The following is a 63,028-nucleotide window of genomic DNA, read 5'->3' on the forward strand; positions in this document are numbered from 1 at the left end:
ATTGTTCCTGAACCTACTGCTATTTCTCAAGCTACTGCCCACTCTTCTTGTATCACCAAGCTGTCTGATAAGATTAACACCTCGGCTCTATGTCTTCCTCAAGTATCAGCCAGACTCCAGTTCTCTAAGTGAAAATCAAAGGTTCTGGCACTAAATGTTCCAAGTGCCTGGTATACCAGATCACATCTACTATGTGTGTGTATCATCATTTTTCATTATATTAGAAAGAGACAATGGAATCAATAACAAGTAGGAATTCAACCAGACTTCTTGACTTCCTGTCATCTGATATTTAATAATCCAGGCAATCCAATCAGATTTCTTCCTGCCTCAAACCATTCTTCCTTGGTTTCTGAAAGAGTACAATCTGACTGTTCTCCCTGTCATCATCATCAAATCCTGTGTAGGAAGAGCCTTAGTCAATTGGTACTTTTCTCATTTTATGATTAGTAGTCTCCCACCTTTTCTTCCCCTAATTCATGTGATTGAGTTGCCACTTCTTGAGGAATGAGGGAAATATCAAACTTGCCTCTAGACTATTTCATATTATTCCTATATTTCCATAATGCCTTCTGGAACTCTTACTCTATTGTTAACCAATTTCCATTCTTCTTCCTCTTTAATTTTATATTTCAATTTTTCAATTTTATATTCATTATATTCATTCATTTATATTCATTCACTTGACTTCTGAAAAACACTAAATCTCTGCCTACTCTCCCCAATATTCTTGTTTCTTCTGACAAATTCTGCAATGCACTGGCTAGGGATGGGGTTGAAATATTTCTTCCTTTTCATTCCCTCTTCAAAACTGTCCCTTTGCTACTATTTTTCCAAAACTTCTGCTACTTCGAGTTTTACTTCATTAATCTATATTACCCATTTTGGTTCTCTTTGTCATTTACCAACCTACAATTCATTCTCAAAAAGTTCAGTACTTCAGTAATAGTTTTTTTCATCCACAACAGTTCCTATATTCATAACAGAGACTTTAGTACACATAATGACGTCCCCTAAAACTGGCTCTAGCTTATCAATTTCCCATTTTTCTACTTTGTCTCATAGGAATGGTCACATCTTATATCAGATTATTGTGCATAGTCGTACTTCCTCTATGACCTTAAATACTGAAATTACACTCTTCAATTAAAGAATCCTACTTCTCCAGTGGAGCAGCAAGATGATACATTGAGTAGAGCCCTGGGCTTGAAATCAGGAAGACTTATTTTCATGAGTACAAATCTGGCCTTAGACACTAATTAGCAGTGTGATTTTGGGAATGTCACTTAACCCAGTCTGCTTCCATTCCTCATCTGTCAAATGAAGTGGAGAAAGTAATAGCGAACTAATCAAGCATCTTTGACAAGAAAATCAAATAAGACTCATGAAGAGTCAGACACAATTGAAAAATAACCATAAAATAAAATCCTTCCATCTCTTCCTCTGTCTCACAACTCCTGAATATATTATTCATACTAACAAGAACCTCCAGTCTTACTAGCCTTCCCTCTTCTCTCTGACTTCCCTTTGTTCCCTTCATTTTCTTGGCCTGTTTAACAATATGTTACTACTACCCTTTAACACTTTGTGCTCTTATTCCATCACCACCTAAATTTTGGCAAAGCACAACCCTAGTTTATCTCCCACCATCCTATTCTCTCCTATTTATGTGCAACTGAAAACTGCTGGAAAAGGTATACAACATGTAACTATGAACTAGAGATTATGAGGAAGTGCTATACTTTCTAAATTAGCTCTCTTAGAATGATAGCATTTCTTCTACTTTTGCCACTTCTACTTTTTTTTTAGTTGTTTTTCCTGACTCAATATCTTTGGAATGAATTTAACTAAATTGGATGAGTTCTCAAGTACCTTCCCTTTCCTTATGCAATATTTAACTGACTTCTAGTCTTTTAAATGAGTTGCATCGACACAGAAAAAGAAAAAGCATGTTTAGCTGCATAATATGTTTTACTCTAGGCTTGTAATCGATAAAAGCAATAAATAAATACATAATAAACAATCTATTATGTACTTTCATGCCAACAGTCTTTCCTAGACCTGACTGTACATAAGCTGCTCTAAACTTAGGAGTTTTAGGAAATGTACAGTCAAATTTGTTCAATTCCATAACTACTTCTACTAAAAGCAATGGATGACATAATTTGCAAATGATATTCAATTTGCAGGCCTAGTTAGTTTAATTATTAGATGAAGATCAGGGAATTCTGGATTCAGGACCCATCACAGGATAAGAAATGGATTTAGCATCTGTGCAAACTGGAACTCCTAATGACTGGTGATTTTCCTTTCAGTGCCCTGTTGCTGGTAGGAATTTCTATTTACTTCTCACTACATCTAGATAAGAATCTATCTAGCAAAATGAGTAGACTCAGTTACTAGACCTAGCAAAGAAAATCCACCATTGTCTTGACTGTGACTACTACCTCTCCTTGATTGTGACCATGGGACTTCTTTCTATTGTTCATCAGTTCCCATGACTTAAGCATCTATAGATGATTTTCAGTTTTACACAAACTTAGCCTCTCCCCAGAGTCACATTACCACTTGTCTTTGGGATGTCTCAAATTGCACAGGCATCTCAAACTTGCCATTTCTAAAGCAGAACTTCTTATCTTTCTGGCTCCCACCCCCAGAGAAAGCTGTTCTCTTCCCACCAGGTCACAACCTTAGTCTCATTTTCAATTTTCAATACTCACTCACCCATATATCCAGTCTGTTTCCAAACCTTGTCATTTCTACCTTCACAACATCTCTTGTATATATCCCCTTCATTCCACTCATATCACCTAAATTTAGGTTTTAATCATTCTTCCCGAATGCAGAGCAGCGTAGGGAAAGATTTATGAACTCCTGCAGACTGAGGTAAGATATGTATAACTAAAATTACAGTAAATGAACAAAAGCACTCCAAGTTTGGCATTCTCTTTTCTACTGAATTGAAAATCCTAGCCTTAGCCTAGAAAACAGGAAAACAAATCTGGATCCCTCCATTGAGTAGAGAGGACATATGCTACAGACTGAAAATGCTGCATACATAACTTGTCAGATGCAAATCTATTGGCAGGTTGTACTGAACTGTTTGTCCATGAAGTATAGAGGCAGGTATACTTGTGTAGCTATGTATATGTGTATATATGTATATGCATGTGTCTTTGCATTGCAGAGAACTGTTCAGTGGTCAAAGTTTGTGTGAATCTGAGAATTGCATATTATCAATAAACACTACATATTCCACAATGCAAAAAAAAAAAATAATAATCATTCTTCCCCTGTACTATTTTCATAGTCTTCTAACTTATCTACCTACCTCAAAACTCTCTCCACATCAACCTATTCTCCATTCAGCTTCCACAGTAATATCTCTCTCTCTCTCTCTCTCTCTCTCTCTTTTCTCTCTCTCTCTCTCTCTCTCTCTCTCTCTATATATATATATATATATATATATATATATATATATATATATCTTTTGTATAACTGGTTATTTGCATGTTGAATATCTCCATTATATTGTATACTTGTTAAGAGCAGGGTCTTTATTTGAATCTTCAGAACTTGGCACAGTGTTTGGCAGAAATGCTTAGCAGAGCACTTATTGTTGCACACTTCCCTTCTCAACCACCAGGTATTGGACGTCTGTCTACTACAAAGACTAGAAGGAGCTGAGGAATGAGAGAGGAACTGCACATATTATATTCTTTATAATATTATATTATATATCTCAATTGGATTTCTTTCTGCTTCATGGCAATTCTGTTATCCATGCTCTTTAACCTTTTCCACAGTGAAGATTCTAAATTTCTTCTCTTATCAAGCCTAACAATCTTTTAATTAACCACTCCTTCTTTACTGCCTCTCAGAAGAGGTCTTTTTGTGCGAGGTATAATTATACATACACATATACATATATGTGTATATGTAGATACTATATATATATGTGTGTGTGTATATATATGCATATATATATATACATATATATTATTCCAATAACTCTTTTCTCAATCTCTGTCCTACTGAACCTCTCATCAGCTTGTAATACTGTCTTCCATTTTCTCTTCCTGGATACATTTCCTCTTGGCTTCCATGACAAAGATCTCTCATGGTTCAAATCCTACCCGTCTGAATGCTCCTTTGAAAATCTTTGGGGGCAGCTAGGTGGTGCAGCCCTGAAGTCAGGAGGACCCGAGTTCAAATCTAGCCTCAGACACTTCACACGTCCTAGTTGTGTGACCATGGGCAAGTCACTTAACCCCAATTGCCTCAGCCAAAAAAAAAAAAAAAAAAAGAAGAAGAAGAAAAAGAAAAGAAAAGAAAAGAAAATCTTCTTTGCATTATCATCATTCATGTCTCACCTTTCTATACACTGTAGGTCTCTGCCCTAGGCCTATTTCTTTTTTCTGTTCAATGCCTCTTTTGGTGATCTCTTTAGTTCTTATATGTTTAATTAATATCTCTTCATTGCTGATTCTCAAATCTATGTCTCCAGTCTCAAATGTTCCTGAATTCCAGTCCTATATTACCAACTATTACTACTAGACATCTCCACAATGACGTCCAATAGACATTGATATATTAAAAGTATTTCCCTTTTTTGTCATTCCTCTTTCAAGCTTCATATCTGGTGAGTGATGCATTATTTTAATTTTTTAATTTAAATTTTTTTTGATAAGGTAATTGTGGTTAAGTGACTTGCCCAGGGTTTCAGCTAGTAATTGCTAAGTGTTTGAGTCTAGATTTGGATTAAACTCCTTCTGAATCCAGGAATGGTGCTCTATCAACTGTGCCACTAGCTGCCCTTCATTATTTTTATAATCAAGCAGATTTGCAATATCAGAGTTATATTCACCACTTCTCTCTCAACCCCAATATGCAATTAGTTTTCTGATCTTGTCAGTTCTATATTTAAAGCTTATGTTAAATCTGCCCTATATTAAAATTGCATTTGGTCATGTGCAACTTATATGTGAAAGTCCACACATTGGTTGCTGAATAGAGAAGCTGCCGAAGTGGAGTGAAGCCAAGAAAAAGCATCAGAAGCAGGTCATCAGACAACTGAGTTGTTTGATGTGACAATGCCAAAGGAGGTAAAATATAACTTTACTTTTTAGCAGTATTACAAAATCTATTTTATGATCCAAAAAAGCATGAATGTAAGCCTTCCATCTGTCATTATAAATAATAATAAATTAAGATATTGAGCTCTATCTAAATCATTCTGTTAAGCCATATTATGATTCATATTCTTATAATTTTTTTATGTGGGAATAAATGATTTATCCTATACCCAATTTCTAATAGATGTATTTCTTTTACTTCTCCCTTTTGGGGAAACTTTAAACTTCTAGGCTTTAACTATTATGAGAATTAGCATATTTGCTTGAGATATGGAAGGCAGGGGTAATGAATGCAAAAATGGAGAGTGTATTTCCCTTACTTAGAAGGAGAGCTTTCCTAGGGCTGAACTCAGGCAAACTAAAGATTCAGCTGAAGAATGCTTTTCCAGACTTATTGCACATTATTCTCTTTCATATACTCATTGGTTTGTTAAAAATAGTCCACTGGCTCTTTATTACACTTGATATTCCACTCCCATATCCCAATGATAGTCATTCTTATACCTTTATACAGATCTAGAATGCACTCATTCTTTATATACATATTTTAGGATGTTTCAAGGCTTAGTTCAGATGCTGCTTCCTGTTGGAAACCTTTTCTAATCCCAACAGGATCCCTCAGGATTCTCTTCCTAGTCAAATAATTTTGTATGTATTTCTATATGTAACTACTGTATACCTCCAAGAGAATATAAATTTTTGGAAGGCAGAAACTCTTTAACTTTTGTCTTTCCTCAATGTTGAGTACATAGTAAGTGTGTATATTAGTGTTTGCCTTTCCTGCATCAAGTTTCTGTGTTTAGTGAAAACTCTCACCTATGACTCCAAGAAGCTGTATCTATGCAGTGGCTATGTTCTACTAAAACCATCTCATAAACAGTCTAATCCAGGTTAAGGCCAACCAACAAGCTTTCTAATCAATAAGTAAATTGGGGGGAATATTTATCCCAAACATATCAAAAAACCTTTCCCTGGTGGAATGGGTAGATAAGGACAATTTGTTCCAGTGATCATAAAGGTAACTGAAGGAGGTGCAGTGGAACACTTAGAATTTAGTCCAATATTGAAGATGGCAAAACTATTCATTGACTTCAGGCCATCTACCTTATTCTCTTCCTACCACCTTTTCTCTCCTTCTATATTCTATTCCTGTTAATCTACATAACTTTCTATACCCTGCTCAGGAAAGACCTTATTCTATTGCTTGTCATTCTTATTTCTTTATAAATTTTAAGTTTTATACCATATATATATATACATATATATGTATATATATATACATATATATATGTATATATATATATATATTCATTGTTCCCCCTTTGATCAATTTCTTCAGAACTACCAACCCTCATCCCCCATCTAATTCCTCTTTGTCAATTCTTGCTCTTGCACTTCATTCATAGGACATAATTATAGTTTTTACCTTTTCCAACACACTTTTGCTTTTTAGTCACATTCCACTCAGCTTTATCCCAATATTTCTTTTGAGCTACCCAGTTGCTATTGACAATCTTAGACATGGTTTATATTTTCACATATAAAATACAGTTTATCCTTATTGAGATCCTTGAAATTAGTCTTTGATGTTTACTTTATATTTCTTATATATCAAATTTTCTGTTAAGTTCAGGTTTGTGTTGAAGGTTTATTGTTGTTGCTTATTTTATGGTTTTTTTTTAAAGGAAATCCTGAAAGTCTGGCAATTCATTGAATATCCTTTTTTTCATTGAGGAAAATACTTAGTTTTGATGTCTAAGAAAATTTTGGCCACAACTCTGGGTCTTTTACTCTTTAATTATAGTATTCTAAGATCTATAGTCCATTTATTGTATTTGCTGATAGGTCTTATGTGATTCTAATTGTGGCTTCTGTGTATTTTGAATTGTTTGTTTGCTGTTGTTACTTGTAAAACTTTCTCTTTGATCTGGAATTTGAAGTTCTTAAAATTTAGCAGTGATATTCCTATAGATTTTCCTTATGGGGTCATTTTCAAGTAGTGATCAGTAGATTATGTCTATTTTAACTTTCTCTTTTTCTAGCACTTCAGAAACATTTTCTTTATTTATAGTATTATTATATCAGTATATAATATCAGATATTATATCTTTTTTTGGTCACAATTTTCAGATAGTCTAATTATTCTTAAGTTTTCTAGATCTGTTTTCCAGATCTGTTGTTTTTCTTATAAGATGTCACATTCTCTTCTATTTTTTCATTCTTTCTATTTTGTCTCATTATTTCTTGGTTTCTTATGACTTTGCTGGTTTCCCTTTGCCCAATTATAATTTTCAAAGAGTTTTTTTTTCTTTCTTAAGACTCTGAATCTTAAGGCAGAGCCAAGATGACTGAGTAAAGGCAGGGACTCACCTGACGTCTCTCCCAAACCATTCCAAATAACTTTAAATAATGACTCTAAGCAAAATTTAGAACATCAGAACCCACAAAAAGAGTGAAACAATTTTCCAGCTGAAGGCAACTTAAATGGTCAGCAGGAAAGCAGTATCAGGGTAGAACTGGCACAGAGTTGCAGCGATAGTCATGCCAGCACAGCCTGAGCCCCAACAAACCAGGAGCACACATTGAGGCCTCTGAATCAATGGCAGCAATGGAGGTTTCCAAACCTCTCAGCTCACAGATGCCAAAGACAACTTGGAAATTGGCAGGAAAGATTTGTCACACTAGAGTGTGAAGGGAGCTTCAACAATTCTGATTAAATAGCAGCTACAGTAGCAACTTCTGAAGGTCTCAGCCCACAAGTAAGAGATCTCAATAACTGGTCAGAAAGAAATTTCAGGAGGTCTCTTTACTAGCACTGATAGAGGACTCTGCTGCTTTGCCCATATTTAGATCCCAATTGCAGTGCTGGATCACGGATCAGTTCCCAGAATTTTTGAAAAAAATCTGCATATAACTCCTGAAGCTTGGGATATTGCACCATCCACCCTGGAATAGATTTTTACTTTAACAAAGAGTTAAAAGAGTAATAAACTGGGTGAAATTAGTAGATAATAGAAAAAGAATCTGACCATAGAAAGTTACTGTAGTGAGAAAGATTATCAAAATATACACTCAGAAGAAGATATCAAAGTGAAAGCTCCCACATCCAAAGAGAAATAAAAATTGGTCTCAGGCCAGGGAAGAACTCAAAAGAGATTTTGAAAATAAGAGAGGTAGAGAAAAAACTGTGAAGAGAAATGAGAATGATGCAAAAGGAAATACAAAAAGCTTATGAAAAGAATGTCTTAAAAAGCAAAATTGCCAAATAGAAAAGGAGATACAAAATCTCACTGAAGAAAATAATTCCTTTAAAATTAGAATTGAGCAAATTGAAGCTAACAACTTTATGAGAAATCAAGATACAATAAAGCAAAACCAAGAAAGTGAAAAATAGAGGATAAAAATGTGAAATATATCACTGGAAAAACAACCAACTTGGAAAATAGGTCCAGGAGTAATAATTTAACAATTGTTGGTTTATATGTAAGTCATGATCAAAAACAGAGCCTGGACATCATCCATCTTTCAAGAAAGGAAACTATTCTTGATATTCTAGAATCAGAAGGTAAAATAGAAATTGAAAGAATCCACGGATCCCCTCCTCAAAGAGATCCCAAGATGAAAACTCCCAAGAAGAGTAGCCAAACTCTTAGGTTAAAAAGAAAATATTGCAAGCATCCAAAAAGAAAAAATTCAAGTATAATGAAGCCAAAGTCATGATAACACAATATTTAACAGCTTCTATATTAAAGAACTGGAGCATTTGGAATATGATATTCTAGAGAGCAATGGAGTTAGAATTACAACCAAGAACCACCTACCCAGTAAAACTGAGTTTAATCTTTCAGAGGAAAAGGTAAAAATTCAATAAAATAGAGAATTTTCAAGCACTCATGGTGATAAGACAAGAATAGAAATTGAATAGAAAATTTGATTTTCAAATATAGAACTCAATAGAAACACAGGAGGTAATCAGGAAATGGGTATCATAAGGGATGTAATAAGATTTATTTATTTATTATCCTACATGAATTATTTTAATTCATTAGAACTCTCTTATTATTATGGCATTTAGGAGTATGTATAGATAGATGGCACAGGTTTGAGTTGAATATGAAGGGATAATATCTTTAAAAAGTAAAATTAAATGCTGAGAAAAGAATGTATTAGTGAAAAGGGAAAGGAAGAGGTAGAATGAAGTAAATTATCTGCCACAAAAGAGGCAAGAGGTGGAGTGAAAGGAAAGAGGGGAAGAGGAGGAAGAGTGAGTGAATATTACTTTCATCAGAATTGGCTTAAAGAGGAAATAACGAGAGAATAGAGTAAGTGTGTGGGAAATAACAGGTAGTGATAGTAATTGTGAAAATAATTTTGAAGCAAGTTTTTCTGATTAAGGTGTCATTTCTCAAAAGTTAGGAAACTGAGGCAAATTTATATATAATAAAAGAGCCATTCTCCAGTTGATAAATGATCAAAAGATGTAATCTATGCTTAAAAGACATAAAACTATGCATACCTTTTTGCATAATAATACCACTACTAGGCATATATCCCAAAAGAGATAATTTTTTTAAATGATAAGGATTTATATGTATAAAATTATGGAAAGCAGCTCTTTTTTAAGGAAAAGAATTGACATCAATGGGATACCCATCAATTGGGGAATGACTGAATAAATCGTGGTATGTGATTATGATGGAATGTTATTGTTCTATGGGAAATGATGATCTGGATGCTCTCAGAAAAACCTGGAAAACCCTTCATGAGTCATGCAAAGTTAAATTGTGTACAAAGTAACAATAATACTATAAGATGATCAGTTGAGAAAGATCTAACTATTCTCAGCAATGCAATAATCCAAGACTATTTTGAAAGACTTATGATGAAAATGCTATCTCTCCCCAGAAAAAGAACTGGTTGCATCTGAATATGTAGTGAAACATACTTTAAAAAAAAATAAAAAGCTTTATTGTTCTTGAAAGGTTTTTTGGGGGGAGACAAGGGGAGTGGAGATCTATGTTTTCTTTCACAACATGACTTTTATAGAAATGTTTTGCATAGCTGCACATGTGCCTTCTCAAAGAAAAAAGAGAGAATGTGGAACTCATAATTTTAAAAACAAATATTTTTAAAATTGTTTTACATGTAACTAGGGAAAAAAATTTTTTTAAAGTCCTTATCCTGGTTGATTGACGTTTTTTTTTTTTAATCTTGTTTTTCCTAGATTGAAAAATGAGGAAAAACCAAAAAAAGAACAATCTCTCTAATTTGATTTTTAAAGTATTTTTTGAGTTCTTCTATTAATTCTTTTGGAGCAAATGACCATTTGATATTATTTTTTTAAGGTAGGAGAGGCTTCAGTATCCTCCTTTGAAGATAAACCTTGGTCTTTCCTATTTTCACAGTAACAATCTATGATTGAGTTCTTTCTCCTTTGCCTGATTATTTTTTTTTTTGTTAAGGGCTTCTTAGTGTCATCAACTTTACCCCTGAGGCTGGGGTAGGGGGGTGAGAGGTTTGGGGGGGTGGGGGGAGGGAATAATTTCTCTGGCTTCATTTCTTCCTTCAGGTCTCCCCTCTGGCCTGGAACACCAAACTAAGAACTCAGCCCTCCTGTAAATGCCCACAGCCAGCACTGTTCTTACCTTATTGCTTCTACACTTACCTAGTGTATGGGCTAATTCCTTCTCACTCAGAGCTGAGTCTCCATCTCTGTTTCCTCAGCACAGCTAGTCCTGATATCCTTTATCAGCAAAAGTTCCCTCAATATACCCTGACTCAAACAGATGATTTCCCACACTGTCTGAGAAGTAAGGAGTTTCTGTGGCTAGGGGGTCAGGCTACCTCCCAACTCAGCTAACCCAGGGCTCACCTGCTTATTGTTTCAGTGCAACTAGACTAGAGGTGTTTACACTTCATATGGGCCAAACTTCCTTTTTGGCATCTTTCTTCAAATCTCCAATTGTCTCAGAAGGACCACCATTCTGCCCCAACTCTTAGTTGTTTTTAACCACTCTATGCTCACCCTGAAGTGAAGTTTTATATTGTTTATGGGGACCCAAGATGAGAGATGCCAAAATGCAGGAGCATTGGTTACTCTGTTCTTGTTCAAAAGGCCAGTAGATCAGCAGACCAGTTGTAAGACCTCTAAAACTAACTAGAGAAGGCAAATTGTGAAGTTCTAAATCCCAGCTTAGCAGTTGGGACTTGGCCAGGCCCACTCAGCACAGTGGGAAAGCCTGCAGCATCACAAGCCCTAGCCGCAGCCCAGCATAGTCAGTGGGAAGCCCCTGTCCTCCTGCAAAAAAAGCTTGGGACAATTTTCCCTGTGCCCTAGGAGTAGAGCTCAACTTTTAAAAATGAGTAAAAAATTAAAAAGAGTTCTGACTACAGAATGCTGTGAAGACCGAGTTAGCACCCTGGATATCTCAGAATCAGCTGGAGTCAGTGCCTCTTTATCAAAAATTAAAAAATTAATGGTATAGAGAACTAAATTTAGAAGTTTTCTAGATTAGTCCCATGGTTACTATGGAGACAGAGAAAATGAAAACACAAACCCAGAAGAGCACAGCAAAGGCAAAATATCTTCAGGTGAAGTCTCAGAAAAGGATATGAAGTGTTTTTTACCTCAAAAGACTTTTTTGGAATAGTTCATAAATGATCTTGAAAGACACATAGAAGAAAAATGGGGAAAAGAAATGAGAACTATGTGGAAAAATTGAAAAAAGCCAAGAGCATGGAAAAGGAATTACAGAAATTGCCCAAAGTAAACAACTTTAAAAATACATTTGGGAAAATGGGAAAAAATATACTGAAGAAAACATCTTTTGAAAAATTAATTTAGCAAAATGGAAAAAGAAAAAAAATCCTTGAAAAACAGAATTGGTGAAACTGAAAAAGCAAACAATTCCTTAAAAACAAATAGGGAAGTGAAAAAAAAATCCACTAAACAAAACAACTCCTTTAAAAATACAATTGGCCAAATGCAAAAGGAGGTTAAAAAAGCTAACTGAAGAAAATAATTAACTAAAAATTAAAATTGGACAAATGGCAGTGAATGACTCAATGAGACATCAAAAATCAATTAAACAACCAAAAAATGAAAAAAAAATAGAAGAAAATGTAAATTACCTCATTGCAAAAACAACTGACTTGGAAAATAAATTCAGGAGAGAATAACCAAGAATTACTGGACTATCTGAAAGCCATAGGAAAAAAAAAAGCCTAGACAGCATCTCTCAAGAAATCATCAAAGAAAACTGCCCGGATAATCACTGAAAGAATCCATTAATCAGTTGAAAGAGATCACAAAATGAAAACTCCAAAGAACATGATAGCTAAATTTCAGAATTATCAGATCAAGGAGAAAATATTGCAAGCAACCAGAAAGAAACCATTCAAATACCAAAGAGTCACAACCATGATTACCCAAGTCCTAGTAGCTTTCACTTCAAAGTGTCAAAGACCCTGGAAAATGATATTCTGGAAGGCAACGGAATTTATATCCAGCAAAATTAAGAATTATCTTTCAGGAGGAAAGATGAACATTCAACGAAATAGGGGGTTTTCAATCATTTTTGTTGAAAAAACCAGAGCTGAACAGAAAATTTGATCTTCAAATACAAGACTCAAGAGAAGCATGAAAAGATAAGAAGGGAAGGGGGAAAAAAACTATGCTTTTTAAAGATTAAAAGGTTTACATCCCTACATGGGAAGATGATACATGTAACTTGAGAACTGTATCTTTGTCAGAGCAATTAGAAGGGGTATACTTTGAGGATGTTATAAATTGTGATCATATAATGTGATCATTTTAATGTGATCAAATAAAAAAAAAATTTGGAGTGGAAAAGGGCTTTTACTGGGAGAAGAGGAAGAAGTGGCAAAATGGGCTAAATTATGTCACATGAAGAGGCACAAAAGATCTATTGTAGTTGGGAGAAAGAAGGAAGAGGGGTAATCATTGTTTGAACTTTAATCTCATCAGATTTGGCTCAAAGAGGTGATAATATAATATACATACTTAGTTTGATACAGAAATTTATCTCATCTAGGGAACTAGGAGGGGAAAGGGGAAAGGAAAGGGGGAAGCTAATAGAAGGGAGGGCAGACAGAAAAAGGAAAGAGATAAAAAAGAGTAATCTGAAAAAGGAAGGGCAGATGGAGAGATGTCATGGTCAGAAGCAAAACAATGGTGAGGAGGGAAAGGGTAAAAGGAGAAAGAAAAGTATAATCTGGAGAAAATAGGATGGTGGGAAATACAGAAACTGCAAACATGAATGGGATTAGCTCTCTCATAAAATGGAAGCAGATAGCAGAGTGGATTGAAAGCCAGAATTCTGTAAGATGTTCTTTATCAGAAACACATTTGAAGCTGAGAGATACATACAGAATAAAAGTTAAAGACTGGAGCAGAACCTATTATGCTTTTGCTAAAGTTAAAAAAAAAAAGACAGAGATAGTGATCCTGATTTCAGATCAAACAAAAGTAAAAATAGATCTAATTCAAAAAGATAAGGAAGGAAACTACATTTTAATAAGGGTACCACAGATAATGCAGTGATATCAATACTAAACATTATGCACCAAGTTGTATAGCACCCAAATTCATAGAGGAGAGGTTAAGTGAGTTGCAAGAAGAAATAGACAACAATACTATATAAGTGGGGGAATCCTAACTTCCTCTATCAGAACTGGATAAATCTAACCATAAAATAAATAAAAAAAGAAGTTAAGGAAGTGAACAGAATTTTAGGATAGACCTTTGGAGAAAATTGAGATAGAAAGAAATATGTCTTTTTTGCAGAAATACATGTAGGTGTCATGAATTGACATATATTAGGGCACAAAAACCTCACAATCCAATGCAAAAAGGTAGAAATAGTAAATGTATCCTTTTCAGATTGTGATGCAATAAAAATTACTTGTAATAAAGATCCATGGAAAAATAGACCAAAATTAATTGGAAACTAAATAATCTAATCATAAAGAATGAGTGGATAAATGAAGTAAGGTAATGAAGTACAATATAGATAGCAGTTATTACTTGTTCTATTGCCATATTTTCTTTTTTTTTCTGATAAAGGTTGCATATTTTCTAACATAAATAAGACAATTTTCAAATGTATTGATCAAAAGATAAACTGAAAAAGAGAGGCAGTGTGCTATAGAAAAAAGAACATTTGATTTGCTATCAGAAAATTAGTTCAAATCCTATTTACTGCCTCTATGACCTTGAACAAGTCTGGGTCTTTTTGTTTCCTAATTTGCAAAAAGTTAAACTGGGTCACTAAGATTGCTTTCAATTCTAGACCTATGTTCCTATGTGAATGACTAAATACAAATCTATTACTTCTATGAGGGAAAAATAGGCAAAATGCATCCATTCCTTCTTTTTCAAAAGTCACTGAAGGTATATTTCATTTATTTCATATATATATATATATATATTTCACATACACACATATTATATATATATATATATATATATATATATACATAATTTCATAGAAAATTAACAATGGAAAGAGTATGGCACTGTAGAAAAGGATCATTTGATTCCTAGATTTAAATCCCAAGTCTTCTACTTAGTCTGTGTTCAGTAGGTAACAAATCATTTAACTTCTCTAGTCTTCCATTTCTCATCTCTCACAAGCACATGTCAAACTAGATGAGTTCTATGTTTCTTCCAATTTGAAACTTAAATCAAATTAATCTACTTTCCTTTTAAATTGAAAGCATACTTTGGTGACTAATCATCCTCTTGCATATTATGATAATGTAGCAATCATATAAAAAACATAAAGCTGTTATCAATGTTATTATTTTTTAAAGGAAAAAGCTAGTAATAATTTGTGATTGAGGTAATGGTGCTACAGATGTGTAATGTTAGCTGTATTTTGATATAAAGTCACTGAATCATTAGTTTTATTGACTTTTTAAACTGTGTTACAAGAAACTTCTCATGAAAAAATCATCTATAAGTGTTTTTAATGTGAAACAAAATAGAGCAATAAAATTTAAATCAAGAGAAAAAATAACCAAGGTAATAAAAGTATAGCTTTATCAGGAATTATGTGATCCCTCAATCGGTTTTAGAATTAGTATAGTTTTATAGGGTTAGATCAACCCAAATGAAACATTTTGTACATTTCCTATTTTTTTTAATGCCTAGGAAGAAACAGCAATTGTATGTTCTATTTAATAATTTATTGCTTGTGAAGGTACCTTACTTATTTTGTGGATGCCTGATCCTGACCACATTACAGGCATACCTCTGAAATATTGTAGGTTTGGTTCCAGAGCATCTCAATAAAGTGATTATCACAATAACGCAAGTCATGAATATTTTGGTATCCCAGTGCATATAAAAGAGAATTCATACTACAAAGTAATCTACTAATCGCCCAAGAGTATAATGTCTACAAAAAATGTACATACCTTAATCTTTAAAAACACTTTATTGTTTAAAAAGGGTTAATTATCATCTGAATCTTCAGGAAGTTATAATTATTTTGCTAGTAGAAAAGCTTACCTTGACATTGATGGTTGCTGACTAATCAGTGTGCTGACATGCTGAAGGCTGGGGTAGTTGTAGCAATTTCATAAATAAGACAACCATGATATTTGTCACACAGATTGATTCTTACTTTCACTTAAACACTTAGAAGCCACTAGGATTACCAATCGATCTACTTTCAGTATTGTTACATGTTAAGTAATAAGGAGACAGAGAGAAAGACAGAGACAGAGGGCAATGGGTTAGTGGAGTATTCAGAAATCATACAACATTTATCAATTAAATTTGCCACATTACATAGGCTTGTTTTGTAGTGTTTCAAAACAATCACAATAGTATACCAAAGATCACTGCTCAAAGATCACTATAATAGACATAATAATAAGGAAAAAATTTGAAATATTGTGAGAACCACCAAAACATGACACAGACATGGTATGAGCACATGCTATTGGAAAAATGCCATCTATAGATTTACTCAACAAGAAATTGCCTCAAGCCTTCAGTTTGAAAAAAAAATGGCTTTGAAGTATAATAAAGCATAATAAAATAAGGTATGGCTGCATCAAAATATTATGCTAGATTAAGGTCTGCAATGTGGAGCAATTTTAATAGGATCCAGGGGAAAGCCACAGATATTATAAAGCATCTGAGTGAGAAAGGCTTAGGGCTCAAGCTATTATAATAGCTAGGGAAGACTTAATGGAAAACTTAATGGTATTTTAAGGGTTAGGGCAGGATTCAAGAACATGATAACCATTTAACAATTTTTTTCTTCATTGATAACAAGATGAGCTAACACACTTAAGTTAGAAATGCCATAAAAAAATTTTATCTCTAGGATCCTGTCCTTCCTTTAAAGAGTGGGTAGATACCAGGACAAGTTACTAAGAACAGATTTGGATAAGCAAGGACAGATTTTACTAGACTGGAAGATTGATTCCATCTGAATCACAGCATGTCAGCAAAATGATGTACAGATAAAGCACTTTCTGGGAAGTATCATTCTCCAACACTGCACTTATGAGACAGCCTTTGCTGACTATCTATCTTAGGTCATTTTAACTGGATTTTGAGACGTAAAGATTTTCACAAAAGAAGTAGTCCAAGCATGCAATGCAAAGAACAAAAGATCTTTATTTAGAACATCTTTACTTGTATCATAAATAGATAGGTCTTATTTGGAGACTAGGGAATCATAAGCAAGAGAGGCTTAGTTAGAGGGGTTTAGGTCAAAGTTTACATCTACAGCAGAAAGTTTTTTAACCTTGTATCTATAAATTTTCAAAAAGATTATGATGATGATTAATAACTAATTTAATAATATTTTAAAATATTTCAACATAATTGGTTTCCTTTGGAATCTCGTATATTTTAAATATTAAAAACATTGTTCTGATAAAGGTTTATAGGTTTCACCAGAATGCCAAAGGGATCCATGACAAAAAAAAAAAAAAAAAAAAAAAAAAAAAAAAAAAAAAAAAAAAAAAGGGTAAGAACTCCACTCTCACTTTGTCAGAGAGACAGACACAGATATACTTTTGGAGAAGACTATATCCATCTATACGTCAACTAGCCAAAGGTCCTTTTGACCTTGCCTGTGATGTTCAGTGGGTCATAGCAGGAAAGGAAGAGGATAAATGACCTTGTGACGTTGTGGCAATGATCTTCTTACCTAGCACAACTCATACCCAGCTCCTGTCACTCCTCCTCATTCAGTGGATCTCATGCCACAAAATAGAACCACTCAACTCTAAGGACAAGAGTCAGAGTTTTAAAGAGATGAGGAAAAGAAAGATTTTATCTAGTCTATCTCATTAGTTCCCCATCTTTGGTGTCATGGATAGGAAGAAACCAGTCAAAAAGGTTACACTAGAGAATGGAAGTTTGCAGTATGAAGGGTTCAAGACTGGAGGAAAGTCCAAAAAAATAGAGGACATACTAGACAAGAGCAGATTTCATACCCTGAGCAAAAATAATGTGTAATAAGAAGTTTAGATGTCACACTCAGAGAGCTATTTCTGAAAATCCACAGCATAAGAATCAAGAGTCTTGAATCTTTTGTAGTTCCCCCTGCCCTTATCCACTACCAGGGATATTGTGAATGTCCTTGATTAGCAAGATAATTTATAGGAGAACTTTAAGAACTAAATAAGCAACAATTTACTATTGTATGACTGCAATTCTGCCTAGTGATAAAAAGATGAATCGTGCTACTTCCAGCTCAAGGAAACTATGATTCATTTGTCATCACCTAAAGCATAGAAAGAGGCAGGTGTGGGTTGTGAATGAGCATTTAGAACAGTAGAGGTGAAGACAATGACACACCTCCAAGCTTGCTACACTCCAAAAGCAGTAGGAGGATATAAAAACAGAGGACTTTTTCTTTCACATCTCTGTCTAGTTGGGACCTATTGTAATCAATCAAACAAGGAACTAATGTTGACTGAGCAGCCATCATAAAAGAAGCACAATCCTAGGCACTAACAATCTACTTGGAGGAGACAAAAATAATACCCTGAAAATAATTTTGGAACCAGACAATACAGCAAAAGTGAACATTTATCACAGAGCAATAAAAAAATTGATTTGGCCTTTAAGAATTGGTGGGTTTTAAAGGGGATGGCAAAGGATATTTCAGGAGGGGAAATAAGCTGAACTAAGCTACAGAGCTGAGAATGAGCATGGTATGTACATGGAGACAAGATAAACCTGACAGGAGGGGAGTTGGAAAAATAGGAAGGAACTAAAGCTCGATGGCAGAAAGAGATAAGATTCTAAAGGAATTTAAAAGATCAGAGAAAGATTTTAGATTTGAAGCAGTAAAAAAAAATAAAAATAGAGAAAGAAATATCAATAATTCTAATGAGGAAATCAATATATTCCTTGCTTTTTCTTGCTTTTCTTCTAAAGTCCTTTTTCTGCCAGAATCATAGCAACCTCTTATCCTTTGAGGTTTACTCCCTTAATCATTAAAGTATTTAAGCGCCTACATGCCAGGCATTGTGCTAAATAAACCTAGGGAATACAAAGACGAAAAATGAAACGATGCCTACCTTCAAGGAGCTTTTATTCTATTGCTGGGCCAACATGTAGATAAAAAATTATATACAAAATAAATACAAATTACATTGAAGACATTTTTGGAGAGAGGAAAATTTACAAGGTAGTGGTGTAGAGGGAGAGTATTCCAGACATGGGTAATAACCAGTGCAAAGGCACATTGATATAAGATAGAATGTTATGAATGAGGGATAGCAAGAAAGCTGCCTGTTTTAAAGAGTGTGGGGAAAGAAGTAGTATATAATAATTCTGGAAAATTAAGTGGGGTAAAATTGTAAAGGACTTTAAAAAGACGAAAATTTACATTTTATCTTGAAGACAATAAGAAGCCACTGAAGTGTACTGAGTACTTTGGTGCAAGAGGGATATAATAAGAACTTCACTTAAGGAAGTTCACTTTGTCAGATCTGACAAGGCCAAATTCAAGAAGAGATAGACAATGTAAGGAGACTAATTAGCAAACTATATTAAAAGTCCAAGGGGAGATAATGAGGACCGGATATAGAGTGGTCACTGTTTGATTAGAGAGAAGGGAATGCATAAAAAAGATTTTGTGCAGGTAATTGGGCAAGGCTTGGCAACCTACTAGGTATGCAGAAAACATAGTCATAACAAATTTCAAAGTGAAGAAGTTAGTGACATTAACTGCTAAATGTAATTATATAAAATAGTTTATTTTTGGTCAATGCATAATTTTTTTTAAAAAAGATCTGCTAATGCTACTGAAATTAATGGCATTACATTAAGAGAAATGTATATTGCCATGGAAGTAGAACATAGACTAGAAGCACCTAGAGCAGGTCTTAACCTTTCTTGTTTCATGACTCCCTTTGGCTGTTTAGTCAAACCTAGAAAAGAAAAAGAACAATGAATCTATGTTCAAAATAATGTTTCTAAATGCACAAAATAAAATGCTTATGATTACAAAAATTATCATAAAGAAATATGGTTATCAAAAGGTTATCAAGGTGGTACAGTAGATAAAGCATCTAGTCTGGAATCAAGAAGACCTGGGCTCAAAGCCAGCTCCAAATACTTCTAGCTTTGTGATCCCAAACAAGTCACTTAACAATTTTGACCTCAGTTTCCTCATCTGTCAAATAAGCTGAGAAGGAAACAATAAACCACTCCAGTATCTTTGCCAATAAAAGAGATCACAATGAGATCACAAGTCAGAGATGATTAAGATGATTTTTTTGTATCAAATGCTGCTTGAAATATTCCCTCAATAATCTGGCATCTAATCACCCTTTGTTGTACTGTTATTTTCTAGATACTACCTGAAGTCTTTGCAAGAGTTTGCCAATGAGTTTTGATTATAGTAAAATTCCATTATTGCTTGTTTTTAACATTCAACGCCAAATAAATCCAAAAGATGTTTATTAAGCACTTAATAGATATTGTGCTAGAAAGACAGTATAAGGAATAAAATAATTCTATATTCAGAGATCTTAGTTTAGTAAACTATATGAAGATAAGGAAAGGGTGCCCTAGATAAAAGCAGTAGGAAGAAATTGAACTGGATCTCAAGATGACAATTTCAAGTACTTATGGATTTTCCACCTTTATGCTGTTAAAAAAAAAAAAAAACAACTTTATTTTTTGCAAAGCCCTCTTCTGTCAACGACCTTGTAAGGCATTTAGAGGAAACTGAGACATAGAGAGATTTAAAGACTCACCCAAATTGGAGAGATAGTCCCTAAGGTGGAATTTCCTCAGTAGCAGCAACAGTAGCAGAAGTAATAAATGGTAATAATTAATATTTCTATTATTTTTAAGGTTTTAAAATCACTTTACAGAAGTTATATCATTTGATCCTCTTTTTAATAACCCTGTGAAGTAAATTCGATTATCACCATTTCACAAATGAAGGGTTGAAGAAGACGGAGTTAATTGACTTTCTTGGGTCACACAACTAACAAGTCAGAATTCAAGCTCAGGTTTTCCTGACTTGAAGCCCAGTGCTCTATCCATTTTTCTGATTCATAGCCCAGCAGCACTCTAGTCACTATTCCAGGAAGTATTACTAAGCTTACAGAATTTTACCATCAAAGGTATATTATGGATTGGAGGAGAATTAAAATTTCAGGGGGATAATCTGTTCAATTTTGAGTCTTTCCGACTCATGATAAGATTTTTCCTTGACCAAAAATAGTATAATAAGCATTTCTTGCCAAAAAGTAAGAAAAAGAAAACATTCGCTGTTTAAATTTTTTGTAACTACATTAATTTTTATAAATACTCAAAGAAAAGGTCCTGTGCTGTCTCCACCCCCCCTTTTTTTCCTTAGCTTGATGTGTAAATTTTTTTTATTGTTCTTTCCAATATTAAAATCAAGCTATAGATCTTGAAAAAGATGCCTTTCTAAGCTGCTGTCCCTAGCGTCAGAAGAGAAGGGTAGGGCAGAGGCGGGGGGCATTTAAGAAACGAGGAGACAAAGAAATGTAAAAGGGCACACCCAACGGTGTGATTTCCCTTATGGATATATTCTTGTTTTTTTCTTTTTCATTCCTTACTTATAAATGACTTTGTAGAAATCCTTGGTCTGTGGGACAGTAGAATAAGGCTAACCATTATGCCTTGGAGAAATTGTCCGGTTAGTGGAGAACTCAGTGTAAAAAGCTCGGATGGAAATTAAAGTGAGCAAACAAAGAAAACTCCCCCCACCCCTCACCCCCTGCTGTTAGCAAGCACAGTGCCGCTGCATCAGGAGACGTCACAGCTCTACTAGCAGTTCGAGTCAGCCTTCCTATGAAAGTGCAAATAAATAATTGATCGAGAAGATCGAGCCTCCCGGGGCGGGCTAAACCAAAGAGAAAATCTTGCCTCCATCCACTTCTGAGAGGGATGAGCAAAGCCCTCTTTTTTTTTCTATTGGCTTTGTTATCTCTGGCCACGTGCAAGTAGATGAGGACTAAGCGCTGGGAGTGGATCTTGCTGGTCCAGCTTTGGGCGTGGCTTCTTTAGACGCTATGCCTAGCTGAAGCGGTTTTTTTTTTCCTCCTTATTTGCTTTGCTTGCTCCTTTCTTCTTTATCTTTTCAGTCTGTGATTGCCTCTTCAGTCAGTCCCGCTGAGGTCAGCTCCCGAATTCTACTGCACTTCTGAGGATAGCCTGGCCCCGCTTGGTACCTCGCGTGGACGTGTCTAAGTAACAGCAGCCGGGCAGCTGGCATCCTGGGTGAGTAATGAATGCTTGCTCACTCTCGTTTGCTGCCACCACCCACGCTGCCTAACATTAACGCCATTGTTCTGAGGCTCGAATGGGGAAGGGGCCATGGGAAGGTAGTTATGCTGCGAAACTGGAACTTTTCTCCACTTTTAAAGAACGGGTACACTACAAACCTTCCCCTACTGTTCCCAAAAGATTAAAAAAAAAAAAAAAAATCCGCTGAAGACTAGCATCCTCTCCAAACTGGTTGGATCAATTGTGTGAGGGAAGCACTTCTAAAAAGAAATTCTGAATTCCTGATGAGGCAGCCTAGCGGGCGGTGGAAACCTGTGCATTTGGGAGGGATTGGGGGCTTTTGTTATTGTTGCTGTAGCTATTAGAGATTCCGTTTTCCCTTGGCTCTCTTGGTTTCTTGAACGGAAATTTCAATAAGAAAAGCTAGAGAGGCTACGTTCTGTCACTTTCTGACAACCACGTGATAACAACTGCTCGCCGGAGCGTGTGGCCGACTTAAAGCGGACTAGGACATTGTTTCCCGGCAGAAAGCAGTAGGACAGACTGCAGTCTAATGGTGACCTGCCAACTGTGTACTGGATTGCAGGTGGTCCCTGACAGTTAGAGCCAAACTCTTTAGTGTCCACTGGTATTGTAATTCAATTTAGGTCTTTTTGGCCCCTTCCAAAGACTTTGATGCAGTGAAATTCCAGGAAGACTTGCAGATATGCTGTGAATAAATAGAATTCGGGGAGAAGAGGAAGAAAGCAAGTTGAAACAACTTTCTTCAAGGTTTTCTTTGTTCTCCATTTTTATGGGGGTGGGTATCCGCTAACTCTAGGTGCAATACGAATTCAATTCAGTGACTATTGAATATTGACAGAGGAAAATTTTTTTAAAAATACTAGAGGTAGATTAATATATGAAACAATATGTGGAATACGAGAGGGAATAATATATAAACTCTATGTAATCCCCAGAGTAGTCAGAAACTAGAGTTCTAAAAGCAGTTAACACTTGGGAACTTTCTGCCAAGTCATGCACTTTTCCTGCAATCATTTTTTTAGGAGCTTCCCCCTTGGGGGGTGGGGGTGGAGGAATATCAAGATTGCTGGTAACCCCATTATTGCCACTTGGCCTTTTTCAGCGGAGACTATTCTATAATCTAATTTTCACAGAGGACATAAAATGGTCTCTGACCTTGCCAACCCGAGTCAGGACTGCTTCTCTGAATCATTCTCTTCTAAGATACAGGTAGTTTGGATTAATGAATATCTTGAAAATATAGTCCTTTGTTTGAAAAACTCTAGAAATTTTATATCAATTTTCGACAGGACACATAAAAAAAATAACTGAAGGGAAAAGAAGTTTGGGATTTGGTACTTTAAATACATACCCACATTCATCTATATGCGACATGTTAAATATTTCAAGAATGTCCAAATGTAAATCTTATAGACTGATAAAATTATTAATGCAAATAAAGATTCAATAGACCAATAAGATGTAGAATGGTCACTATGACTGGCAATAAATCTTATTTCAAAGGGTTATATATCATTTCTCACAGGGAAAAGAGATAGGTCCATGGTCCCAGTGTAGGATAAGGAACTGAAAATAAGTGCCTTCCTTCAAAAGGAGCTAAAGTTCCCCATTATGATTACAGAAGGTAATAATGAATTAAAGAAAAGTTCTCCAGGGTTTGTTTTCTAGAAGATAGAGAGTTGGTTTTGTAAGATACAGCAATTTTCTGAATTTGTTTAGGAGTTTCATTTTAATTGAAGTAATTTAGCTTTTCTGTGCTTCAGTTTCTTTGTGGTAAGGAATGTGTTTTTTAAACTCCAAATCCAGAACTCTAGCCATTGTATACTATTCTATGCTGCCTCTTAAAATGCTATATAAATGTAAGACATTGCTATTATATATTATTGTAGTATAGAATTCATCCTATCTTAGTCTAAGATAAGTTTAGAGATCCTACAAAGTTGAAAAAAGCTTACTCTGTAAAGACCAGTGTTAGGTTGTATTTTAAGACAGATTCCTCAAAAAACAATTCCTTAGTATTTTGAAAAGCTATATTATTTCATGTTGTAGGAAGTTTTGATTTTTTTGGGGGTTGTTTTGCTTTTTAAGCTAAACTGTAGACAGCAGAGTAGATTACAAAGACTTCTGAGTTTGGAGTTAGCAAAACTAAATTCAAACTCAGAATCATTCCCTTTCTATCTGTGTAATTGTGGGCGAATCATTCAAACTTTGAATCTTGGTTTCCTCATCTATAAAATGGGAGGTTTGAAGTAGATGGCTCTGAGGATCCTTCCAGTTATAAATCCTGAGATTTAGCAGATATATTTAGTTCATTTCCTTCCTTTTATCAATGAGAAAATCAAGAACAGAAGCTAAGGATGTTACTCAAGGTTATGAAACCTATGATTGGCATAAACTGAACTAGAACCAAAATGTGGATGCCCAATTTATTGCCTTTTTTCCCCTGCTGCACCAAGCTGTTTTCTTCCTTTGCAAATGAAACTGTTGAAACACCATGCTTTAAAATCACATGCAATATGGATATTCTTATACCAACCAGAACATAGAGATTTAGAATTGTTTTGCCCATCTATCATTATTATTGTTGTAATACTTTTCTTCTCTTCCTTTCCCTTTCTTTTTCCTTTCCCCATTCCTCTTCTTCTGAGCTTCTTATGCTCCCTTTTCACCTGCTCCCTTCCTCCCATTATTTTTCACTTTTTTCCTCTTGCTCCTTCATGCTCAAGTCCCTCACTGCATAATCACATTCGATTGTCCACATAACATATCTGATTATATCGAATACAACACAGCATCAAAAATAGAACCCTACCTAAAAGGTTTCTGAGGCTCAATATTGTTATGGAGGATAATAATGGTAGCACATCATCTCCCAAAATTATTATGGGAAGTAGAAATTTGGCGTTTTCCTCCATTAGGAGAAAAATACGTTTGTATTAAGTACCTCCAAGCATCATCATTTTTTATCCAGCGATCTCTCCAAAGGGAGAATACCCTTTTGCCCTGTAACAATCAAGGCAAGCATGTTTGTCTCCTATTTGTCTCTCAGATTTAAAGATAAGGCAGTCGGCGATGGCGAAGATTGAGAAGGAGGCTCATCGAATGATGAAAGTCGTTCAATCCCTTTTGGGAATGTGAATCTAGATAAACCATCCACGGCCCGCCATGAATCAGCTACCTGTCGGGGGCGCTGCCCCGGCTGCCTCTGCTGCTGCAGCTGCAGCTGCTGCCGCCGCCGCCACCGCGGAGCCTCGCCTACATCCCGAGGGCAGTAGCAGAAAACAGCCGAGGGCTCAGTCACCGGCTAGACTCAGGGACAGTACAGTCCGACAGACCGCCGCTGCCGCCAGATCCCCTGTAGGAACGGGCACCAAACTCAACTCTGCCAGGCAGCAGCAGCAGCTTCAGCAGCAGCAGCAAGCGCAGGGATCGAAATCCAATAGCAGTCGCCTAGTGACTCCCGCTGGCATCCGGGGAGGCGGTGGAGGCAGCAGCAGCGCAGGAGGAGGAGAAGGAGGGGGAGGGGCCGGGGAAAAGCAGCCGCCGCCCGCTACGCTCAAAGGCGCCCCGCTGGGAGCTGTCCAATCTGGAGGCGGTGCTGAAGCATCTCCAGCCGGTACTCCAACCACGGTGGGGAACAGGAGACTTTTACCCACGGAGGAGCCTCCTCGGGATGGGGAAACCGCGACCCCCAAATCGGCGGAGAAGGTTCAGCTAGGAGGAGGGGGAGGAGGAGGGGGAAGTGGGGGAGGAGGAGGAGCAGGAGCAGGAGGAGGCTCCGGGGAAAGGGAGGGGGGCGCTCTGCAACCGCCGCCGCCGCCCAGGGGCTGGCGAGGTAAAGCCGGGCGCACGCCACAGAGAGGTGGCAGCGGCGGAGGCGAGGTGGCCTCTTCTTCACCGTCTTCCTCCTCCTCTACTGGCAAAACCCCGGTCCCCACCAGTAGAAACCCTGGGAGTGTCGTTGCTGGGGGCGGTGGTGGCTACTGGAAAGAGGGATGTCTGCAGTCTGAGCTCATCCAGTTTCATCTTAAGAAGGAGCGGGCGGCGGCAGCAGCGGCGGCAGCAGCTCAAATGCAAACCAAGAGCAGCAGCAGTAGCAATAGCAGTTCTCCAGTCGCCACAGCCGCCTCCTCGGAGCCTCTTTCCTCCCCTTCCCCCTCCCCAATGGCGGCTGCAGCAGAGGGCCTACAGCAGGGGGCAGGGGGCAGCCCAAGCAGCGGGGGGATGCAAGCCACTGCTCCGCCCTTACCACCGCAGCAGCAGCAGCAGCTCCAGGAGCAAGAAGAGATGCAAGAAGAAATGGAGAAGCTGCGAGAGGAGAACGAAACCCTCAAGGTGAGGGTGTGGAAAAATGGGAGAGGAAGGGTGTGGGCCTGAAAGAAATAGGGTGTGTCGAGTTAAGGGTGAGATGCTTCTAACCTGTTATGCAGTCTGGACCTGAAAGGAAGGAAATCCAAGGAGGAAAAGGTTAAGCAAACCCCAAACGTAAAGGCCAGTTCCTCCCTTTATTGACTATTATTCATTTTCCTAGTTCCTAAGTGTTTGTTTTTGAAGATAATGATAGAGCATGGATCCCATAATATTCGATTTTATTGAAAATTCACTTCTGGGCCTTTAGTTTTTTCGTGATCGAAATTTGTCCCACATTTTCCGGAAAAGAAAGCCCGAGGGAGAAAGAAAACCAGGGAGGGCTTAATTTACGACTTTCTCCCCTTCCCCTGACACTCCTTTCTCACTACTCTTTATTGGGGATGAATTGTTATAGGGTGGGGCTTTCTTTCTTTCTTTTTTTTTTTTTAAAGGGGAAGTTAATGTAGACTCAGTCTCTTAGTGCTTTCCCCATTTTCTATTTCCCCTTCCTTCCTTTCCTCTCCTCAGAATGAAATTGATGAACTAAGGACCGAAATGGATGAGATGAGGGACAGTTTCTTTGAGGAGGATGCCTGTCAGCTGCAGGAAATGCGCCACGAGTTGGAAAGAGCCAACAAAAACTGCCGAATTCTGCAGTACCGCCTCCGCAAAGCAGAACGCAAGAGACTCCGCTATGCGCAGACCGGGGAAATTGATGGGGAGCTGCTAAGAAGTATGGAGCAAGATCTTAAGGTTTGTGCAGAATAGGAGTTGAGCATCCTAGAATCTTTGGAGAGTCTAGTGGGTGGGGCATTTAGAGGAAGTTGAGGTGGGTGGGCAGGGCTCTGCAGAGGGTTAGAGGTTGGGTGGAGTATGCAGCAAGATAACCAGGCCCAAAAAAAGAAATTAAGATTCTAACTACAGATGTGGGGCTTCTTGCCACATAGAATTCTTTATATATCCTCGAGATGAAAACAGATGCATTCAGGGGGAAGAGGTACCTTTTTTATTCCTTAGAGATTGGCAAAAAAAAAAAAAAAGTGGTGATAGCACCACTAGGAGATAAAAATTTCATCTCTCTGAGGTGTTCAACATCTGAACTTTATTGGAATATTGGATTCCCAAGATTAAGAGAATGATAATCTCTTCAGTGGGAGGCCATATTGAAAGACACAGAAAAAGGAGAGAAATACTGAAACTAAGAATAGGGTCTGTATACAGGAGCTATCTTTTTGTACTTTAGTGACCTGAAGCAAAAATCTCTTGCCCACAATTTCTTCGCCTGAAAAATATGAAAACTGGACTAGATGATTTCTAATGTTCCTCCCAATCTCTAAAATTCAGTTATAATCCCTTTCTCATTCTTCCTTTTTACTACTCCTTACATTCCCTTTCAAAATTAAATTCAGCCCTTTTGCTGCTTTCTGAAGAACTCAAGAAGTGGAGAAAATGAAATCATCGGGTTAATCTTGCACTTAAACTGAAATAAGCTGTTTTCCAAAATCTTGACCACGGGAAAAAATCTCATCATTGAAAGATTGAAAATTATCAAACAGGTGTTATCAGCAACAGTAGTTTTGTTCCCCCTCCCAACCTCCTTTTGGAATCTGAGTTGAAAATTCAACCACAAAAATCTGTTGTCATTATCAGTAATCACATATAAGATTGATTTCTATGACATAGACACATTTCTATGACGTGTCTGCTATGAGAGGAGAAGGACACGGGGCTTGGATTTTTTATTTGACTTATTCTTATTTTCAAGGAAGTCTGAGAGACTTCTTTTTTCATTGAATTCCAGTATTCACTAGGTTCTGCCCTACTACTAAAATCAAAGCCAAATTTCCAAGGATGATATGATTAAAACCTGCTAAGAATGTTTGCATTTGTTCCCCTAGAAAATATAAAGAAAGGCCTTTATCATACAAATTTAGTGCTGAAAACTAAAATAAAGTATTTAAAAAAAACCTTTTTTTTAATTTACTGAAAACTATCCCCCTAATCAAGATATAATCACCTCTAGTGATTTTGAAAATATAATTTAATTTAGGTTGCAAAGGATGTTTCAGTGAGACTTCACCATGAATTGGAAAATGTAGAAGAAAAACGTACCACAACAGAAGATGAAAATGAGAAATTGAGGCAACAGCTTATAGAAGTTGAGATTGCAAAACAAGCTTTACAGAATGAATTGGAAAAAATGAAAGAGGTCAGTGTTGCATTATTTTATAGTGTGTGTTTTAAGCTCTTTTAAAAAAAAACTAATTTAATTTGGGATAACTTATTGAATATCATTCTCTCCATGTAACATGTAATTAAGAGTTACTTGCTTATGTGGGATTCTGTCATTTATGCAATGATTGGCAAACAGGCTATACTGTCTAGGCATCAGTGGATAGATAGATTCCTGGGCCTAGAGTCAGGAAGAACTGAATTCTAAACTGACCTCAGACACTTTCTAGCTGGGCAAGATCCTGGGCAAGTCCACTTAACCTTTGTTTGCCTCAGTCTCTTCATCTGTATAATAATAGCACTTATCTCCCAGGACTGGTATGAGGGATCAAATAAGAAAATAATTGTAAAGTACTTAGCACAGTTCTTAGCATATAGTAAGCACTGTATGTATTAGTTATGATTATTATTATCAACTATTTGCCTGACCTAGACAGAAGAGTAAAAGTAATAATGATCATAATTAACATTTTTTTTTTGGTTCTTTAGGGCTTTCCTCAACAACTCTATGAGATAGGTAGTACAAGATACATTAATTAAATTAAAGTTTATGAAACTTTTCTAACCTTAAAGCATTATATGTTCATAATCATAAGTATTATAACCCCATTTTACAGATGAATAAACAGAGGTTCTAAGAGTTTTAGGGACTTGTCCATAGCTATACAGGTAGAAAGTGTTTGAAGTGGTATTTGAATCTACTCCTATCTCCAAGTCTAGCTCTCTTTCCAGATTATGCTGGGGATCATTTATTTGATCATTTAACAAATATTTTTAAAATGCTTAATTAAGCACTGTGGTAGGTGCTGGAAATGATAATAAAATATGTAAGAATGGTTCAAATCTTGAAAGTAAGAATTATTGCATTCATAGAATTTTCATGAATAAAAGATTATTGATTGGTTGATATGGTCTATACCAAGAATTAATCGAGAAAATTTTAGTATTCATTCTGTAAATTAGCTTGGTATATCAACCATTAAAGAACAACTTTACCATTGTTATCTGGGAAAGAATTTTAATAAAAGAAATTTGACTAACTACTTTAACAACATAAATGTGTCAAGAAGGATAGATGGATGAGTTAATGAATGTTTTTACAATGGAGAATGGGAAAATTTAATCTCTTGAGGTCAAGAATGGGGTATCTGGATCTAGAAAAATGGATGACAAGATCTTACTGTCTTAATTACCTTATTATTTGATATACAATGCCATTTTATTTTGAAAATTGCTTAAGAACGCATAGTACAGTCTGTGCTGACTGCCTTCATAATTGGCAAATGTTTTTGTGGCTCTCCTGGTGATTTCAAGTACCTGAATGTATGAAATTCTCTGGAGAATCCTAATGGAGACCACTGGATCCAAAAGACCAAGATTCTTTTCCTTACTTCTTACTGGTTTGTACATTGTAACTAAGACCAATTACTTTATTACTTCATGTCTCTAAGGATGATCATGTGCTTCTTATCTCTAATGATGATCCCTTTGCCAACAGTCTACCACTGCAGTGCCTGATAGTGGGAATAAAGATGTTTTCAAAATATTTTGAAAATCTTTGTAGCACATGATTTTGGGGACGGTATAAAGAAAAGAGGTGTGATTGAAGCTTTTACTTGTTAAGGTTCTTTTTTTTTTCTTTTGCCTTTTTCCTTAAAATTTGTTTCGGTAATAACTTTGCAATGTTTAACCAGGACACAAAAGATAATAGTTATTTCTGTGATACTCAAATATTCAAAAACCAATTTTAATAAACACAAGGAAATTTATAATGCATGGCATATACTGTTTAAGAAAAAAGAAATGAGAAATAGCAACACAGACAAAATCCAGTTTGGGTCCCAAGGATACTATGAAATTTAAGTATAGGTCATAACAATATAGTATTGATTATTTACTTATGTGATTTGATTTCCAAGAAAAATCAAAATAGGAAGCCATTTAAAAAACTAGTGCAGCAAAAGCAACCTGATGATCCTATTTCCTGTTCAGACTACATTTTCAGCATTCCATCTATAATCTGCCAAACACAGGAATAAAAACAGAAGAATGCAAATGCGTACTACTCCAAAAACGGAAAAAGCTAATTCAAATGGGAATTAAAGAAGTTTAGGAGGAATAATTTTTCTTTATTTTATTTTTTATTTTTCTCTTGAGAGTGGGGAGAGAGTGACCAGTGTCCATAAGGTAAAAGAATGGATGCTTCAATTTTATAAGAGGGAGAGAGAGAGAAGAAGGAAGAGGGGGGAAGAGGGGATTTGAATTTTTCTAAATGCAACAGTGGGAAGGTGTGTTTTTTATGTCTTGGCAAGATTTATTCCAAACCCTTCTGCTTTAAACATTATGATAATATTCAGAACAGTTGTGGAAACAATGGAGACTAGATATGTATTGGAATCAGCCATAGTTTTATGAAGATATAGTAGTGATCCATCACCTAGTCATTAATTAGTCAAATTTAAGAAAACCAACAACAATTGGTAGAGAGGGTTACTTTGCTTTGTACACAGGAAAACAGAGTGCACCTTAAGGCACTAGTGGAAAGAACTAGAAAGTGGATGAGGGTGAGACATAGTCTAGAAGACCTGAGGCAAGCTAAGAAAAGGAACAATATTTTTAAAAGAAAAAAGAAAGGCAATAATATAGTAGAAAGTGCACTGATCTTAGAGTCAGATTATGAAAGCTTAAATCTTGACTAGCCATATGACCAATTAAGTTTCCTGAGTTTCAGAGTAATAAAACTTATATTAACTTTCTCACTGTATACTTTGCAAAATTTAAAGTCTTACATAAGTGTAAGCTACATATGTATATATATGTACACACTAGGAGTTGGATAGGAGGGAATTAGATTGGAAAGAGCCTTGGGGTGTGTAAATACTATGAATTCTAAGCCTAAATTTATACCTATTTGGCTTTAGGTAACCACAGTTAGCCATCTGCTTCTTTGGTTGCTAAACAGTATCATGTGCAAGTCCTTGGTGAATTTTTAACCTTTGAGATAAACCACTAATTGAGGAAAGAGGAATTAACTCTAATATTCCATTATGGGATAAAAGAAACTAATTTCATACCATCATGAAATATAAACTACAATAGAACAATGAAAAGTCAATCTCTGGTTTTAATTGGTATGCAGATGTTGCACGACACTAGAGAGACCAATGAACCATCTGCTAGAGACTGGAAGCTGTGGTGCTTAGGGTTTAACTGGCTTTAGGGACATTGACCAGTTGCTCTCAACTTTCATGTAACATCTCATACATGTCTGCCTGTCTCTTGCCTTGGGAAATGGAAGCAAGGGAAATGAGGGGGGTGGGAAGTGTCTCTAAGACAGCAAGTTGTTCTATAGTAATTCAGTTTTTTTTTTTTTTTCTTTCAATGCAACGTATGGAAGATAGCTAGCCAATGTTCACAGCCAAATGAAAGGCCGTGGTACCTCTTAGTGCACTTTGGCACCTGTGAACTCCAGATACAAATTATTTCTACTAATTATTTAGCGTTCCTTCTCACTAAGGAAATACAAAAAAAAAAAATATTTTTAAGTGGGAGAAAAGAGAATAGCATAGAAAATAATTGTGTCATAGTCATTTAGTTATCATACTTAAGGAGATTTAGGTTACTGACAAGATAACAACAGAGCCAAAGCAACTGCCTTTTTAATTGCTAATATAAAGTATTTGTGTATGCTATTTTACATAAATTAGGGGGTTTCAGTTTCATTTCTTTCTTAGATTCCCTTCCTTCCCTTCCTCCTTCCCCCATCTGTCTGTCTCTCTCTAACCCCCTCCCCATCACTACTCTCTCTCCAAAAGAACTATTTTCTTTTCAGTCTTAACATTTTCCATCTTGTGAGGATTATTTTCTTAGCTTTTCCCATTTCTTGCTCTAGAGGGCTCTTAACCATTCTGGCATCATATAATAGCATCCATCTTAAGACATCTTTTTCCATTTCTACAGGTTCTTCAGAGGAAAAAAAGCCAAATAACTTTCTATTGGAATGTACTTTTAAAAAATAATTTTTATTTGATATTTGAAGAACGATTAGGTTATATGTAGTCTGATAACAGGTCAATGTTGCTTCCCTACTATTTCACTCTCTGTTAGATTCTATGCTGCATGATTTCCTAAATTTTATCTGATAGATAGGTTGGAGAAAACACTGCCTATGAGCTTGTGTTTCTTTGAAATTGTTTTGCTTTTTCAAGGGATGGTAGGACTTTTTTATCCTTAGTATTTTCATTTTTTAAAAATTTCAATTGAAACATAGATATGGGTATCTTAAAAAAAAGAAACTGGTATTAGAATTCATTGATTTTTTTTTCCTTTGTTTTTCAGATAATAATATTTTTAACATTAATCTGCCCTTCCCACTAACCGCTCTATTTAGCAAATTTTGAAAAGAAACCATGTATATATATGTAAATATATATATACATATGTATATGTATATACATATGTATATGTATATATATCCAGATCCCAATCTGATATCACCAACAGCTACACACAAGTCACCTTAAATTTAACATGTCCAAAACCAAATTCATCCACACCCTTAAACAATTTCTAGCTGCAAACAAATTTCCTCATTAATCATGTTCAAAAATGTATGTTACTTTCTGCATTTTAAGTTTGTCATCTGTCAAGAGGTGAATGATGTACTTTATCTTCATTCTTTTGGACTCATAGTTTGTCATTGCACTGATTAGTTATAAAATCTTTCAAAACTTTTTCTGTGTAATGTTATTATATAAATCACATAATTATTTGTGTTTATAAATAACTGTCACTATATAAATTATTCTCTTAATTTTTCTTACTTTATTCTGCATCAATATACAAAGGTCTTCTTAGTTTCCTCTAAAATTACCCATTTTTATCACTTATTATGGTATAATAATATTCCATTATACTCATATAACACAGTTTGTTTAGTGATTGTCATTGAGTACGTTTCCTGTTTTGGCTACAGGAAAAATAACTTTTATAATGATTTTTGTATCTGTAGATCCTTTTTCTTTGATTGTTTTTTTTTTTGGGGGGGGGGGGTAGGTAGGCCTAGTAGTAGTAGAATAGCTGAATCAAATGGTATATATAATTTGGAAACTTTCTGGGCTTCATTCTAAATTTCTTTCCAAAATAGCACTTTCCCCAACAATTCCAGAATACCAGTCAATATTTTCTTGAAAAAGTATAATAAAAAAAAATAGAAGTAATAAATTTGCTACAAAGAGTTTATACAGTTTATAGAATTAACTTTAAATGTTTTCATATATAACTTTAAATATTTTCTTAGATTTTTTTTTATTAAATTATGTATAACTTCTTTAGAAGCTAGCAATATTGCCTTTGTGAATATTCTACAAGATTTATCTAATCCTTAAAGCCTTTTACCCTCCTCTCTCTGTGCTCTCAAGAACTCACTCATTCTTCTGACTTGAACTACTATATTTGGATGATGAGGACTTCTAAATGTATTTATTATCAGTCCTGCTTTCTCCTTCTATCCAGATCCCAATCTGATATCACTAACAGTTACACACACGTCACCTTAAATTTAACATGTCCAAAACCAAATTCATTCACACACTCAAACAATTTCTAGTTGCAAAGTTCTCTGTGTTCATGAATCATATCACTCATCTTTTAGTCATCCATACTTACCACCTCAGCATCTTTAATTCTTTGCCTTTTGTCACCCATACTTAGAAAGGAAGCACAGTGGATAGAGTTCTGGACTTGGATTCAGGAAGACTCTGGCTCAATTCTTAACTTAGTCACTTACTGTGTGACTGTATACAAGTTTGTATACTTGTCTGAGCCTCAGGAAACAAAATTTAAGTCCTAAGTTAATGCATTAGGATAGGCATTTTCTAGGCTGACAGAATCATGGTTGATACATATACTACAATATATTGATTTTAGTCAGTAACTAATACCTGAGTTCAAATCCTGCCTCAGTCACTTACTGTGTGACTGAGAAATTCACTTAACTTCTATCTATTTCAGGTTCTTTCCTTTGTAGGATGGAGGCAATGATAGAACCTGCCTTCTAGGGATATTATGAGGATGAAATAAAATAATATTTATAAAATATTTTGCAAATCTTAAAGCACTATATATGTGCTAGTTATTGTTATTTCTTCAAAATATCTTTCATAAGTATCTTTTTCTCTCTATTCTTGATGCCACAATCCCATTCCAAAACCTTTAATACTCCACACAATTTGATTTAGCAGAAGTTAGTCTGGTTGACTCTAGACTTTGACATTTCAATTCATCCGTATGATGGCCAGATTAATTTGCCTTAAATATTGCTTTGATTATATCATTCCCATTTTAAAACCATCTATTGCAGAATTAGGTCAGCTTCCTGAATGTGAGCCCTCTGAAGAAGAAGGAATCTTGGGAAAAAGTCAGAGCTCTTGAGCCTTCTAGAGTTCTTCTAATTCTATAATGTTCTGTAAAATAGTTTCATTGTTCAACATTAGATAATTAAGATTTCATTTTTATCATTGATGAATCAATGATTTTGCTTTCTAAACTGAAGATTACAACCTCTCCATAACTTTTTAATACTATAAATTATAATATAGTGAATAAAACACTGGATTTAGAGTCAGAAAAATCTGGATTCTAACCCTCTCTGATGTATGACCAGGAAAAGTCAATTAATCTCAGTTTTCTTACCTGTAAAATGAGCCTAATAATACCATCCATGAAAATTCTATCTAACCTGTTGGACATACTAGTTTTGTTTTCTTAGGAGTATCTCTCAAGAAATTTGAAGGCTATAACTTCTGAGTTTTATTTTATTTTTTTGATGTTTTTTTCAATACCAGCTTCCTGCTCCTTCTCTGTCCTATTATTGTTGTTGTCATCCAGCTGTTTTCAGTCATTTCCAATTTTTGATGATTCTGTTTGAATCTTCTTGGCAAAAATACTGGAGTGGCTTGCAATTTCCTTTTCCAGCTAATTTTATAGATGAGGAAATTGAGGCAAGATAAGACACATCTAGAAAGTATCTGAGGCCACATTTGAACTCAGGACTTTGAGCCACTTTATCACTGTGCTATCTAACTGCCCCCTCTACTACTATAACACCTGATATAACTTCTACATTTCTTCTCAATAAATGCTTATAATGAAAAATGAAAGAAAGAAAAATATAAGAAAAAAGGAGAAGATAAAGAAAAAGAATAATTGTTTCATGTACTTGAATTAGTTTATTTGCTTTCAATATCTATATGATTTTTAAAGTAAGTATAAAATGGATGGTTACCCAAACTCATGAACATATGATGGAAAATATTGCCCATATTGCAATTTTATTTTATTCTTCTAGGATTTTATGCTTGAATATATTTTTAGAGGAAATAAGATGACATGACTCATATCACTGCTTTCATCTTATTGCTATTTTATATGGACAAACTGTTCATTCTTGGGGAGGGGACCTCTTTATTCAAAAGATGAATGACATTTTGGCCTGTCATTTAGTTTCTCTCTTTAATTTCCCCTTTCTTTACCTATCTACTTATCTTTAGAAAGGGACAAGGTCTATTATTTGTTCTCATGGAGATTCAATGCAGAAAGCCCTTATGACCAAAAAAAAAAAAAAAAATCCCAATTATACCTTATTAATCTTCTGACTAAATCGTTTATGCAATTTGTTTTCATTATCATAGTCAATTAAACACAGTAGTTAATATTTTAATGAAATTAGCTGCTGTTGTTTTTCTGTGCTTGACAAAGTAAGATTTCATACCATCTCATTGGCCAAGAGTCTTGAATAACAGTGAAAATAATTAGAAAACTCAATTTACGATTTATTCAAGTGAATAATGAACAAATGACATGTTGGTATGTTGATAAATGCACTGCTTCCCTGCTCATCAGAGATACAGTTTCATAGACAATTTTGAAAAAGCTTCATTAATGACAGCCATCATTATGTGAGCAGGAGATTTGTGAATTTGGAAGATTCTATCTTGTTTAGGCAAACTGCATGTATGAGGATCATTTTCCTTAAAGCTCTGTTGATTTATCCAAATTTCAATTTGAAAAAAAAAAAAAACATTACTGGGGCAAATGCCCTCTGATTTTTTTCCCCCAAAATGTAAAGATTTGTACTAATTTATCTTTACTTTAGACAATTTTTATAGGATATGAAATGTTTTCTTTTATTATAATCTTTTATAAAATTTTTGCTTCATGCTCTATCATTCATTATTCAATTGTACATTAACTCACTTATTACTGATTGTATCTTAAAACATCTTTAAAATAGGAAATGATGTACATGATGGAAAACAAAATCAAAAATCATCTTGACATTTTAGACTGAAACCATCAAAAAAACTTTCAGTGGAGTAAATGCAAATTATAAGATCTTTCTTTTTAAAATATTCATTTATATACATCAAGAGATCTTGATAACAGTTTTCATGAATAAAGTAGAGGGAGGAGCATATCTGACCATAAACTTAATTTAGATCAACAGTGTAACATGAGTGTGAAGTGCAACAATTTTAAACCATGTTAATAGAAGTACAGGTTCCAAAGCAAGGGTGCTAGTGTTCTCATTTATATTCTGACATACCAGACCAAATCTCAAGTATTATGTTTAATTCTGGGCACCATATTTTAAAAGAAATTTAAAAAACATTAGTAAGGGCAGCTAGGTGACGATCTGGTCTCAGACACTTAACACTTCCTAGCTCTGTGATCCTGGGCAAGTCACTTAACCCCAAGTGCCTCAGGAAAAAAGAAAGAGAGAGAGAAAGAGAGAGGGAGGGAGGGAGGGAAGAAGGAAGGAAGGAAGGAAGGAAGGAAGGAAGGAAGGAAGGAAGGAAGGAAGGAAGGAAGGAATAACATTAGTAATAGCACATCTGAAGATGAGCAACAAGGATATTGAAGGATATAGATATCCTGTCATAAGAGGAATAGTTGAAGGAATTGGCTTTGTATATTTATCTTGAAGAAGAAATGGGTTGGGAAGAGGAAGTGTGGTAAATATTTAAAGGACTGTTCCTAAAGAAGTAGTTTTATTCTTGTTGCTCTAGAGACAGAACAAGGTAAAGGAAAAGAAGTTAGAGAAAGGCAGATTTCATCTTGTTGTGAGTAAAATAATTAGATAAAAAAAATAATTCATATATCATGTTGTAGTGCGTTGTCCCTTTCAAAGTCCTTTGAATACATTATTTCACCTGAAGAATGAGCTGTCACTGGACAGAGACTAGGAGATTGGACTAGATTAATTCTAAAGTCCATTATAACTCTAAGGTCATATGATTTTATTCATCAAGAATTTAAGGGATCCTGTAAATCCAACTGTTTCTTCTCAGTACCCCTTTCTTATCTCCTTAGGAATTTGAAATATCTCATGCACAGAACAGTTTCTATCACATTGTCTCATTAATTGGCAGTTTCTGTCAGGATTGTAAGTCTAATAAGACATATGCGAGCTGGATTGATTCAGGGTTGCTATAAGCTTTTAAAGGCAGGACAAGTTCATTAGGTGTTAAAAGGCATCCAGGTTATCATTTTATGTAGTGAGTGATGACTGAACAGTCATTTGTCATAACTGACAAAATTTGTCATTTTAAAAAATAACTGTGAAGAACTGTGAAGAAATCTATTGCTCAAAACTGAGAATATGATATGTGAAGGTAGGAGAAAAACTCTGCTAGTCTGCAGAGGATAAGAGAGGTAGTGATATCCAGTGAGGCCGGAAAACTTGATTTAAGCCAGTTGGTAAAAAGCTTAAAATTAACAGAGTTTTTATTTTATTGAAGAAGAAAACAAGAGCAATTAGATGATACAGTAGATAGAGCACTGACTCTGGAGTCAGGAGGATCTGAATTTAAATTTTACTTCAGACACTTAATACTTTCTGTGTGACCCTAGGTAAATTTAACCCCAATTGTCTCATACAAGAAAGAAGAAGAAATCAGAAGTTCCTGGAGTGTAATGAGTAAGAAAGTGATATAGTTGGATTTGTACTTAAAAATCATTTCTGCAGCAGTATTAAGAATGTACTGGAGTGAACAGAGGCATGAGGCAGGCAAACCAATTAAGAACTATTGAAATTTAAGCAATAGATAATAAGTGTCTGAATTAAGGTGGACGCTACATGCATGGAAGGAAAGGAGAGGAGTCAGGTGGAGTAGATTTTGAGTGCATGGCAAAAAGGCAAGATGTGTTAATTGATCTTTTAGGGAGTGAGGCAAAGTGAGGAATCTAGGAAAAGGCTGAAATTATGAGCCTAAGAGGTTGGAAAAGAGAAGTTTGGAAGAAAGGTGGCTTTAGCAGGAAAGAATGCATTTTATTTTAGTTTTATTTAGTTTGAGATGTCTCTGGGATATACAGTTTGAAATGTGTAAGAAGCAAGTGGTCATGTAAGACTGATTGAAATTGTGCCTAGAGACCTGTTGTTCTGTCATTTTTCAATTGTGTCTGACTCTTTGTGACCCTTTTTTTTTTTTCTCCAAAGATACTAGAGTGGTTTCCCATTTTTTTCTCTAGATCACTTTACAGGTAAGGAACCTGAAGCAAAAAGGGTTAAATAATTTGCCCAGAGTCACACAATAAGGAAGAGTCTGAAACCAAGCTTTAAATCTGAAAGATGAGAAAGTAGGCCCAGAGAACTACCCATTGTACCATCCATCTAGTGAGAGATCTGGGGAGGATAATATAGATCTATAGTCACAAATGATAACTAAAAAATTCAGGGAAATTGAAGAGGTCATTGAGAAGTATTGAGAGAAAAGAGAAGAGGACTATGACTGAACTTTGTGGAACACTCACAGTTAGGAAGCATGATATGAAAGATGATCTATAAAAGGGAGATTGAGAGGTAATCAGTCAAGTAGGAGGAAATCCAAGAGAAAACAATGTCACAAAAACTCAGAGAGATGAAAATATCAATAAAGGTCAACAGTATCAAATGGTCAACCATGAAAAGAGCTATCAAAAGGATGGTCAACAGTATCAAATATATCTAATAAATCTAGAAGGCTGAGGCATGTGAAAAGACTATCAGACTTCGCAATTAAATCATTGTTGATATCTGTAGAGAGAGGAGTTCAGCTGAATGATGGGATTGGAAGCCAGATTGCAAAGGATTAAGATGTGAAGTGAGAAGTGGAAGCAGAAGGTATAGAAAAGATTTTCAAAAGTTAATTGGCTGGAAAAAGTGAGTGTAGGATGAGTTTGAGGGAGTAACAGAGTCTAGTGAAGGTGGTTTTTTTGGTTGTTGTTTTGTTTTGTTTTATTTTGGGGTTTGTTTGTTTGTTTTTCAGACAGAGAAGATTTGATCATATTGAAAGAGAATAGGGAAGAAACCAGAAGTTATGTGTTTGGCTTAAAGTAATTTTTTATTAGCTCCCTTCAAATACTCTAAGGGTACAGATAAAAAATTAATATGTTAGCCTGACACTTTCTTGTTCATAAATATTTTTCTATGAATTGGGTATGTCTCGGGGCATTTGTGACATGCAAAATTAGTATTTTTATGCTAGGGAGATTTTTTTTTCAATATTTGAAATAATGTGTCTTGCTTTGGGGTTAACTCAATGTCAATTCCTCTGAAGATTTTTTAGAAGTATGTTTCATGTTTCAGTCTAGGATACTTGATTAGTGTTAAGATGCCCATTTCAACCAAAGAGAAGGAAGAAAGAACCTCTAAAGAAAGAGAATTCAATCAGCCCCTTCCGTTTTGTTTTTTATTGCTTGTAATTGCAGCAGCCCTATTAAAAATTATTTCTTGTCAAAAAAAAGAAAAGGTGGTTTACTAACTTGAAAGGTCCTTTATGTGTTCCCCTTCCCCCCAAAATACACAGAGATGGGGAAATGTTGAGCAGCCTCATAATAGTGAGAGAAGAAGTGTGACAGCAAAGAGGGGACCCACAACATTGGGGATAGGGAACAAGGAAAAGAAAGACTGAAATCCTAGATGTTTTTTTTCCCCCTAGGTGGAAGAGGTGGAGCTGATTCACAGTCTTCAGATGTTAGGCCTCCTGTTATGTGATATTTTGCCCTTAGAATTATTCTTCATTCTGCTTAAGGATATAAAGCTCTTTACTTATCTTTTAGGAAATGAATTATTGACCTCACTTTCCTATACCTTTCTGGGATAATTGATAATTTACTCCCACTGTTTGTTAGAGTGAGTGGACTAATGCCTATTTCCTTTCTTTTATTCACTTCTTATCTCTTTTCTAGGCTCTTAGATTTTCTCCTGATACTTAGAAGAGGGTTTAAGAAAAGAAATCCATTATCATCTAAATCGCTCAGCTGGCAAAATTTCAAGGCATTTCACTTCTCCTTGTTTCCACTCTATAAAATTGTCTTAATTGAAGAGACAAGTTGAAATTGAAGGCCATTAATCATTAGTGAATGAATTTTTAAAACATATATTCCTGATCATGCTTAGAAAATGATGGAAGGAATGAGTAACGAAAATTTAAATTTTTCTAGATTTAGAGATTAATTTAGAAGAGTAAGCTGGTGTGGACCACCATGGAGTATTCAGTACTTTTTTCTGGGAAGAAGAATGAGATCTGAGATTCAAGTAGGACAATCTGACATTGTGTAGAATTATATCCTAGAATAAACTTGAATTTCACAGTAGACTTTATTAATCTTGAACTTACTGGTCTTTTGGTATTAGTTGAATATTTGGGTTTTTATTCATTGGTTTTGTTGTTATTCAGTGAAGATTTCTTGGCATAGATACTGGAGTGGTTTGGCATTTCCTTCTCTAGTTCATTTTACAGATAAGGAAATTGAGTCAAACTGGATTACATGACTTGCCCAGGATACATTATTAATACGTCTCTGAGGTTGGATTTGAACTCAGATCTTCCTGACTCCAGGCTCAGCACTCTATCCACTCAGCCATCTAGATGCCAATGTTGGACTACATTCATGTCTTCTTTCTTAAATTACTATCTTCAGAAAGAAAGGCTGGGAGACTAAAGACTCTGGGGAAAAATGACTACCATGGACAGCCTTTTTCATGCAGGATAGATCCTAGATTTAGAGTTGATGAGACTTTAGGGGAGGTCATTGATTCCAACCTCATTAATGTTCTAAATAAGGTTATTTTGTCTGTGGCCCTAAATGGGTTACTAAGTCTGTATAAGACTTAAGTTTGAATTCTGTTTCAGGCTCTTAGTGACTTGCCCAGGGTGACAGAGCCATTAAGTGCTTGAGGCAGAATTCAAATACAAATATTTTTAATTCCAAATCCTATGGCCTCTAGAGCCCCCATAAAAACAGAACTCCCCCAAACAGCTAAGTAAATAGTAATCCCTGAGACATTTGGTGACCCATGCTCTGATGCATGGTCTCCTGAGGGACCAGAAAGGTCACAGGGGATTTTGTGGTAAGAACAAGGTAACAGAGGAAAAATCTGTAAGGAACAAAGTACAGTAGAGGCAGGGGAAGAAGAATTGGCAGTAGAAAAATTATGAGAATTCCTTAGCAAGCTATTTTGGGGAGTGCTCCAATGGGAAGAAAAAATTGGTAAGAGTAAAAAAGAGGGGCTGAAAAACAAAGAAAATTTATATAGAACAAAACAAATTAGGTTCTATCTTAACTATTCTTTCTTGCAATTTTTAAAAATTTTAATATCGAAAGCAATTGCATCCATTCCTAATGAGTATAATTCTAAAATATTCCTTTTCCTTTGGGCCTTTTATCTGCCCCTCTCAACTCGCCACCATAATTGCTTTTCTGAATATATTTGTCAGAAAAGCAGAAAGAGAATTAAATGTACTCATTAGATGCAGTTCACCCTTCCTTCAGTCCCCTTCCCATCTCCAAGATCATTTCTTAAACAAAAATTTAAAACTCTACATCTGTCCTCTCCTGAGAGACAGTGGAGAATGTGAAAAAAAACATTGGTTACAATTCATTTTTTAAAATTCATTAAAAAAAATTTTTTTTAAACTGGGGTCATGCTCTAAGGGGAAGGAATAGAGATGAGCATGAGAATTCTGATAACAAGAGTTCTATTTTAAGGTCATAGACCAAAACTTTCCCTGAAGTCACCTCTGTTGTGTTCTCTGCCCACTTGTTGCCCAGAAAACACAAGGGTGGCCATTACCCAGGCAGGTATGGATACACATCTGGGAAAGGGCTGGTTGTTGTTCAGTTGTGTCTGATTATTCACAAACCCATTTGGGGTTTTCTTGGCAAAGATGCTGGCTTCCCTTTCTAATTCATTTTACAGAAAAGCTAGTAAATGCCTGAGATGGTTTTTAACATTGGATTTCTTAGACTCCTGCATTAGAGTCCCACCTGGCTGCTCCACCCAGGAAGGAGTAGAGCTTAAAAGAAAATTACTAATACTAAATTACCCAATGCAATCCAGTTTTGTTTTCCTAGATTTACAAAGATAAGACAAAACAAAACAACCTAAATCCTAACAAAAAACTGTAATTCTCTTCAGGGAACTTGTATTCTGTATGGGAAAGGGGAGGAGGAAAGAGATAACATGTAAACAAATATGTTTACATAATAATGTAAAGCAGTAAATAGCATTAATAATTCTGGATATCCAGAAGAGCTTCCAAAAAGGAAGTGGCCCATGAGTGTTTAAGAGCAGGTGGTGCTGTTAAGAAGCCAGATGAAGAGTGCATTCCAAACATGGAGGACTGCAGGATTTAACAGGACAAGCAGGAAAATATCCCAGGAATTATACACTTGCAACCAGTGTTCTTGTCCTCCACTCCCTCCCTGGGAAAAGTTGATGTAAGGATTTTCCCCTTTCCCAAATTAACTAATCAGAGATATCTTCAGATACAAAGAGAAAGCATTTATTTAGTCTTTGCAGGGAGAAGCCCAGACACACCCAGGAGGCATCCCAGCTCCCATCTGTCCACATGTTTGTAGGCTGACAAGCCGGAAGCTTGTCAGGATTTAAATAGCAAAAGACCCTTTTCATTGGATAGAATAAAAGGAAGTAACCATCCTTGACCAATGGTCACCAATATTGTCTGGTTCCTGTGGTTCAAGTTACTTGCTGTAGCTGACCTAAGGTCTTTAGAGATCATGTGATTTCCTGTAACCCAGGATCCAAGGCCTGATCTCATAAACTAAGAAAAGTTCATCCAGTCAGTCAGGATCAAAAGGCTAGAGATGAAATAATAACAAGTTTAGAAAATACTAAGTAGGCTAGTATAGTTATTTCTCTTAATGTCCAACTCTTCATGACCCCATTTTGAGATTTTCTTGGGAAAGATGCTAGAGTGGTTTGCCATTTACTTTTCCAGCTCATTTTTCAAATGAGGAAACTAAGGCAAACTGAATTAAGTGAGGATCACAGAGCTAATAAATTTCTAAGACCAGATTTGAACTCGGGAAGATAAGTATTCCTGACTTTAGGCTCGGCCTTCTAACTAGCTAGTTAGCTACTGAATGGTACAGTGAAAAAAGGATTAAATTTAATTCAAAAACCTGGGTTTAAATTGCTCTGTCCCATACTAGGTATGCTAATATAAACAAATCAGCAAATTTTATCTAAGTTTTAATTTCCTCATGTAATAATTATACCTGTCTTTCATACTTCTTGTGGTCTTTGTGAGAGTTTTACAAAATATTATATGTGAATGCAAGAATGGGGGATTGACCTGCTTACATAAGCCTGGCCTTCAGGGAATTGTCAACCTCACATGATTGAAGAAGGAAATTATATGGTCGCACTTTATAACTATAAATTATTATACAAATAGCAAGTATTATCATCATCATCATCATCAGTATTGTAATTTTTGTCTCTAATGTGTTTACAAGAAGTATGAAAGATATGAAAGTAAATAAAGACTTGGGATGTTCATTTAATTCTTATGGTCCCAATTTCACACTGCATTTAATGTGATTGAAGCAAACTTTACTTTTTCCCTGCCTTCACTACTTAAATTTATGTCTTAATTTAATATTATAGAGTGTTTTAGGATTGGTGAACTGACATAATTAAATTTAAGGTATCACATTTCTTTGCCTAATCTTTACTGTTGTGGAAACTTTTGTTTATTGCATAAGCTAGAATTTGGGACAGGATCAAAGTTCACCTCATAATCTAATCATAATGCCCCTCTGTCCTAAGAAAACAATACTGCTTTATGGCTACTAGATATATAGAAAATATCTAAGAAGTTCATACAGATACATAAAACTAAAAAATTCAGATGTCTTGAATTCAGTTTTAATTCTTTATTATCAGAATAATTTGCTTCAAGACTCTCCAAATTCACTCATCATTTTCTGTACTTTGCAATCTTCCCTAAATGAAGCTATTTTTATTTTATCAATTTTTTTATCCTTAATGTTGCTTTTTGTATAGAATGATTGATATTAGTTTATGTCACGACTATCATACCATTGGTGAATACCTTTCAGAAAATAAAAATTATTTAGATTTTACACTAAGCCAACAATAAATATACTTATTCTTTGTTGCAGTTATCACTGAAAAGAAGAGGAAGTAAAGATTTGCAAAAATCTGATAAAAAGTCACAGCAGACTCCTACAGAGGTAAGTTAATTAAAAAAAAATTGCAAATATCTCAAATCTTGTCTTTTTAAACATATATTTATTAAATAGGCCAGAGAAATCATTTTCTATAAGCCTTTTTCTCATTTCTCCTTCTTTAAATCAAGCCCTCAAATCTCCTAAACTTAAACTTGACAATTAACTGGCTACACAATATATACATAGAAACAAATAATAAAACATATATAAATATTTGCTTTGTATCAACTGTAAGAAAGCAAGCAACTTGAGTCATTTAGATCACTGTTCCTGCTGACTTCTTAATTCTGTAAATACAGATCACACATTCAGTTTTTTCAGAAAACCTAATTGAATTCTCTTTTTGAGAATTTTCTTCACATTTTTTTAAAATTATAAAATAAGAATAAAATAAAAGTTCTCTGAGGAAAGGAATTTATTTTAGTTCTTTCTTTTTTGTACTTCTTCCAATCTCTCTTTAGAAGAGACTTCATTCCTCAAAATTCCATTGCCTTTTAAAAAACCATTAATGGTATCCATAGTTTCTATAGGAAAGGCTATTAAAGTTGGTGCTATGTATATTTCTATGTAGGTATAGATGTAGGGTAACATGCATATGTCCATAAAAAAGATACTTAATTAGTATATTCTTGGAAACGTATTACTAGTTTAATGCATTCATTTAATCCCATAATTTCAGAGTTGGATAAGAGCACAAATTATTATCTCTATCACTTACATATAATCATCTGGCCATTGTTTGAACACTTCTAATAACTGTGAAACTGTTTCATCTCAAGGTATTTCATCCCATTTATGTGTACTGATTATCTGAAAATTTTTTCCTTATATCTCATATAAATATCTTCTTTTTGCCTTTTGCACCCTTGCTCCTAATTCTGTACTCTAACCCTAGAAGAAATCTCGTTTCTCTTTCATATAACACTTTAAGACAGCTCTCGTGTTCCCAAGTTCTTTCTTCTCCAGGCTATCTCCATTCTTTCAGACCATCCAAGTCTTTCCCCATCTTAGTTACCTCCTTTAGATATTCTCTAGCTTATTAAAATATTTTTTTTAAAATGTACCTCTTAGAACTGAACACGGTAGTTACCTTCTTTATTCTAGATACTAGATACCAGGCCTCTTTTAAATCGGGTAAATCAGGTTAAAATTGCATTAATCCTTTTGTAGCTGCCATAAGTCATGGTTAACTCATAATTGGTTTACATTCAGTTCAATTCAATAAACATTTTATTAAGCTCCTACTATGTGCCAGGCACTGTCCTAAGCAATAGGGATACAAAAAACAAACAAACAAACAAAAAAACAAACCAAAAAAAACCCCGCCTAAAGAAAACTGAAAAGCTCTTGGGGTTAAGCGACAACAGTATATTTTGTTCATGGAGTTGAAACCAAGCAAAGCTGCAGATAAAGACTCAAACTATGAGTAGCCACACCTCTCAGATCTTGTATTTGTATGGATAGTATGTTTTCTTTTAATGTTACTGATGTTTGCTTTTCATTTTCTAGATTATCCTATCCTTCACTTTGTATTTGCATTCTCAATAATATGTCTTCTCTTTTGTGTCATTAGTGAAAATGTCATTGTGTATTCACATTTTTTTCTATTCTGCCAATTATTTCTGCTGTGAAGGCCCTAAATTCTACTCTGACAATTTTCATTTCTCTTTTAACCGCTCAGGAATAGCACAAAGTGATTCTATATTATCCATGAAATCTATAGTTCTATGTCTTATTAGATGTTGAATCATTTTTTTTTTGCAGTATTTATTCATAAATATCTGAAACTATTTACTAAATTTGAAGGCCATATTTCTGCTCCTAATGTCTTCCCTGTTTGTTTATTTACTTATGTGTAAGTTTTTTTTGTTGTTGTTGGGTTTTTTTTGCTACTTTTACTAATTTCAATCTTTTTATCATTATTTTCCCCTCTCACTCACTTCTGGTGGTTTCCCAAGGGGCTGGATTTCAGAGTGCCTTAGCTTCTTCCCTTGCTGGACAATTCATAGCTTTCTGAACTAGATCTCTATCCTTACTAACTTTTAGGGAGGACAGAACCGGTTCCATCTGAATGATCTCTTTCCTTTAGAATTAGTGAGTGCCACACAGCTCCCGCCGAATAAAATGCCTACCACGTTGCCTCTGTTCCTCAATTTTCTGGGTTAAAGTTAAAGTTCTGCTGTGCTGCTGCTACCATATCCCTTTCCTTATCTGTCTTAAAGCTGGATCTTCAGGCACTAGCAAGAAGGAGATTAGGATATGGAATTGCATCCTTTTGCAAGTTTAGGGAGTTGGATTAGCTAGTGAAACTTCACTGGTGAATGGTAGGGGACAGGGTGCTGAGTGAGGGTGAAATGGGTGTTTAAATAAAGTCTTTAACTTTAGGCTCTTGTTCTAGATCAGGGAGACAGCTGAAATTGCTTTATCTTTGATACAAACTTTCTATTTTTGAAAGATCTGAGAGTTTGTAGGGAGCAGAGAAAATGTTTAGTCCTCCACCTTGTTGTACATATGACCCCATCTTGTAAGGTTATTTAGTGAACCCAAATAGAACTTTACATTTATCTCTATCAAGTTATACTTCATTGCTCCATAGCTAAAAAGTAATAAATATTTGCCAAGAATTTTTAGAATCCTAACTATCATCCAACCAATTTGTCATCCCTTCCAATTTTGTGTCATCTATATATTGTATAAGCATTCCATTTTTGCCTGTGTCTTGTCATTTATTAAAATGCTAAATTGCAGAATGAAAGGGATATCCATGAGGAACTTCTAGTAATAATTTTCTTCCAACTGATATTGTTTGACCATTCTTTGAATCTAGACATTGAATTTACCTCCCTGAAACTATTGTCTAACTCATATTTCATTTTGTCCATACAAATAGTATGAAAGAATGTCAAATGCTTTAAAAAATCTAAGGAAAATCTTTCTATAGAACCCAGATGATCTAACAGTCTAATAATTTTACAAAAATAAATAAAAAAAGAAATTAAATTAATTTAACATCTGTTTTTGGTCAATAATAATAATAACTCACCTTAAGATTTCAAAAATATTTTACATATCATCTCTTTTAATCCCTATAATAATCCTGTGGGTAAGCACCTTATTTTACAGATGAGGACATTGGGATTCAAATGTGATTCTCCTAAAATCACATAAATGATGAGTGCTTAAGACAAGATTTGAACTTTGTTCTTTTTGACCCCAAGTTCCATACTATCCATTGTACCATGCTGCCTTACCACGAAACAATGCTGGTTCTTTGTGGTTGCTGCTTCTATTTCAAAATGTTAACTAACTAGCTGTTTAATGATTTATGGCACCCCTCAATGCTATTTGAAGATATCTAGAACATATTTGGATCCATGTTCTATTGTTTACATACCCAATTATCCTTCCAAATTATGATCAAACTACCTTGAAACAAATGCAAGATAAATAAAAAAGGAAATTACATCCTTGACACATATTTCTCAATCACAAAGGACAAATGATTATGAATACTGCTTGTAGCTTCCTTGTCCTGATAAATTATCATGAGTCTAGGGAAGCAATGAAAGGCAAATAAATGATTTCCCCATAAGATAAAACACATTATCATATGCGCCTATGTATGAAGATACCACTTCTTTTATCTGGTTGAGGGTCTATACAGCCTGGCCTGTGGAAAAGGATAAAGTCAGATAGGAACATATTGTAACTCCATTATGTTTTCCTATAGTGCTTAGTATTAACACATAAAAGAAAGGAGTACATTCTATTTTGAGGAGCAGTAGAAAGCAAAGACCTTTATCTTTTCTCATAGGGCAGGCTAGGTATAGATCCTCAAAAAACTTTGAAGCATTCTATCATATACACTGATAAAAATTTATCCTAACTCTTTTACACTTAAACAAACAAACAAACAACAACAACAACACAAATAAAACCAAAAACTGAAGAGTAGAGTATAATAGAAAGAACAAGTTTAGAGTTAGGAGACCTAGTTTCTTATCTTAGGTCTGCTACTTACTACTCCTTTAACTTAGGGCAAGTTACTGCAGGTCTCTAAATCTCAGTTTCTTCATCTTTAAAATGAGGTTGAATTTGATACTGAAATGCCATTTTTTTTTTTTTTTTATCTCTTAGAGATTATTTTATCTAAACTCACAGTGTCTTTCACTGAAGTCTTTTCCAAGCATAAGGCTCTTGTCAGGTCAGTTTCTATGATCTTTTCTTCATCTGATTTATCCCTTAGTTCTCTGAGATCTTGTCAATGTTACCTTGGTTAGATATACTTGATTTATGTCCATATATCTTGGGCTTTATCCAGTGAATTATGTCTTACAAGTTTTAAGTATCTCAGTCTTTTTAGAATCTAGCCCCTTAATCCTTCCTTTTAGTCACAGAAGCCTTTTACATTGATAAGCAAATCCTTTTCTATCATCCCTTCAGAGATAGAATGGCTGACCATAACTTTAATATGTTTTATTTCCCCAATCCCTGAACCTGTTATCTAAGTTTTTCCCCCTATGGGTTTCAGGGTATAAAAATCTTATTTCATCTAATTTAGACCCTTTCTTGAAGATCTCAAGGCTCTGGTATTGGAAACTAGTTGACTGAAACAACTTCTTTAACTGCTTGCTAATGCTAGCATTGCACTTCTTTGTGAATTTAGCTTTTCTATATTACTAACAGGAACACATTCAAGAGACATTATTGAATGATCCACCATGTACAAAGTTCTTGTGATACAAACACAAAATCAAAAATGTCACTCTCAAGAAAGTACTGTTAAGCAACTTATATGCTATTGCAAAATATAACTTGCATATCAACAAGTAATTGAAATGTAATTTGAAGAGTGGGTGCTAATGTCTGGGAGGGTAGAATAAGAGAACATGTCACATAGGAAGACTCATGAAGAGTTGCATAATTAGCATTTAGGCTGTCAGGTAATAAATTCTTCTTCAGGACATCAAGCTCCTTTTCTATTTAGAGTCAATTTTTCTAGTTTTTAAGAAATGAATTTACACTAATAACATTGCTAAAAATAGTCACATATTTATACAACAAGGTGGTATTTTTAATTTTATACCCCACATTCTTTATTCTTTTTACACATAAACCCTTATCAGTCTTAACTGGATCATTTCCCTTTTTATTAATGTATTTTAATCAGTTTTTATTTGTATCCAAGGAGCTTAAATTCTATATTTTTACTATATTTTCTATTCTATTTTCTATATTTTTACAAACTAATTACTAAGTAGTTGGCTTTGTGGGTCATTTTAGGGCAGGGAGTATTTTCATCCCTACCTATTTCCCCCAAGTTACAGTTAAATTCCCATAGCATTTTCTTTTCTTGTTAAATATAGGAAAAGTAGTATAACTTTAAACAATATTTCCCTTAAATAAGGTAATTTTTTTCCAAGTGGGGAGTAGGGAAACTGACCTTTGTCTTTCCCTAGTACATTTTCATGAATGCATACTCTGCCATCCCATTTTATTTTTTGAACAATAACATGTATGTATATTAAACTAAAATTCACTCTTAATATACTATGCTTGCTGTCTCTTTTTCTCCCTCCTATTCTCTCTCTCTCTTTCCCCCTTCTCTCTTTTTCATTCTCCCCTTTTGAATAGCAATACCTTAAAACCATTCCATTTAAATCACAATTTTCTTTCTTTATATTTAGCCTCATTTTTTTAGCTAATATTATATCAATTTTTCTTCTCCATTAGTGAACATTAGAGATCAATATATAGAGGATTATATCTCTTAACTTTTAGTACTGTTATATAATTTGTATTATATGTTCCTATTTTAAGTAGTAATTCAAACAATCATGGTTCATCTATTTAAAAATGTTCAAGATTTTCTTCAGAATTTCTTTTTTCCTTCCAATTTTGACTTTCCTCTTTTGACATCTTACATTTTTCTTAGGTGCTATTACCTCCCTCCCTAATCCACCCTCTATAGTCCTGATTATTGTTGGATGTGGGTTTCATTGATAGTGAGCTTGTTCCCTATTTCTCCTCCTTTCTGGCTCTTCTCTTCATTTCTCCAAAAGTTCTTATATTACCAATTTTTTTCCTTCACTGTAGGGTTCATAAATACAGTTTTAATTGAGGTAGAATCAACTTATTTTCTTTCTTCATCAAAGGTATTTTCCTGTGTTTCCTATATTAGATATATTCTAATCTTCATGTAAAGAAATATATCAGGTGAAAGAAAGCTAGAATTCACAACTGAATCTCAGACCATAATAATAACAATAATAGTCATATAATGCCTTAAGGTTTCCAAAGTATGTCACATTTATATTATTTCATTTGATTTATTATTATCCCCACTTTACATGAGTAAAGTACAGATGAGAGTAGTTAAATGTCTCAAAGTTAATAAATGTCTAAGGCAGGTTAATACAGGTCTTTTTGGCTCCCTAGCCAATATTCGGTGCACTGTGATTCCTAGCTTCCTTTTTTAGTTTAGCTGTTTGTTTTTTCACTTTCTTACAAGCCAGTCCCTGAAACTCTCTTGGGAAGGGAGAAGAGAATTGAAAGGAAGAAGTTGATGAAGAAGAAGATGGTAGAAATGAAGCAAAAAATAAAGGAAAGAGAAAAGGAAAAAAGATACAGGTCATGGTAGCTTTTAAAAGAATACAGAAAGGGATGAGAATAAAAGAAAGGAGACAAGATAATCAATATAGCTTTTGTATGGGGGAATAGGGCAAATGGAGAACTATTTTGAAAGATTGATTATTGTGGAAACCATTTTGTCAGGCATGAAAATCACTGCTCAGCCAAAAATAAGTCATGGAGTGGAGACCAAGATTACCAATTTGATGGACTGAAACCAAAATACATATCTGTAATGGTTAAAATCTCCAGAAGAGGAAAAAAAAAAAAAAAAACTTTGACAGAAACTTTAGAACAACAGAGAAAATATATTTCTTTTGAACAATATTGCACTAGAAAATAAAAGGCTCAAACTTTTGACATAAATTTGTGGTGGTTCCATTTATCAAGTTTAGATAAAGAATTTGCTCATTATCTTCATCTTTTATTACTAATCTTAGTCTGAGCTCTACCAACTAGGATAGATAGATAGATAAAAATATGAGAGAAAGAAGAAGAGATAGCAAAGACATAGAAGGATGCCATAAAGGTAAATATAAGGCAGTGAATGGCAACTAGGCAGGACAATGTATAGAGTTCTGAGTTTGGAGTCAGGAAGATGAGTCTGAGTTCAAATCCTGTCTCTGACACTTACTGACTGTATGACCCTCGACAAGTCATTTAATTTCTATCTATCTCATTCTCACATTTAAAATGGGACTAATCAATAGCAGCTACCTCTTTGTGTTGTTGTAAAGAATAAATGGAATAACATGTGTAAGCTTATTAATTTTAAAAGCTCTATAAGAATGTGAGCTATTTTATCATCTTTATCTTCCTCTAACATCCTTCGATAGCTTTCCGACATTAATTTGGATAAAAAATGCCAGTTCCCTCCTAGTTTCACTTTTTTAGTAGTTATCATAATAGAAAAAAACTTTTGTACATTAAATCAATAGGATCTGAATTCAAATCCCACTAGTGACACTTAATACCTGTATGCCACTTGGGAAGCCATTTAATCTCTTAGCTTTAGTTGCCTCATCTACAAAATGGACATAATAATAATGCCTGTTTCATGGTTTTGTGAAGATCAAATGGAGTCATAAAGTAATTTATAAATCTTAAAACTCTTCAGAAAATGTTAGTTATTACTAGTGAAGTTATATCAGCATTTCTTTAATCAACTATCCACTGGGATAGTTTGTACAAATATATCATATCCTTATTTCCCACAAAGATTGTACATAGTTATTTTTTTTTTATGAAAAGGTTACCTGAAATGATTTCCTATTAGATTGATATGATTTCTTGAGTGAGATTTAGACTATTTCCTTAAGTGATTGTGATCCTTCTTTATCTATTTAAAGAAAAATGCCTTTATTTCTATCTTCTACTTCCTGGAGTTTGATTTCACACTGATATTATACTGTCAGAAACCCAGACTAATCTGATGCTTTTCTTGAAACTATTAATGTGTCACAATATCTTTTTAAAATAAAGTCATAATGCTTCTTCTAGACATTGTTTCAATCTTGAAGATAATGAGCAAATTCTTCTTAAAATTTTTTTTTATATTTTAATTTTTTATTAAAGCTTTTTATTTACAAAACATATGTTTGGATAATTTTTCAGCGTTGACCCTTGCAAAATCTTCTGTTCCATATTTTCCCCTCCTTTCCCCCAATCCCTTCCCTAGATGGCAGATAGTCCAATACATATTAAATATGTTAAAATATATGTTAAATCCAATATATGTATACCATTACCTCTCTGCATAAGAAAAATTGGATCAAGAAGGAAAAAATTACTGAGAAAGAAAACAAAATGCAAGCAAATAACAACAGAAAGAGTGAAAATGCTATGTTGTGAACCACACTCAGTTCCTACAATCCTCTCTCTGGATGTAGAGGACTCTCTTCATCACTGAACAATTGGTACTGGTTTGAATCATCTCATTGTTGAAGAGAGCCACATCCATCACAATTGATCATTGTATAGTCTTGTTATTGCCGTGTAAAATGATCTCCTGGTCCTTCTCATTTCACTTAGCATCAGTTCATGTAAGTCTCTCCAGGCCTCTCTGAAATCATCCTGCTGGTCATTCCTTACAGAACAATAATATTCGATAACATTCATATACCATAATTTATTCAGCCATTCTCCAATTGATGGACATCCTTTCAGTTTCCAGTTTCTTGCCACAACTAAAAGAGCTGCCACAAACATTTTTGCACATGTGGGTCCCTTTCCCTCCTTTAAGATCTCTTTAGGATAAAAGCCCAATAGAAACACTTCTGGGTCAAAGGGTTTGATAACTTTTTGAGCATAGTTCCAAATTGATGAGCAATTTCTTTACCTAAACTTAATAAAAGGAATCACCAAAAATTCATGTCAAAAGTTTGAGCCTTCTATTTTCTAGTGCAATATTCTTCAAAAGAAATATACTTTCTCTAGTGCTCTGTAGTATCTGTCAATTTTTTTTCCTTCTGGAGATTTTAACCATTACAGATATGTACTTTAGTTTCAGTCCAATCAAATTGGTAACTATGGTCTTCATCCTATGTTTTTTTTTTTTTTGCTGAGGAGTGATTTTCATGGCTGATAAAATAATTTCCACAATAACTAATTTTCTAAAATGGTTTTCCATTTGTCCTATTTCCCCCAGTTGGTTCTCTCATTTCCTTTATTATATTCCCATCACCTTTTGTGTTCTTTTACAGAAAACAAAAATAAAGAAGCTACCATTGCCTATATTTCTTTTCCTTTTCTTCCTCCTCTTTATTTTTTGCTTCACTTTCACATCATCTTCTTCATCAATTTCTTCCTTTCAATTCTCTGCTTTCCTGTAGATAATATTCACTGCTACAACATTTGCTCTAATAGGTCTCTTTTCTCCATCTGAATATATCATGTATGTCATGTCCCTGCTCTCTTCTTCTTCCTCAATCTTTGAGTTTGTCTAATTTGCTGTAACTTCTCAGTCCTTATAGTGAATTATCATATGTAGCATATGCTGTCCCTTGCCAGTACTAGCCTACTCCTATAGGTGAAGCTTATTTATTTTTGGCTTTGTCTTGGACTTGAAATTTCATCTACTTTGAGCATTCCTGATAAGAACAACACCCTCTACCAATTCTAGACACACCCTATAATTTGTAGTTCTATAGAATGATCTAATGTAGACTAGGGACATTTATACTAGCAAATGTTTAATAACTGGCTTTCTGGGGGAAGAAAGGAAATGTAAGCACAGAACATTATCATGTTTAATCTCCTTTATTTATTTTGGTGAGACAATTGAGGTTAAGTAACTTGCCTAGGATCACACAGCTAATAAGTGTTGTGTCTGAAACCAAATTTGAACTCAGGTCCTCCGGACTCCAGGACTGATGTTTAAGCTCTTTTATTGACATATTCTCCATTACTTTCCTGAATCTATACAATCAACAACAAAAAAGTCAGACTCTGATGTGTAGCATTTGATGATTTCAGAGGCATAAATGCTCACACTGAAAATCTTTCAGCTCTCAAGAACCAATAAAAACTAAATGGAGTACACCTCTATTAAGGAATAAGTGGTTTACCAGAAACACACAGCTTATATATGAAGAAGGCATGGATTGAATCTAAGTTTTCCTGACTTCAAACCTTTTCTCCATCTTTTATGGCATAATACCTTTCAAAGCCCATTTGATATTCACCAAAAAATACCAACAGGTAGTTAAAACCAGCATTTTATCTCCATTTTACAGAACTCAGAGTAAAAGAACAATAATAATAGTAGAACGCTCTGTGCCAAGGCCATTTGTATCTGAACTCCATTAAAAAAAAGAAAAGAAAAAATAGAAACAGGACATAAAATAATTATACAGAATTTCAGTGATGATAAGAATTCAGTGGTCATCTAGTCCTGTGTATAACTGAGGGAGAAAAATAGCAAATATTCCATTTATAATATACTGGACAAATTGTCATCCAAATTTGATATGAATCAGCCCATTCCACTTTGGGATTATTTTAATTTTTAGGAAATTAAAAAATAAGTCTAATACTTCTAAGTACTTGAAGATGACTATCATATTTGCATGCATTGATTTCTTCTTTTTTGGTCTTAAAATGTATAATTTCTTAAACCATTTCTCATGTGGTATGAATTTCAGGCTTCTCATACTAGTTGCCTTCCAGTAAATCATTTTTAGTATAATAACCAACATTATACAAAATAAAATTAAGATTGCTTGCATTTATATTTGTGGTTTACACAAACAACATTCTTCACAACAACATTATAAAGTTGATAGTTTAAATATTGCTGTCTGTATTTTCAAATTAGGAAACATAGGCTTGGAAAAGAGAATACAGTCACACCACCAAGTACTTGGTGTTTAAAGAAAGCTCTTGAGAAATTCAGAGAGTTTTTCCCCAGAATAAGTCTGTGTTTTCTTTCAAGGTGAAATCTATTCTTCCTTGTCCCACTCCTACCCTCTTCTATCTCTTCAGCTCTCTAAACCCATGTTTCCACTTGTTTACTATCTGTATCCCATCTGTATTTCAAACTCAACATGATAAAAGCAGAACTCATTATATCCATTTAAGTATATACTCCTTCCTCTAATTTCCCTTTTTCAGCTGAGTGCAACACATTTCTTCTCATTATCCAGAATGATAACCTAGGAATCAATCTTGGTTTTTCATTCCTACTTTCTACCCTGTCTGATAAGTTGTTTATTCCATATCCTCAATCTCTCTTACAACTTCCCTGTTCTTATCACTTATACCACAACCACTCAAGTGCAGTCCCTCATCACCCCTTGCATCTATGATTACAATAACATTTGAATTTTGCACTCCATATTCAATCTTTCTCCTCTCAAGTCTATCCTTTGTGTAACTATGAAATTGATATTCCTAAAGTACTAATAAATATTCATATATTTATCTGAATGTCATTCTACTTAAGATGTTTCAATGGCTCTCCATTGCTTTTAGGTTAAAAATGCAAATTACTTTGGCATCTAAAACACCAATTGACGCCAATCTGTCTTCCCTGGCTGATTATATATTACTTTGCAATCTAACTAAATTAGTCATGCCTTTCTATACAACTTCCCATTTCCCAGCTCTTTGCCTTTGCATAGACTGTTACCCATATGAGAAACACCTTCCCTCCTCATCTCTACCTCTTGGAATCTCATTCCTTTCAAGACTTAGTAAAGTGCCATTCTTGATGTCCCCAGTTGTTAGTGCCTCCCATCACTGTATCTTTATCAAAATGTGTCTTGAACTTGTTTATATGTGGACATGTATTCCCTGATAGAATATAAGTTCCCTGAGAGGAGGATTCTTTGACTTTTGTTTTGGTATCCTCTATGACAAGCACCATGTTTGCACAGAGTAAGCATTTAATAAATGCTTGTTGATTGATGATATTGTCTGACTTTGTCAGATTTGTCTATTGTAAACTTCTCCACCACATTTTAATTGTACAGTTATCACAGACAATGATTAATGTATGTGCATACAATTGTTGTTTATCATAGTCCTTTCACTCAATATTCAGAACTACAACTTCCTAAACATTTATTTGCCAAGTAATTGCACAAATTTTTTTGGTGCACAAACAGAATTATTCTTTATATCTTCTTTCCTCTCCTTGACATATATAACCTTTGAATTGGAGCCTAGCCATGAGGGAAAGGAAATTATTTTTGCAGATGTCTTTTTTGATTGTTCATTTTCATGATTTACATAAAAATGATATCTATTCTTTTCTGTCTTTTTTAAAATGAGGAGGATAGTGAAGATCTGAAATGCCAGCTGCAATTTGTCAAGGAAGAAGCTGCTCTGATGCGAAAGAAGATGGCAAAGATTGATAAAGAGAAGGACAGATTTGAGCATGAGCTCCAAAAATACAGGTCATTTTATGGAGACCTGGACAGTCCTTTACCCAAAGGGGAAGCTGGAGGACCTCCCACCACAAGGGAAGCTGAGCTTAAGCTTCGTCTGAGACTGGTGGAAGAAGAAGCCAACATCCTAGGAAGGAAAATAGTGGAACTGGAGGTAGAGAACAGAGGCTTGAAAGCTGAACTTGATGATTTGAGAGGAGACGATTTTAATGGGTCAGCTAATCCGCTCATGAGGGAGCAGAGTGAATCCCTCTCTGAGCTAAGGCAACACCTGCAGTTAGTGGAAGATGAAACAGAATTGCTCAGAAGGAACTTGGCTGACCTGGAGGAACAAAACAAAAGGATCACTACAGAGCTGAATAAGTATAAGTACAAGTCTGGGGCCCATGAAAGTTCAAGGCACCATGACAGCGCCAAGACTGAAGCCCTCCAGGAGGAGTTGAAGGCTGCACGCATGCAGATTAATGAACTAAGTGGCAAGGTTATGCAGTTGCAATATGAAAACCGAGTACTCATGTCTAATATGCAGCGTTATGACTTGGCCTCCCACCTGGGTATTAGGGGTAGCCCCAGGGACAGTGATGCTGAAAGTGATGCTGGAAAGAAAGAAAGTGATGATGATTCCCGTCCACCACACCGCAAAAGGGAAGGGCCCATTGGTGGAGAGAGCGACTCAGAGGAGGTCCGTAACATCCGGTGCCTCACCCCAACCAGATCCTTCTATCCAACTCCAACCACCTGGCAAAAAAACTTCACAGACCGGCAGCAAATGAAGGACATCCGCTCAGAAGCAGAACGTCTGGGAAAGACAATAGATCGGCTGATCTCAGACACTAGTACCATCATCACCGAGGCAAGAATTTATGTGGCTAATGGGGATCTGTTTGGACTGATGGATGAGGAAGATGATGGCAGCAGAATCCGGGAGCATGAACTGCTTTACCGGATAAATGCACAGATGAAGGCATTTCGGAAAGAACTCCAGACTTTCATCGACAGGCTAGAAGTTCCAAAGTCATCAGATGACAGAAGTGCAGATGAGCCATTGTCTGTTAGTCAGGTACAGTTCCTCCTATTGCATCCTAAGTTGTCGAAAAAATCACTTCCTCATAGGTGAGGTCTATGTATTTAGTCTGTATTTATAGGTTAGTTATTATGATACACTCCCTGGCTTACTGGCTTCTAAGTATGATAAAGTTCACCAGTTCATTTTGGATATTGCAACGGAGTTTGCTTTTGAAGTACATATAACATGCCCAATCTTTTTATGCTCCCTCATGCTTGAACTTTATTATTTTCTTAGTAATTGTTTTCTTTATGTTTTACTTAAGAATAAAACTTTAAATTCCAAATTTCTTGATATCTTAAAGCCTGGAATTGGTTATTTCCCCCACCTCTCCTCCTGCTTTCTTAGGGGGTACTTTGCAGTTTTTACATAATGCCTGACTACAGGCTAAAATACATTCTCCAAGATCCAGGAGCATAGATTTGCCATTTCATCCTCCTTAGAGGTAGAACCTGAAAATTTAACACAAAAAATTAAGAAGTACATTTCACTACAAGGACAGGATTTCAATGTCATTTGACATTGTTTGTCCCAAGACAAACCCTGAAGTAAGTAGTGCTAAGAAAAGTAGATTTACCTTGTAAAAAAAAAGCCAAAAGATAAATAGATAAATTTCAGGGGAGGAGGGAATAGCATAATTGTCTCTGTGAAAGAAAAAAAATGGCCCCTTTCCTTCTCTTCTTGTTTCATAACAGGGGCTGATGAAGAAGTAATGTTTAGGTCAAAGCACCAACTATTTAAAATTTTCTCTTGTAGAAAGAGGAATACATGCTATGTGTATCAATTGCACATCAGCAATTGAGTATAGAGCAAAAAAGACTGGCATTATTATATGAGGCCAGTCCAACCTGATATCATCCTTCCATTAATAAAATCCTTAACAATTCTACACTTAAGCCATTATACTGAAGTATTGAAAAGAGATGAAGAATTGATATGCTTTTATCAAGAGGCCATTTAGTTACTGACACATAATTCTGGATTACTTTAATATTTTCAGCAACACCTAGAAACAGCATGAACTTCTGTTACTTTAAACCTTTTCTGGGAATCTTTCTATGACAAACTGGGAGGAGGGTGGAAGAAGGGGAATGGATTGAGGAATAATGAGCTTAGTGATGAAACTTGGAGTTTGAAATTGAAAGCTTAAAATCTCCCTTTCCTTTAACATACAAAACATTTGCTTTGGGTTTCCTTGTGGCACAAATCACAGGGATTGTGAGCATATGACTTGACAAAAATGGTCCTGAAGTAGGAAAGGGAGGGAAGGTGTGAGAGCTTACCTTTCTCTTCTGAATGAGAGAAAATAGTATGTACAGTGGGTTTTCAGGTAAATACTCTTGGGAAATATAGGCTAAAACTATGGGATTTCCCCCTCCTTTACTAAAGGCAGTATTGCATTGTTGCTTATTGGATGGTAGTTTTTTGGATGGTCACTAATTAACTCTTTTGTTTGTCTCTGTATTTACCTTCCCAGATGTTCCAGCCTATCATTTTACTTATTCTCATTCTTGTATTATTTTCGTCACTTTCCTACACAACAATATTTAAACTTGTCTTTCTTTTTACACTGTTTTTTGTGCTGTAAGCTTTTCGTCATTTACTGTTCATTGTAGTATTATTTTTCATTTGTTTATTTTGTCCACCTTCCAAGATAAGAAGTAACAGAAGTATAGTTTCTGTAGTAGCCAATGATATAAAAACACTGAAGACTGCTTGTTTCTTAAAAAAAAAAAAAAAAAAAAAAAGACACACATATACACACACAGCCAAAGCAACTGATTGATATAAGAATCCTGTCTACAAGAATATTTCAGGTAAGAAAAGAGTCAGCATAATTTTCTGTGAATCACCTTAACTTTGGATTTCTTCTTTTAGGTAATTTTTACTGTAATTATCATCAACTTGACTGAACAATTTTTTGAATTCCTCAATTGATACATGTTTTTAGATGTCAAATCTAAAAACAAAGTTTGGGAGGAGAAGGTGGAGAAGAATAATATAATGATTGCTCTAACTGGCCACATAAATGTAGATAATCATAAAAATGCATATTTGAAAAATTGAAACAGCTTTATTTACATTTTCTAACAATGACAGGTTCATTTAAATGTTCAGTCTAAATTTATTGTTAAGAGTCTACTATGTGCAAGGCACTTGGTGGGGGAGGAGGGAAAGGGGAATCCACTTTATTTATATTATGTCTTTTGAGACTCACAACAATTCCTATGAAGAATGAAATATTATCCCCATTTTTACAGGTTAGAAAAATGAAATTGTGAGAAGTTTTGTGACTTATCCATGGTCACACAGCTCATAAGTGTCAGAGATCTTAAGTCCATATCTTCCTGACTCCAGGTCAATCCATAACTACTCAAGGAAACTTCCTTGGAAATGGGATGCATAGGAATGATTGGGACCATGGTAGTATGCAGAAATGGAGATTATGTTCTGAAAAGATGTGCTATTGTAACAGAAAAGTGGGTAGTAGTTCAGTTAATTTAGAAATGTAAATGTTATTGCATTGCTCCATTAAACTAGATCAGACAAATCCAACAACTGCTGTCTTCTGTCATGCCTAGAGCCATCGGTTCGTAATCTAATGTGTAAGGTATTTTTTTCTTGTATTTAGAATCCAGTAACAGACCTCTACAACAAACCTCCACCAAAAAAGGAAGGCTAATTCCCTAGCTATGTGATTATGATTTTCCTAAAAGGTTTATCACCAATTTATTCCACATTTTCAATTCAATTAAATGAGTATTAACTAAGCACTGCCTGTATAACAGACACTAAGCTAAATGCTAAGAATACAAACTTACATTCTATATAACATTCATTGTATTGTGAAGAAATCCTCCCTGAGAGATTGGAAACAGTTCTTGCATCTGAGTTCTCAATTTCTTCTCTAAAGTCTTTTTTTCCCTTTTCTCTTCAACTATCATCAGCTTTAAATATATATTGAAGGAATTTTAATTCTCTGACTCATTCTTCCTTCCACCAAGTCTCATGACCCAGAGTTAGTAGTGTCTATTCTTCCTTGGTTCATCTAAAATAAAAAAAGTTGAAGTTGAAAAGCTTTGCTAGAAAATTAAGGGTTTGGGAAATGTAAAATAAACAAAAAAATCTACAAAGGCAAATTATTTTCAGTTCAACCCTGTTTGATACTGTCTTCTATTATAAAAGATTATATTCTTATCCCCAGCCTATCTCAGTAGTCAGCTCAGAGATTGGAATATGTTCCCTAACAATAGTTATAAATGGTCCTTCCTTTCAGTAAACTCAACTGGCTTTACCATTCAAAAGTATTTAAACCCAATCATAGATTGTTAAAATTGAAACAAGCCGTGACTTGTAAGGGTCTTCCCATCTTTCTTGCTCAGAGTTCAGTTCTTTAGTCATTGGAATGGACTGTGTTTGTTTTCCATTTTCAAATCTCTTCTTAAATCATCTACCATTTCCAGTTCTGTTTCCAGTGGCTTAGCTTTCAACTTGGTCCCATTAAAATTACATTCATCAGTTCCACCTATTTCTCTATATTCTCATGTTTTTAACTCATATTCCTACTCATCCTCCTCAAATAAGGGAGTCCCCTTTGATGTCCTCACAATTTTATATTTCAAAATTTTTTTTGTTTTAATATATTTTTCTCCCAGTTACCTGTAAAACAATTTTTAACATTTGTTTTTAAAATTTTGAATTCTAAATTCTCTCCCTCCCTCTCCATCTTTATTCTCCTCATTGAGAAGGCACATGTGAAATTATGCAAAACATTTCCATGTCATATTGTAAAAGAAAACATATTTCAATGAAAAATACATGAATATTTGCAGCTTTTACTCACAGAAATAAAAGTATTTAATGGCACATTCAAATTTCCAATATTTCATAAAAATAGAAGTCATTTTCTAACTTCCCCATGCTCTAACAAATATGGATAGACTTCTGTGGACCAAATGAACAGATATTTCTCTAGTGATTTGATTTTCGATACTTACAGATCCAGTAATCTCCAGAAATGTTTCTAAATACTTATTTTAGTTATGAGTTCACTAGAATTAGTGGCAAATTTGTAACGGCTGAAGAAACTTGATGAAGTATAGGGATAGTGTATCTTGGGGACAGAAATAAAAAGTACTTAACTATGAATCTTATCAGATTCTTCTAACCTAAAAAGAGAAAGTGCTCTGGAAGCCCCCAATAGGTATATAACATCATTTATTTATATTTATAAGTGTATCCTTTATAGATTTTATTCTTTTATTTTTTATCAAAAACACATGTGTGAGTATGTAAACCTACATATATACACATACTTTATTATAGCTAAAACTGTTTACAAACTTAGAAAGTGTGAATTTTGAATATTGTTAGTTGCAGTCGTAATTTGTCA

At 34.8% G+C, this 63,028-nt stretch overlaps 1 protein-coding gene across 3 annotated transcripts; it reads left to right on the forward strand.

The window, feature by feature from the left end:
* Positions 1-21,572: 21,572 nt before the first annotated feature.
* SOGA3 (SOGA family member 3) lies at positions 21,573-60,383 on the forward strand. 3 transcript variants are annotated; one of them, XM_031964298.1, is made up of 7 exons: positions 21,573-21,897; positions 24,977-26,262; positions 26,806-27,030; positions 28,328-28,486; positions 44,983-45,054; positions 57,454-58,629; positions 60,113-60,383. In XM_031964298.1, exons 2-7 carry the CDS (start codon positions 25,093-25,095, stop codon positions 60,221-60,223), a joined length of 2,913 nt encoding a protein of 970 aa, XP_031820158.1. In that variant the 5' UTR covers positions 21,573-21,897; positions 24,977-25,092; the 3' UTR covers positions 60,224-60,383. The 3 variants fall into 3 exon arrangements, with proteins under 3 accessions (XP_031820158.1, XP_031820159.1, XP_031820157.1); XM_031964299.1 differs by having other exon boundaries at positions 57,457-58,629; XM_031964297.1 differs by lacking the exon at positions 21,573-21,897 and adding an exon at positions 22,526-22,674.
* Positions 60,384-63,028: the final 2,645 nt, after the last annotated feature.

The sequence above is a fragment of the Sarcophilus harrisii genome, chromosome 4, assembly GCF_902635505.1.
Source record: "Sarcophilus harrisii chromosome 4, mSarHar1.11, whole genome shotgun sequence".
Classification (NCBI taxonomy): Eukaryota; Metazoa; Chordata; class Mammalia; order Dasyuromorphia; family Dasyuridae; genus Sarcophilus; species Sarcophilus harrisii.

Coding starts and splice junctions, on each gene's coding strand:
- SOGA3 (XM_031964298.1), top strand. CDS start 25,093: ATGAATCAGCTACCTGTCGGGGGCGCTGCCCCGGCTGCCTCTGCTGCT. Junction 27,031..28,327: donor GTATGGAGCAAGATCTTAAG/GTTTGTGCAGAA, acceptor AATTTAATTTAG/GTTGCAAAGGATGTTTCAGT. Junction 58,630..60,112: donor AGCCATTGTCTGTTAGTCAG/GTACAGTTCCTC, acceptor TTACCTTCCCAG/ATGTTCCAGCCTATCATTTT.